Source organism: Anabrus simplex, chromosome X (assembly GCF_040414725.1).
Source record: "Anabrus simplex isolate iqAnaSimp1 chromosome X, ASM4041472v1, whole genome shotgun sequence".
Lineage (NCBI taxonomy): Eukaryota > Metazoa > Arthropoda > Insecta > Orthoptera > Tettigoniidae > Anabrus > Anabrus simplex.
In genome coordinates, this window is record NC_090279.1 from 182,781,718 (window position 1) to 182,832,890 (window position 51,173).

General features: G+C 40.7%; 1 protein-coding gene across 1 annotated transcript; it reads left to right on the forward strand.

Annotated features, from left to right (window-relative positions):
• The first annotated feature begins 3,691 nt into the window (after positions 1–3,691).
• LOC136885922 (farnesol dehydrogenase) lies at positions 3,692–42,837 on the forward strand. Its single transcript, XM_067158616.2, has 6 exons — positions 3,692–3,870; positions 11,426–11,633; positions 12,819–12,948; positions 20,232–20,358; positions 34,559–34,705; positions 42,442–42,837. The coding sequence occupies exons 1-6, from the start codon at positions 3,739–3,741 to the stop codon at positions 42,481–42,483; spliced, it is 786 nt and encodes a 261-aa protein (XP_067014717.2). The 5' UTR covers positions 3,692–3,738; the 3' UTR covers positions 42,484–42,837.
• The last annotated feature ends 8,336 nt before the right edge of the window (positions 42,838–51,173 follow it).

A 51,173-nucleotide genomic window follows, 5' to 3' on the forward strand; every position in this document is an offset into this window, starting at 1 on the left:
ATTGACCGCCTTAATCCAGGATATCTGCCATACCTTCCTGGAGTCCTACAAGTTGAGCTTCAATGGAATAACCTTTCCTAAACCCAAATTACATGCAATGCATGTCAAACTGACTGGCCTGTAATTTTCAGCTTTATGTCTATCACCCTTTCCTGTATACGCCGGAGCTACTATAGCAACTCTCCATTCATTCGGTATAGCTCCTTCAACCAAACAATAATCATATGTAAATTTTAATACTTCTTTAGTATTAGTCACCTCCTCTATCTGGACATTTTCCCTGTAACCAACAATCTTTACATACTGCTGACTGAATGCTTCTGCCTTTTGAAGATCCTCACATACACACTCCCCTTGTTCATTAATTATTCCTAGAATATCCTTCTTGGAACCTGTTTCTGCCTTAAAGTACCTATACATACTCTTCCATTTTTCACTAAAATTTGCATGATCACCAATTATGCTTGCCATCATGTTATCCTTAGCTGCCTTCTTTGCTAGATTCAATTTCCTAGTAAGTTCCTTCAATTCCTCCTTACTTCCACAGCCACTTCTAACTCTATTTCTTTCCAATCTTCACCTCCTCCTTATTATAAACGGCAGTGTACGAGGAGATTGCAAGAGAAATATCTCAAGGAAGTGGACAGATTTGATGTTTATTACCTTACAGTGACCTTCAAGTAAACACTGTCAGGAATAATCGATTTGTGTTGGTTTTTGCATATTATTATTATTATTATTATTATTACTATTATTATTATCATTATCATTATCATCATTATTATTATTATTATTATTATTATTATTATTATTATTATTATTATTATTATTATTATTATTATTATTATTATTATTATTATTATGGAATTCCTAATATGAATTTCTGCTGCATTGCTATCAATTTTATTCAGTTAACGTGACTAAATGCATTGCAAAAATTAATTTTTCCCCATGTCAGTTATGGTTTATTGCGGGTTTCTCTTCTTTTCAGAAATGTATCCCAGTGCTGGTCGAAGAACCACAACTGCTGCTTGCTTTTCCTTCATGTTAAAACCAAATGCTATCAAACCTAGCCAAATAGTCCTATTTTGTTAAAATATGTCAAACCTGCAAAGCTGAACAATCTTTGACAAAATAATTCTTTTCTTGTGAAATATTGAAATGAAGGGAAAATAATTGATGGTGTACAGCAGGCATAAGAGCATTTGAAGTGAAATCTGAAAGTTGTTGGTTCGTATAGCACTGGTGAACGGTTTGCCACTTTTGTTCTGTACTTGACATCCCTTCGACATGAACTACAGTATACATGTACTGAACACGGCCTAATAAATTTTATTTCGATTAAAATGTGGTCGTGAAAATAAAAATGTCAGTGGAGTGAACATTGCAAAAGTTGTTACATAGCATTAAACGCCTGGGTTGCTTTTTCTACGTAACTTGTTGGCGAGAACGGAAACGTCATGTTTGTCTATTCTAGGGTTGCCACTTTTTTGATATAAGTAATAAGGAATATTTACCTAAAAGTACGGGATTTTCACAAAAATAAGGGACAGTTCATAAATACTTGAAAATCAAAATTAGGTATCAATTTCAATTAGATTATAATCAGTTTCGTTTGCAGAATAATTGAAATTTGTAAGAGAAACTAACATACACCTTCTTAACAGTACAACATATTAGGTATGACAAAACATGCAGGAGAAACATAATTAAAACTGCCAGTAACTTATTTTCTCCATCTGTACTTCACATTTGACTTAGCTGACTTTAAAATTGCACTCTCTAAGTGCCTGGCCACATTTGCGGGGAGAAGACGCTGCGGTTTTATTGTGCTCTTGTTCGTGTTTAAAACTTAGGAGAATATCAGACAGTGAACTGATAATTTTGGAGGTGCAAAGGTACCAGTGCCTTTACGACAGAATGGACAAAGACTTCAAAAACGGGGAATTGAAAAGAGATGCGTGGTTAACAGTAACGGGCGTTGTTTTGAGGGAGACGTGTGTAGGAGTACAAATTGTCCACTTGATGACCTGTCACTTAATATAGGATGGATCTAATATTTTCTTTGACACCGACGACGACGAAGAACAACCAACGCAGCAAATAACGCAACAACGGAGTTATTATTTAAAAATGGAATGCCTTCCATATGCAGAGCAATGGCGCAGAAATCCAGCGTGAACAAACCGAAAGTATGGCCACCCCCCTCACAGGTCGTCCAGCTGCTGAACACCTATTTCTACTGTCTGACCACTTGCTAGAAAATAAGCAGAAAACGCATTCAACAAAATGTTGTCGCTACCGGAACAAAACCTTCTATGTGAAATATTTTTGATTAGAACTTTGGCTGGTAAGATTCTGTCGTCTAAGGTGCAATATCGTGTGAATATTGTCAAGGCATTCTCGCTCTTCATAATGTATGTGCTGCGGGTCAGTATATCTCCAAAAATATTTTCAGATACGAGGTTTTGTCCCGACAACGACGATATGCAGTTGACCCAGGAACACTCATTCCAAACGACACAAGATTTTCTAATTCTATTAGTTTCTTTTGTCGTTTATGACTAGTAAAAACTGACCACATTTCAGACATCTTCTATATCTCCAGAATTCTGACATCTTAATGCTGATGTCTTCTATGAGCTTTAATAACTTCACAATTTGCGTATATTTAGTCTCAAACACCATGAACAATCACGTTGGAAATTGGAATGGAAGAACTACAGAAATATGGGCGGAAGACGAGGTAAATAACCCAGCATGATCAGCTTTACCTGAAAATGGCGAGACATCACGATCTTTCCTTCTTCTGAGGATCCAAAGAGGGGAGGCAAACGGAGCTACTTTGAAGTTCAATGGCGCTCAAATCAAATAAGGATTTTTAAAGCATTTAGAGACAAGAGGAGACAAACGCTTGCTTTTCAATGTTATTTGCTTTACGTCGCACTAACTACTTTTTCGGTCTTCGGGGACGCCGAGGTGCCGGAATTTAGTCCCGCGGGAGTTCTTTTACGTGCCAGTAAATCTACCGACACGAGGCTGACGTATTTGAGCACCTTCAAATACCACCGGACTGAGCCAGGATCGAACCTGCCACGTTGGGTCAGAAGGCCAGCGCCTTAACCGTCTGAGCCACTCAGCCCGGCACGCTCGCTTTTACGGGACAACAGATCATAATACAGGATGCAAAATTTTCACCTCAAATACGGGATGTCCAGTACAATACGGGACAGGTGACAACTCTAGTCTATTCGTCGTATTTTGGACGCACTGTGACAAGATGGCTGCTACAGCAGGAATGGCTGTTGATGCTTGATAGTGCGCACGGCTCCATGTCACTACCTCACAGTCGTACGAGTTGCAGCTGCTTCATTTGTCACATATTTCCAGCGATAAATGTTGCCCATGTGGCTATAGCCTAAGATGCGTTCCTCCTTCGAGCACCCAAGATAGAACACAGGGTCCCCGAGAAAAATTCAGGCACAGAACTTCAACACCACTAATCAGGAAAATCGAATTATATGGTGTGTCTTTCCTCAGTTAATTTACCCCTTGCCCTTCATCAGTGAACTAAAGTGCACTGTCATCTTGTTACCTTGAAGTGCATGGAGCAGTATTCTTTTCTTACAGCTGATAAGACCCAAGGTCTCTGGATATGATAAGCCCTCTCTTGACTTGTCTCGAGAATATAAACGGAGTCGTAACTAGTAGACAGAGAGTTCCTATCCGGTATACAACATGGAGCGTTGGTCAGGTCGTGTAGCTTTAGTGACAGGAGCTAGTGCTGGTATAGGTGCAGCTGTAGCCTACCAGTTACAAGACCACGGAGTTCATGTCGTAGCTGTGGCGCGGAGAGTGGACAAGATAGAGGTGAGTGGGGATACAGAATATCGTAACTATGAAGTTATTTCAACCCAATGCAACATGAACCCTGCACAAATCTCTTTATTTACATGGAACTATTACCGTATGGCTATGAAAGTAACCAGAAATATCAACAAGAAACTATTTCAATCCCATTCTTTTTCCTTTGAACATCGAAACGTCAGTTCAGCATGTAAGTCAGCACAATATTGTAGAGTGGAAAAGCTTTTATTTTGTTAACAATTTGCTATACGACGCACCGACACATATGTGCCTTATGCCGATGATGGGGCAGGAGAGGAAATGGGAAACCACGGAAAACCGGCATACGGTTCGAACCCTCTATCTCCCGAATTCAAACCGACAGCTACGCTAAACAAACTAAGCAGCCAACAAGTGAGTTTAGTGATATTCAACAAGAACTGTTCATTTTTAAAACACAGATTAGTTTTATTTCTTAAATTTTAATTGTTTAGGGTGTACAGTAAGTCCCCTCCGCCTCCATGACCTGTATCGGCTTGACTTTGCTTAGCTTTACCTCTACTTCCAAATGGTTTCTGTACAGTGGAGCCTCGATATCTCGAATCACCTCGAGAGCTAAATTTTATTTCGAGTTATCGAAATTTTGAGATATAGAGAATACCGTTTTTGAACATATTTAGCACATAATTGAATCATATGTATCTACGGGCTTATGCTGAATACAGTACTTTTTACAGTATTTAAAAATATACAAACAAACTCTATTTCAAGGCATCGCTTTAATTAAGATCCTTATTAAAGTAACTTTTTAGAAGCCTCTCACTCTAATTCAGTAAAGTATGGAGTGAAAGGCATAGAATCATCAATGTTTAGGGAATATAATGTGTTGCCTCCTGTTATAAAGAACTCTAAATCGGTTATATGTTTTAAAAAAAACTGAAGAAATATTACTCTTTTACAGATATCTTAATATAATCTCTATATAACTTGCTTTAATTAATACAACAATATATATATTGTCCATATTTAGTATATTACAGCCATGCAATATCTGAATAAACTTCTGAAAAACTATGATCCTAACATGTAAAAAACAAATGTACTTGTGACTTTACAGAAATGTAATTATTGTGTCGCCTTAAAAAAATAAAAAGTATGTACTGTATTGTCCCTATCACTAGCCAAAGGCTCATGGGACCTTTTGTCACCAATAAATAAATAAATAAATAAATAAATAAATAAATAAATAAATAAATAAATAAATAAATAGAATACAGTACATACAGTACCGGTAGTGAAACAAAAACATACCTCCGTTAACACCTTTCGGAAAAATTCGCTAGTCTCTTCTATTTTTTACTGTTAACCTTCTTTTCTTCCACATACTTCTCAACAATATTTATTTCTGTGAGAAACACTGCCATTTATATTCGACTGACTCTGTGTGTACGTTCGAAACCACGCAGCCAAGATTCGTAAATGGAGCTTGTCATCCAGGACTTCCGGGGTTGCTTTCATACGTGACCGGTAACGGATTCACACCCGAAAAGCAACGAGGCTTCGCTGATTTTCCGATCACTATAAGTTTCTTTTTCTGCATCACTGTAACGCTTTCTTTACTTGTTAACCGTTCCTCACAAACTACAAATGCTGTATTGCACAATCAATATTGTACAAAATTTGAGTTACAGAGTATTTTTTGCTTTAAGGGAGAAAACGTTTGCTTCGAGAAAACGAGAAATTCGTGTAACTGAATTTCGAGTGATGGAGGTTCGACTGTATATTCTGTCTCACGATTGCATTTTGTGTCTAATTCGAATATGTGAACAATTTTCAAGTGATAAATAGATATAAGACAAATTCTGCCGTCTGGCAGCATTACTTTCGTGTTGAAAATTTTATTCAAAACTGCGCTGTCATGCATCAAAGGCCTGCAATTATCTCGTAGACAATGCGTGATAAACTATATTCTGATAGCCTGAATCTAATCACCCCTTCTAGCCAAAGTACTAAGTTCTCACCTGCTTTATGAATCCCCAGAAATACCCTATCATATGCCTGCCGTAAGAGACGACTAAAAGGGGCCCCAGAGGATCTTAACTTGGAACCGTGGATTGGCGGCCACGGGCCATTTACTTACGGGATCTTCACTTTCGTTTGTCCTATCGAACTACCCTTGGTCAACAGTTGCCGGACTGGGTGGCTCAGGCGCTGGCCTTCCGACACGAACTTGACAGGTTCGATCCTGGCTCAGTTCGGTGCTATTTGAAGGTGCTCAAAATACGTCAGCCACGTGTCGGTAGATTTAATGGCACATAAAAGAACTCCTGAGGGACAAAATTCCGGCACCTCGGCGTCTCCGAAAACCGTAAATGTAGTTAGTGGGACGTAAAGCCAATAACATAATAGCATATTTCTGACCCCGAGGGTGTCTTTCATTTCCATGTCGTCCGGGGCCCTTGTCTTTCTTTGGCCGATATCTTCATTTTTTGAAGTGTCGGCCCCTTCAATTTTTCCTTCTGTTAATAGAGGATCACTCATTCACAATCAGTCACTACTGATGTGCATTTACGGCAGTCGCCCAGGTGGCAGATTCCCTATCTGTTGTTTTCCTAGCCTTTTCTTAAATGATTGCAAAGAAATTGGAAATTTATTGAACATCTCCATAGGTGAGTTATTGCAATCCCTAACTCCCCTTCCTATAAACAAATATTTGCCCCTATTTGTCCTCTTGAATTCCAACTTTACCTTCATATTATGATCTTTCATACTTTTAAAGACACCACTCAAACTTATTCGTCTTTTAATGTCATTCCACGCCATCTCTCCACTGACAGCTCGGAACACACCACTTATTACAAGTGACAGAAGGTGCCACACGAGCAAGCCAGCCGCATGAGAAGCGAGAGGACTCTCAATCCACCAATATCAACCATTACAAGAAGCCACAAAACTACCACGTCCCCCTTAAAACCCACACAGCAACAGGCAGCAAGATTTTACATAACTTTTATCCCCATAAAGCAACATTCAGACAACGGATCATGCAATATCTTATGAAAACGCTACCCAGTTTTATTCCCAAGGTGACCCTCAAGTCCATGAAGATTCCAGCGAGAGCACGCAGATTGGATATTACAGACTAAATCACCCGAACCAACCAATGTAATCACAGGTTTTAAAATCATTTCAATCATGTTTTTATCAAATGTACAATAATTGCAAACTTAACCTTTTTATACAAAGCAATTGTATGCAAGCTAAATGTTTTTATATATAGGACATGAAAAACAATTCACTAGTCATAACTTCACATCAGCCTGATGTTTCTACAGAATATATATTATTTTTATTTCTTGCTAGTTGCTTTACGTCGCATCCAAAACAGAAAGGTCTTATGGCGACGATGGGACAGGGAAAGGCTAGGAGTAGGAAGGAAGCGGCCGTGGCCTTAATTAAGCTACAGCCCCAGCGTTTGCCTGGTGTGAAAATGGGAAACCACGGAAAACCATCTTCAGGGCTGCCGACAGTGGGGTTCAAACCTACAGAATATTTAATACACATAAAAATATTTTAATAATATATAATGTTATTTGCTTTACGTCCCACTAACTACTTTTACGGTTTTCGGAGACGCCGAGGTGCCGGAATTTTGTCCCGCAGGAGTTCTTGTACGTGCCAGTAAACATACCGACACGATGCTGACGTATTTGAGCACCTTCAAATACCACCGGACTGAGCCAGGATCGAACCTGCCAAGTTGGGGTCAGAAGGCCAGCGCCTCAACCGTCTGAGGCACTCAGCCCGGCTAAAAGTATTTTTCAGTTAAACAATTCATGTCAACCATTTTAAGCACCGGTATTTTATCATTAATCAAAACCCAGGATCCTGGCTATTTTGATCTAAGGAAATAGGAACAGCGGCTGAAAATGCTTAAATAATAATAGGCGAAACATGTCCCGCTTAAGACATAACAATAATGTAAACATATTTATGTAAAAAAAATAAGAAACATAATGTATTGAAAAGGTGGACTCTCAAAAGAAACATCTTTTAGAAAGACATACCGCTTAGTAGGGCACCTCGTCTCCTTTCAACCAAGTCTTCCCAGCCCAAACTTTGCAACATTTTTGTAACACTGCTCTTTTGTCGGAAATCGCCCAGAACAAATCGAACTGCTTTTCTTTGGATTTTTTCCAGTTCTTGAATCAAGTAATCTGGTGAGGGTCCCATACACTGGAACCTTACTCTAGTTGAGGTCTTACCGGAGACTTACATGCCCTCTCCTTTACATCCTTACTACAACTGCTAAATACCCTCATTATCATGTGTAGAGATATGTACCCTTTATTTACAATCCCATTTATGTGATTACCTCAATGAAGGTCTTTCCTTATACACTGACCGACAGAGCAAATGCAACACCAAGAAGGAGTGGTCAGAAATTTATGCCAATTGCAGGGTAGACTGACGTCACTGAGGTATGCTCATGATGTGAAATGCGCCGCTGTGCTGCGCACGTAGCGAAAGATAAATGGGACACGGCGTTGGCGAATGGCCCACTTCGTACCGTGATTTCTCAGCCGACAGTCATTGTAGAACGTGTTGTCGTGTGCCACAGGACACGTGTATAGCTAAGAATGCCAGGCCGCCGTCAACGGAGGCATTTCCAGCAGACAGACGACTTTACGAGGGGTATGGTGATCGGGCTGAAAAGGGCAGGTTGGTCGCTTTGTCAAATCGCAGCCGATACCCATAGGGATGTGTCCACGGTGCAGCGCCTGTGGCGAACATGGTTGGCGCAGGGACATGTGGCACGTGCGAGGGGTCCAGGCGCAGCCCGAGTGACGTCAGCACGCGAGGATCGGCGCATCCGCCGCCAAGCGGTGGCAGCCCCGCACACCACGTCAACCGCCATTCTTCAGCATGTGCAAGACACCCTGGCTGTTCCAATATCGACCAGAACAATTTCCCGTCGATTGGTTGAAGGAGGCATGCACTCCCGGCGTCCGCTCAGAAGACTACCATTGACTCCACAGCATAGACGTGCACGCCTGGCATGGTGCCGGGCTAGAGCGACTTGTATGAGGGAATGGCGGAACGTCGTGTTCTCCGATGAGTCACGCTTCTGTTCTGTCAGTGATAGTCACCGCAGACGAGTGTGGCGTCGGCGTGGAGAAAGGTCAAATCCGGCAGTAACTGTGGAGCGCCCTACCGCTAGACAACGCGGCATCATGGTTTGGGGCGCTATTGCGTATGATTCCACGTCACCTCTAGTGCGTATTCAAGGCACGTTAAATGCCCACCGCTACGTGCAGCATGTGCTGCGGCCGGTGGCATTCCCGTACCTTCAGGGGCTGCCCAATGCTCGGTTTCAGCAGGATAATGCCCCCCCCACACACTGCTCGCATCTCCCAACAGGCTCTACGAGGTGTACAGATGCTTCCGTGGCCAGCGTACTCTCCGGATCTCTCACCAATCGAACACGTGTGGGATCTCATTGGACGCCGTTTGCAAACTCTGCCCCAGCCTCGTACGGACGACCAACTGTGGCAAATGGTTGACAGAGAATGGAGAACCATCCCTCAGGACACCATCCGCACTCTTATTGACTCTGTACCTCGACGTGTTTCTGCGTGCATCGCCGCTCGCGGTGGTCCTACATCCTACTGAGTCGATGCCGTGCGCATTGTGTAACCTGCATATCGGTTTGAAATAAACATCAATTATTCGTCCGTGCCGTCTCTGTTTTTTCCCCAACTTTCATCCCTTTCGAACCACTCCTCCTTGGTGTTGCATTGTCACTGTCAGTCAGTGTATTAATACCTAGGCACTTACAATAATTCCCAAAAGGAACTTTCACCCCATCAACGTAGGAATAATAACTGAGAGGACTTTTCCTATTTGTGAAACTCACAACAGGACTTTTAACCCCGTTTATCATCATAACATCAGGAGTCGAATCGGCATTCTCCAAAAATCCAGGAGACACAGCTGAAGAATGGGGCCCAAACTGATAGCGTCTGAGGAGTAGTTTAAGTTATGAGCTAGAATGGAAATAGAGTTCGTATTAGGATTAAATTTGGAGTCAAGCCTATGCAGTACTTCTCCTGCATGTGGGGCGCTCTATAACCGCCGACATTTTTTTTTAACTCTTGCTACTCCTAATTCACATTTAATACGAGGCACTCCACTCTGTACTCCAGTCTAGAATAGGCCTAGTGATTGATTGTGGCCTTATAGGATATCGTCCTTGAATTATATTTATTCTCTACTTGCCAGTATCATTGTCGGACTACGGCCGTAGCCGTGTTGAAACATCGCATCCCGTGAAAATCTCCGAAGTGAAGCAACATTGGGCGTGGTCAAAATATGGAAGGGTTACCACGCGCTGTTGGTGGAGGGAGATAAGGGAATGGAGGAGCGGAAAGGAAATGGCCACCCTACCGTACGTAAACTCCGGCTAAGACACACCTCTGCGGAGGTTCGGATCTGCTTTCGGGCAGAATACACCCTTACCTTGCCTTACCTTATTGGACTCTTCATAGAATACAGTTTATTGGATCCTTTCTCACAAGTACTGTACTTGACATTGTCTGTTCTTATATACTTTCCGTGCCTTGCCTCCCTGTATATTTCTCTCTGGTGCTTGTACTCCATTATTTTTTCATCTTTTCATAAGAGAATTAAAACCCCATCTTTTCAGCACTCTCATGCAGGTTTTCCAGAATCTTCTGCCCATCTCTCTTTTGGGTCAAGATGGTCAAACCATCAGTGAAACTCAAGCATTTAATTTCCAGGTTCTGTTCGTACAACGTAAATATTTCTTGGAATTTTAAGACGGTCCGCCTCTGTGGTGTAGTGGTTTGTGTGATTAGCTGCCACACCCGGAGGCCCGGGTTCGATTTCCGGCTCTGCCACGAAATTTGGAAAGTGGTACGAGAGCTGGAATGGGGTCCACTCAGCCTCGGGAGGCCAAATGAGTAGAGGTGGGTTCGATTCCCATCTCAGCCACCCTGTAAGTGGTTTTCCGTGGTTTTCCACTTCACCTCCAGGCAAATGCCGAGATTGTACCTAACTTAAGGCCACGGTCGCTTCCTTCCCTCTTCCTTGTCTACCCCTTCCAATCTTCCCATCCCCCCGCAAGGCCCATGTTCAGCATAGAAGGTGAGGCCGCCTGGGCGAGGTACTAGTCATACTCCCCAGTTGTATCCACCAACCCAGAGTCTGAACCTCCAGGACACTGCCCTTGAGACGGTAGAGGTGGGATCCCTCGCTGTGTCCGAGGGAAAAACGGACCCTGGAGGGTAAACAGATAAAGAAGAAGAACAAGAAGGAATTTTAAGGCAGTTTATTTCCCGGTGGAAGAATGTATACGCTATACTCATTGTAGCCGATTCGTTCTTATTTTAGAGTGTTTGTTAATTTGCTTGTGCTTGTGAAGATAATGTGCCGTTATTTGCCTGTACCTCAGGCCTGCACTTTTCTTTCCGGCGTCTTCTAGTTTGTTGAATATGAACGCTTATGGTATTATTCTTTCCTCTATGAAAGACTTACAGGAGCAAGTTTTTCTTCTCAGGAAGCCGTGGCCAAAGCGAAGCAGGATGCAAAAAGCCGAGGTCGGTATCACGAAACCAAAGCGAAGCCTGGTAAACTGTATGCCAAGAAATGTGACGTCTCTAAGGAGGAAGACATCCTGGCTCTCTTCAAATGGATAAAGGAAACACTGGCTGGTGTCGATATTCTGATCAACAACGCTGCACTTGGAAAGGATACCGGTCTAACAGGTAATTACAGGTAGAACTATCGTAGAACTCTATGTGGTTAAAACATTAAAGACCAAATTATATTACTCTTTTCTTCTATGTGTCCAAATAGGCTTTAAATTGGGGTGATCACAAAAACGGGATAGTATTGTAAATGAAGGTTAAAAATCTTCTCATATGGAAAACTATCTTCGGAGCTGCTGACAGTGAGGTTCAAATGCATTATCTTTCGAATGCAAGCTCACAACTGCGCGTCCCCTTAAGAGGAAGTACAACTGGGAAACTCTTCTCTACAAAATGTGCACCAGAGTCACAAGAAACAAAATTTGAGATAAGGGAAACGAGCGTCAACACTCGTGCTTCCTTCAACTTCATCTGGTTAAATCTATGGCTTCCAATTTGCTACTTGACTTCTAGAACATAGAGTTTCGTTGAGTTGGCAATTTCAAAAAAGGTTTTTTTGTTTTTATTTTTCGCAATTTGCATTTCGTTACACCGACACATATGTCTTATAGTGACGATGATATAGAAAAGTGGGAAGGAAGCCGCCGTGGTATTAAGGTACAGTCCCAGCATTTGCCTAATTCGCGTAGTCACTTGCTCGGTATGCACAAGTTTCTAGCTTCTACATTTAATCCTCAAACACACGCGTATGGGATGGAATCCACCCCAGGTCCTTTTATTTCCTAGTGAAATTTAAAAATAACTTTTCTGTGCTCTCCCCGCTCTTGTACATTTCTGGCTGGATCCCCGCAAAAAGAGTCATTCTTACATAATCTATCTTAAAGTCGCCAATTAATACAGTAATTCATATTTTACAATACAGTGATATGTGGGGTGGAAAGCACCTCCACGCGTGTGTCTGCGTCCTAAGATCTGGCGCGTGTGCTTGAGGGTTAATATAGACATAATAATAAATAATATGTGGGGTTTTAATACATGAACTATCACAACGACCACGGGCAGTTAAGAAAAGTAATGCACATGTTGCCTTGGACGCCTCATTCATCTTCTATGTTGTCGGATCCGTCGACAACTCTGCAACTGTCCCTTGAAAGGTATGTGAAGTTAAATCAACGTAAAAGAATGTGTTTTTAATATTATGAATTTCTGAGGACATTTTGTAAACTGAGCTGATGTGAGAATTATTGTTTATGGCTTTCCTCGCTGATAACCGCCCCTGTGTTTCTCTCTGTTCCAATGCAGGTGCCCCAACAGAAGACTGGAAGATTCAGTTGGATCTTAATATTCTTGGACTCTCCATCTGCACTCGTGAAGCTGTTCAGAATATGAGGGCAAGAGGAGTGGATGATGGACACATCATTCATATCAGCAGGTGAGTTTAATCATGATTTTTTTAAAGGGCTAAAGGAAGATCTAAGAAGTATATGTAAGTATTCCGAGGACCAGTACTTTTGTAATGGTAAATGTGGATGACGTAGTCTTGCTCTCACGATTGAAGGTTGGATAAACGAGGGCATGAATATTTCAGCGAGCAAGATCGGGCTGTTATAAAAGAAACAAAAGCCTGAGTACCTTCGACTACAGTGAGGGAGAAATATTACCTTGTGACTGACGTATCAGCGTCTTCAATCTTCATTTACAAGATTCAGAAAAGCTTGAGCTGTCGTTTTCTTTTTCTTAATCTGTTTATCCTCCAGGGTTGGTTTTTCCCTCGGAGTCAGCGAGGGATCCCACCTCTACCGCCTCAAGGGCAGTGTCCTGGAGCTTCAGACTCTGGGTCGGTGGATACAACTGGGAAGAATGACCAGTACCTCGCCCAGGCGGCCTCACCTGCTTTGCTGAACAGGGGCCTGGTGGGGGGATGCGAAGATTGGAAGGAACAGGCAAGGAAGAGGGAGGATGCAGCCGTGGCCTTAAGTTAGGTACCATTCCGGCATTTGCCTGGAGGAGAAGTGGGAAACCACGGAAAACCACTTCCAGGATGACTGAGGTGGGAATCGAACCCACCTCTACTCAGCTGACTTCCCGACGCTGAATGGACCCCATTCCAGCCCTCGTACCACTTTTCAAATTTCGTGACAGAGCCGGGAATCGAACCCGCGCCTCCGGGGGTGGCAGCTTATTACGCTAACCACTACACCACAGAGGCGGACTTGAGTTGTCATCACAGAGTGAAAATAAAAACACTAATAATTGCACCTTCTAACAACCCTTCTTTTTTTTTCAGATTGTCGTATTGTACCGTACCCGTCTTTATAATATCCCGGACTAGTCGCGGCAGAGACGTGGTTACCGTTCGAAGAAAAAAAAAATTATATGGGCAAACTAAATTCAAAACTCGTCACGAGCAATATACCAAAGGCACATGACAGGAAGTCGGGTACATAGACTACGTGAATAAGACAGAGAAAATTTGGGGTAAAATGCATTTTTTCAAGACATTAACCCATTCACTACGACATGAAATATGTATATATTAAGCCTGATGGCCTCATAAAACCAAGGTAAAATATGTGCCCCGCACATGTCCATGTTAAAACACACAATTTCTCGAATTCCTATTGGAAGAAAGACACGACTTGGAACTGACTTCGGATGAATACATTTTACTTTAAGTCGACGCAAGATTCGCTTCAATGTCATGGTTCCCTTCTGGGATGCGCTTCGGAAAGTGTCTATACATGACCGCGGTAAATAGTTAAACACACTAGTAACCGATCCAAACTATACATATTTACATATCAATAACAAATCAATTCAATGCAACACTAGCCCTGAGCTGCAACTTATGACTACACAGATTCTAAATATGTGGCCGACCACATAGCAATTGATTGACATGAATGCCAGCGACCAACTATTTAGCAAACGAGCTAATAAAACACACAAAATAATCTAATGCAACGCTGGTCACGCCGAAAACAAACACAAACAAAACAAACCAGTCGTCACCATCTCATAGAAATCATGGATCAAACCAGATAAGCATGATAACATATGTAAATAAAGTGGGAGTATGGAACCTGAAAAATAACAACATGAAATATGCATAAATGCTCCACATGTGGTCAGCGGGATCCTCCCCAACAGGCAGGTACATGGGTTACGTCCATAAGTCAGACGCAAGGGCAATCCCTTAAGGACCACTTTCACTGTCGCAAACAGCTGTTACCTGTAACTTCCTGACTTCTCGGGAGAGAATGCGAATAACGGTCCACCTAGCACTCTATGGAAACACAGCCTTGGGGAGGTACACTTGAATTCTCAAGAAAAGGGTTGGTCTCTACCTGCTAACTCTCGTTCGGAGACAAGGTAAATTCACAACATTCGCAGCACTATTACTGCTTCTTCCTTATAATGACCTGCGATCTCAATTCGCAGCTTTAAAATAAAGGCACTTCAATACAGGCGTCAGCCTCTCTTATATGAATACCCACATCACATACTGTAAATCCTGAGACCATACTCGGGTCTTTCATTTTGCAGTACACGGGTTCTCGCCCTCCTTATGTCATGACTACGGCAGTTCCAGCCTCCTTCACATGTCTCTATCTATCAACCCCTGAATTACTCATCAATATACTCGTGATTCCATTCGGCTCACATAACCAGCCCCAGGTTAACATTCATCTATAACATGCACTTCCGGCGTCTTACATGGCCGGTCAGTTGTTCGATAAGAACCGTTAATCGCCCTTCCCTTGTATAGTAATGACTCTACGTAACAACGTTGAATCTCCGCTATTCTGCTTCCTGACCACAGCTGGAATTCCCATGCATAAAAATAAAAAAATAAAAGAGAAAAACTACAGCTGTAAACTGATTTCCCATACATCATCACCGGCGTGTAGCCTCTGTAAATGACGATCAGAGCTTGCATATCGACCACATATTGGAATACACTGGAAAACAAAACACATGAAAACACTCCTATACCTACACTGGCACACCCTTAACCCCATCTAAACTAACTTAAAAAAAATAAAAGGAAAATAAGAGCATGCATCAGCCCAGGACGCATGTAACTGTAACTTGAATTGAAGAACCACTGTGCCCTCTGGCTGAGAATTAACTTGAAATTTATTTATTTACATCTGACCTAAACTAATGTGCAACTATTACCCAGGCATGCTAAAAAATGACAAGGTGCTTATCTTGCGCCGGCTTCATCACCCATGATGTTTACATGGCCACTGGCGTCATCACGAACTTAGGCCATGGTCATCCCAGTCTTCCGGATGTGGGAAGTCAGTCCATCGATGCTCGGCGTGGGCTCCATAGCGCTGGTTGATGTTGCACCTGTAACAGTTGAATTAGGCACCGTTTCTTCGCCGCTAGTCACACACGTGTGTGAGATCACGCCCCTAATGCTTGGCCGTCAATTGACTACGACCTGCAAGCAGAAATTAGTTCGTCCAGCTCACCATTAATTTAAGGGCAATTCGGCCCGGACGTGAAGGGTCCTTGGCGCGGCAACGCGACACACGATTCCGAGGGTTCCTGATCGCGCCCGCAAATTGTTTTTATCGCATGTATACGGATCACTCCCGGATCGAATTAAAATACTGCACATACATTGTGCCACAGTTGATCACAGTTATAGATTGTATTTACTCGAACCCGTATCACTGGCTTAGTTCTCAAACATAAGAAAAGAGCGTCCTCCGGTAAATATAGTCTCGGCGTGCAAGCGACTTTACGGCACGAAGTTCAGGCAGAGAATGAGATGACGCTCCCTTGTTACTGGCAGTTATAAAGACTCTTCGAGTTTTTCAAATAACGGAACTCCCTTCTGAAGAATAGAAAGTCTGTTGAGCGGCGGTTTAGTTTGAATGAGAAGCTATTGGTAAATGCGAAATAACATCTATGCCTTACGTATGCCCCAAATACGTTCTCAGGCATCAGAAAAATTACACTTATCTATCTGGACACATCAGAACTGTGGAATATCGGCGCAATGACAGATTATTATCATAGATGGAAACTGGCTCAAAGATGCAGTTAGATGGTTGGTTATTCTGCCATTGCGGTTCGGCCGTTCGCAGAGTCCTCATACTAGCTCGTGATTGGCGGATTTCGAAACTGGCTTGACAAAGAATACTGCGGCGGTTTCCAGCAACCACGTTCAAATTTAAACAAAGTTCGTTGTCTGAAGCCATCCACGGGCCGCTCCTCTTATGCTAGCGTGGTCAGGTATCTAACCGTCTCCCAAACAGACTCCCACACAAAGCCATGCTGCGCAATAAGTCCACAGGGTTCTATCATGATTAAAATTTGCCAATGAAGCATGTGATGATATGGTTCAGTATATTAACTCTTTACTCTGACGCACTTCTTTCTGCCAGTTTTTGGTACCAAATTCGTTCAGTCCTTCACTAATCTGACCCCGATAAATGTAAATTTCTTGTTGTGTATTCTGTGCCCATATTTGCTCGATTTGGTTGAAGTGACACTGATAGGAGGCAAATGAATCACACGATCGATGTCCGTGTTTTCGAACAATTTCATTAAATTAGTTCCTTCAGTTCTGCTTTCTACAGTTTCCTCTTTCCCATACTTTATACAAGTACAAACAATTGTTTTCTTGTATATGCTAATTGCCGCAGCCGTTCTGTCAAGAAGACAGAGGTCCACCATTGGCCCTTGCCCTTTCAAGGTACTGTACAGTAATATCCTAACAGGCTTTTCATATTTGCTATACAGTAGACCGAAACACACTTGCCTAGTGATTCTGTACTACTATGACTACTAATCAGCTGATTTTATATCAGAATTGGTCGGTTCATCATGCTTTGTGACCTCTAGTTTTTCCGGCTCCATGGCTAAATGGTTAGCGTTCTGGCCTTTGGCCACAGGGATCCCGGATTCGATTCCCGGTAGGGCCGGGAATTTTAACCATCATTGGTTAATTCCACTAGCACAGGGACTGGGTGTATGTGTCGTTTTCATCGTCATTTCATCCTCATCACGACGCGCAGGTCACCTACGGCGTCAAATCAAAAGACCTGCACCTGGCGAGCCGAACAAGTCCTCGGACACTTCCGGCACTACCATACGCCATTTCATTTACCTCTGCTTTATTCTTAATAACCTCACTCGAGTTATTAATAACTAAGTTCACACAGTTTTTTCGTTGTTCCTGAATATTAGCTCCTTCAGGTCAATCAATTTGTTTCAGTTTCTTGTTAAGGTATAACTCCCGATAAGGCTCGCCAGGATAAATAACATAGTAATCATGGCTGACGGTGGGCGAATGGACTCTGCCATTGGTTGAAGATTACGCCAATGGTATGTCGTTCCCATAGTTCAAGACAGCGAGAAGTTATGACCAACTTACGCTGAATAAAAAGACCTAAGAGAATGAGGCAATGTGAAAGAATAAGCATATGAAATAAATAAGAATAACAATATCTCGCTGTCTTGAATCATGGGAGTGACGTTTCATATGAACACCAAAGAGAAGAACATGTTGAAATTGTTCAGACGTAGCGATGTAGTAATTACGATTCTAAAAACTGGAAATCACAGATTGCGCCACTTATGCTTTAATATGAATAGGAAATTGAGGCTTAAAGCCGCGCGACTTATGACTGAATATTAATAAGAAATGCAGGTTTGAAGCCGCACCGAACCTAACCTATCCAGACCAATCGCTTTGTCACTAGCCATGCAGTAATTACGAATTTGAACACTAAAACTTAGATTGTGCCACTTATGATTTAATATTAATAAGAAAGAGAGGCCTAAAGCCGCATCGCGGCTTCTAACGTTTGCTTGTTCAGAGACCAATCGCTTTGTCAATAGAGGTTAATGTTTGCTTGTTCAGGGCCCAATCGCTTTGTCACTACCCAGACCTAATGTATCCAGCTGGTCCAGGGAAAAGAAATGCTGAAAAATGATTTCATACATGCACATAAAGAAGGATATGGAAAAAAGGAACATTTATACCGACATTGAACGTACCTTATTGGAGATCATCAGCTGCCGGAAAGAGATTGTGGACTCTGTTAGGTATACAGCGACATCCATTTTCAACAGTAACTTGTTGATCACCATAGCAACGAAAAGAATAATTAAACATCGCGCGCAATCAGTGCCCTCTCCTTCATCGCCCAAGTTGGTACCTGGTGTTACGTAGTTTAATTGTTGATACGTCATATTAGAAACTAATTGAAGTTGGTACCACGAACTAATTGCACTGACATCCTCAATGACAAATGAACATTAAACAGCGGTTCTACGCTGGTCAGCCTTTACGGGAGTTGTACCCTTGTTAAAAAATCAAATGAATGTATATTTCATGTCAAATACGAACAATATGACAATAACAACAACCCAACAACATACTAGATCTCGATTCCGTTCCAGTGCGATTCATCATAGATAAATATCCCATGTTTAGCTGTCAATCTATCTCATGACGTATGTTCATCAAACATAATATGTTTGGTCGTCCGCTATGTTTGTTCCAATCAAATCAAATGAAATCAAATCAAATCAAATCAAATCAAATCAAATCAAATCAAATCAAATCAAATCAAATCAAATCAAATCAAATCAAATCAAATCAAATCAAATCAAATCAAATCAAATCAAATCAAATCAAATCAAATCAAATCAAATCGAATCAAATCAAATCAAATCAAATCAAATCAAATCAAATTACTACTGATCTGCATTTAGGGCAGTCGCCCAGGTGGCAGATTCCCTATCTGTTGTTTTCCTAGCCTTTTCTTAAATGATCGCAAAGAAATTGGAAAATTATTGAACATTTCCCTTGGTAAGTTATTCCAATCCCTAACTCCCCTTCCTGTAAATGAACATTTTTCCCCAATTTGTCCTCTTGAATTCCAACTTGGTGAAAGGTCTTTATATGTCCATTGTGTTAAGGAATTTATTGTTAAGATGATGGTTTTTATTATCACATTATATATATCATTAATATTATGTATGGATAATATGGATAATAAAACAACTATTTAATTACTTTTGGAAAAGTAAAACAAAAAATAATTGGTTTAAAGAAGTTCAGAATGATTTAGAAGAGTTGAATATTACAAAGAAGCAAATTGAAAATAGGGAAGAAAAAAGGATTCTCAAGAACAAACAAATAAGATTGTCATTAAAAACTGTACAACACAAACAATATGTCATATCTGATGAAGAAAGGGCAGCCAGGTCAGCCAGAATGAAGAGGTTTTGGGAAAGGAAGAAGATGATGCAAGCTAAATCTTCAGTTAATTCCTTGTTAACGTAAATGTATTTGGGTTTTAAGTGCTTCAATGTGGGCGTAAACTATGTAAATAAAAAATAAATAAATAAATAAATTATGTATGGCTTGCTAACACAAACATGTCTGTAGGGAAGGTAGGGGAATGTGGAATGAGGGGACAACTCTGTACAGCATAGAGAGTGATGTGCTACGTGGCTGTTGTCTGTTTGTCTTTACATTTGTTATTAAAACAATGCGTATAGTTAAAAGTGATTTGGTAGGATCTGAGGATATTCTTGTACAACGAAACGTGTCATTCTGATAATAATTTACAGATGTTTTATAGTGTTCAAAGTCTTATATTTCGTGTTTCAACAGACTGAAAAATGTTTTATATTACGATAATTCGTAACGTGTTTATGTACAGTATAAATCCCTTACAGCATTGGTGGACACCAGGTGCGAAGACACGATAGCGCCATGTACTGCGCTACCAAGCACGCTGTGATGGCTCTCACAGAAGGACTGAGGAAGGACTTCGTGGAACACAAGAGTAACATGAAAGTGTCGGTAAGTGTCCTCAATATTATCAAGTTTCATTTTGACAAGTGAGCACAAAACTTGAGTGAGATCTTGTACAAAAGACTCCGCGTCAAACTTTGTAAACCACGTCCCGTGTTATGGCCTTCAGTAATAAAATATGGGCCGATTGCGGAAACGGTGTCTACGGTTAAACAATGCCTAAGCATGGCTGCCGCATTGCAGAGACGTTATTTATCACTTAGGCCCGGTTTCACAGTTTGAGTTTAAGCCGAAGCTTTAGTAAGCCACGCACGCCGCTTAAGCAAGGCTTACTCTTTGGCTTAAACACTACGAGTTTCACAGTAGGGGGACCATGTGCAGCTTTACTAAGCTGAACATCTCCGAAGTTGGTAATGCTTGCGCATGCGCAGTGATTCAATTCTCATCTTTGTTTACATCCGTAGCCTATGATTGATTGACTTGTAGGTTATACATCGTTTCTAGAGGGCAAACGGTTGTAAATAGGTATATACCATCGCGGACTTTTTTGTAGAGGTTTCTATGCTCTACAATTCGTACACTTACACTTGGGGTCTATCGTTGATGGTTCACGCAGCGTAAGCCAAGAAAGCAAGTGACCGACCGACATTTTTGTCTCTTGAGCCTCGAAATATATTCAGAAATATAAGTTATTTATTAATGTTATTGGTTTTACGTCCCACTAACTATGAATTTGAGCACCTTCACCACAGGACTGAGACAGGATCGAACCTACCAAGTTGGGCTATAAGAGGGCCAGCGCTCTACCATCTGATCTGAATCCTTAGCTTAAACCTCAGTTTCATACAGCTTAAGCCAGTCACAGATAAGCTCGGCTTACCACTTGCACTCCCCACTGTGAAACTCGTCCAGAGTTTAAGCTCCCGCTTAAGCCCGATCCAAGGCTTAAGCGTATACTGTGAAACCGGGCCTTAGAGGCTGTCTAAAACCGATGTTCAACCGGCCATGTTTAAACACTACCGAGAACACTGTTTAACTTCAAATGAGACGAGTGAATCACAATCGGAGGTTATGTACCATAAAACATGTAATTTGTATTGTCATGTTGAGACGATTCCGGAAAGAAAGGTTAGTCCGACGGCCTCTCTGTGTGTCGCCCGCTGCGAATTCGCAGCAATTCATTTGAAATGTACGGGGAGGAAGAGCTTAAAATTAGATTTCACTTTCCAAGAGACTTGTTTCTTCAGACTGACAAAGGGACAGTCCGGAATACAATTCTTGGCAACCGATATACTATTTTATTATACATGGGCTAATTTCCGTGGAATTATAGTACACTTCGACTAGATACATGTCAGAATTACTTGTCCCAATCAACAGAGGGCTGTCACATATATCAACCGGGAGGGATTCACTTGTATTTACTGTCAAGTAAACACACATAATGCTGTGAAAGTGCTACATTCAATATGTCAGCAAATATGGAAAACCCAGCAGTGGCCAAAAGATTGGAAAAACTCAGTGTTCATCCCAATTCCAAAGAAGGGCAGCGCTAAAGAATGTTCAAACTACCGAACAATCGCACTTATATCGCATGCTAGTAAGGTTATGCTCAAGATCCTGCAAAATAGGCTTCGGCAGTATGTAGATCGAGAACTACCTGAAGAACAAGCCGGTTTCCGCAAAGGCAGAGGAACCAGAGATCAAATTGCTAATATTCGCTGGATTATGGAGAAAGCAAGAGAATTCCAGAAAGACCTATACTTATGCTTTATTGACTATGCTCAAGCCTTTGACTGTGTCGACCACAATAAATTGTGGCAAGTACTCAAGACTATGGGAGTACCAGATCATCTTATTTGCCTTATGAGAAATCTCTACTCTGATCAGGAAGCTACGATGAGAACCCTGTATGGAACAACTGAATGGGTCAAGATTGAGAAAGGTGTACGTCAAGGCTGCATATTGTCACCTTACTTATTCAACTTATATGCAGAGTATGTGATGAGGAATGCCAAATTAGATGAAACAGAAACTGGAGCTAAAATTTGTGGAATACATATAAATAACCTTAGATATGCTGATGACACCACCCTGTTGGCAGAAAGTGAAGAACAACTTAAGTATCTACTAATGAAGGTGAAAGAAGAAAGTGCAAAAGCTGGACTAAGGTTGAATGTCAAGAAAACAAAGATCATGGCAACTAAACCTATCACCTCCTGGCATATAAATGGTGAAACAATGGAGGTTGTTCCTAGTTTCATCTACTTGGGCTCCAAAATAACTGCTGATGGCGATTGCAGCCATGAAATTAAGAGACGCTTGCTCCTTGGGAGGAAGGCAATGGCCAACCTTGATAACGTTTTCAAGAGTAGAGACGTAACTTTAAGAACGAAGATTCGTATAGTGAAGGCTATGGTCTTCCCAGTAGCAATGTACGGAAGCGAAACCTGGACAGTAAGAAAGGCTGAGCGCCGAAGAATAGATGCATTTGAACTATGGTGTTGGAGAAAACTCCTTAGAGTTCCGTGGACTGCGAAGAGATCTAATAAGTCCATATTACAGGAAATCAACCCAGGCTGTTCACTGGAAGGTCAAATACTCAGGCAAAAACTAAAGTACTTCGGTCAGATCATGAGAAAACATGATTCATTGGAAAAGACCTTAATGCTGGGGAAGACTGATGGTAACAGGAGAAGAGGGCGACAACGGATGAGGTGGATTGATGACATCAAGGAAGCCACGGCTCTCAATTTAGAAAGACTTCGGAAAATAGTATACGACAGGAAGAAATGGCGCACTTTGGTCTATGGGGTCACGGAGAGTCGAAAGCGACTAAACGACTAACAACAAACACACATAATAGTCAAAACTAAAAAGTAGGTTGTATGTGGTTTTTAAATGTATAATCGTCGCGCTAATTCAGATAAGTTTTCGACTACTATGAGATAGGAAAAGGCGAGTGATGGTGATGGTGGTGATTATTGTTTAAAGATGAGGACTGGGGAAGAAAAGCCGTGGCCATAATAAGAGCCCTAGTATTTGCCTGGTGTAAAAATAGGGAAACTACGGAAAACAATCTTCAGGGCTGCCGATGAGCGTACAACACATTCAGTTACATATTACTGTTGATTCATCTTCCCTTCGTCGAAGCTACCGTATTTACGAGTAGATTAGACTCACTGTAACAACGCTATAATCCAGGGCCTCTCAGGGTGCATGCGCGTGGTGCATGCACTGTGCACGGTGCAAAAGACCACTTGGCTTGGTTGACCAGAGTGCAGACCCCCCACTCCTCGATTTGGAGCAATAGCGCTAACTCTCTCTTTCCTCACGCCTGTCTCGCTCGCTCCGCCTGTCTCCCTCTCCCCCACTTGCGCCGTAGCGCTCCAAATCCGGGCTGAGTTGAGCCGAGTATAGCCGAGTAGAGCCGACCATAGCCGAGTAGCCCAGAGACGAAGCGTTGATCCGAGCCGTACCGAGCGGCACCGATGCACAGTGCACGAAGCTATTGCGCCTCGCTCTGCACGCGTGAGATTTTGGGCGTTTGAGAGGCCCCGCTATAATGAAAGCTACACTTCCTCGTACGGTGGCGTGTCGCTTTAGTGTCGATAATATTGTGAGAATTAATGTCCACCGAAAGCGATACTCTTATCTGTGGGCAAGTCAAGCTCATGCTCAGCCAAATTTGAGTAATGTGTAGGAAGACAAACAGCTGACTGGCGTTCGGCATGAGCACCGAAGAATTTCATTGGTTGCGACAAGCAAAGAGTTACATGAAAGATACTTCTATCCGCATTTTCAAACCAATATTGAAACTTTAAACGATGTCTAGGTAAACACCGACTGAACATTGTTTCTGTAATCGGTCCTCCAGAGTCTTTAGGCACGCGTGATGCTAGTCCTACGGTGATCTTACCAAGTGCAGCCGCGGTAGCCGAGTGGAATTATGGAATATTAACATCTGAGAGATACAGTAAAATAAGACCTGCAGAAAATTTTTGAATGATTATTTTAATTATCCAGTCTGTATAAAAATTCCATGAAATAGCAGTAAATAATAGGACTCCAAATTTCTTATGAAAAGACTAAGGACCGATTACAGAAACTATGACTTTTTTAACCTTAGACAACGTCTACGTAAACAACGTCTAAATCGAGCATGATCTTCCATTGCACAAACAATGTTCAGCCGATGTTTAACTAAACATCGTTTAAAGTTTCAATATTGGTTTGAAAATGGGGATGGAAGTATCTTCCATGCAACTTTTTGCTTGTCGCAACCAATGAAATACGTCGGCGCGCGCGTCGAACGCCAGTCAGCTGTTTGTCTTCCTACACATTACTCAAATTTGGCTGAGCATGACTTGCCCACAGATAAGAGTATCGCTTTCGGTGGACATTAATTCTCACAATATTATCGACACTAAAGCGACACGCCACCGTATGGGGAAGTGTAGCTTTGATTATAGCGTTGTTACAGTGAGTGTAATCTACTCGTAAATACGGTACCGTAGTTTCGACGAAGGGAAGATGAAGCAATAGTAATGGGTAACCCAGTGTATTGTACGGGCCATACAGATGTAGCTTGCATCCTGGAGACCGTAGGTTCGAAACGCATCATCGGCAGCCCTATTTTTACACCAGGCAAATACTAGGGCTGTTATTATGGCCTCGGCTCTTTTTCCCCAGTACTCTTCTTTAAACAATAATCACCACCATCACCACCACTTGCCTTTTCCTATCTGATAGTTGCCGAAAATGTACACGATTAAGTACGAGTATATGGTATGTAAGGGTTATTCTGCCCGAAGGCAGGTCCGAACCTCCGCAGAGGTGTTTCTGAGCCGGAGTTTACGTATGGTAGGGTGGCCAGTTCTTTTCCGCTCCTCCATTCCCTTACCCCCACCAACAGCGCGTGGCAACCCATCCAACTCCTGACCACGCCCAATGTTGCTTAACTTCGGAGATTTGACGGGTTCCGGTGTTTCAACACGGCTACGGCCGTTGGCACGAGTATATATATATAAACCACATGCAAGCTACTTTTTTAGTTTTCACTATTATGTGTGTTTACTTGGCAGTAAGTATAAGTGAATCACTGCCGGTTGATGTATGTGACAGCCCTCAGACGATTAGGACAAGTAATTCTAATATGTATGTAGTCGAAGTGACCTATGAAATTACCCCATTTATGTATATAATAAAATATATCAGTTGCCAAGAATTGTATTCAAGTTGACAGTTACGGGACTGTCCCTTTGTCAGTCTTAAGAAACAAGTCTCTTGAAAAGCGAAACCTTATTTTAAGATCTATCTCCCCGTACATGTCAAATGAACTGCTACGATTTAGCAGCGAGCGACCCACAGAGAGGCCGTCGGACTAACCTTTCTTCCCGGAATCGTCTCAACATGATAAAACAAATTACATGTTTCATGGTACATAACCTCTGATTGTGATTCACTCGTCCCATTTGAGGTTAAACAGTGCTCTCGGCAGTGTTTAAACATGGCCGGTTGAACATTGGTTTTATACAGTGTCCAAGTGATAAATAACGTCTCTGCAATGCGGCAGCCATACTTAGGCATTGTTCAACAGTAGACATCGTTTAAACACCGTTTTTGCAATCGGCCCTAAGTGTACGGAAGGGACTAGATCAGGTTTCAACAGTCAATCGTTAATCACCAAATATGGAATTATCGCTCAAGTAGACAAATTTAAGTATCCAGGCCAAATTATTGAACCACCAGTGTTAAATCAGCAAGCTGATAAAGAAAGAACTGGAAAACTTCAAACAGCATACAAAATTACCTGGAACAGAGACAATGAAAGAACTATATTAATGAAAGGCAAAATTGCGACATTATAACACAGTAGTTAAAACAGAAACACTGTATCCATCTGAAACTGTTATAATTGGTGGCAGATCTCGAATATAAATGATTGAAAAACAAGAAAGGAAAATCCTCCGAAAAATCTTAGGACCAAAATGCATAAATGTAATTTAGATGAAAAAGAAATCACATGAAATCTAACAAGTTACAGAAAAAAATCACAGATACCATCAGGAAGCGGCGAATACAATTTTATTGTCACTTCTACAGAATGGATAATAACAGGCTCACAAAGAAAATTTTAAACTTAGCCTTATCAACGGTAATTCACAATAATTGTTTGTTTGTTTGTTTGTTTGTTTGTTTGTTTGTTTGTTTGTTTGTTTGTTTGTTATTTTGTTCAACCCTTGTCCTGTTTCTCTACAGGGTCGGGAATGAGGTGAGATGAATCTGTCGTGGGGGGTTTTTTTATGACCGGATGCCTTTCCTGACCTCAAATGCATCAGAGGAGTTAAAGAGATGAAATGAATGACGTGATTTATGATAATAGGAAGGGAAAGAGTAAAACCCGGTGCCAGCACATAGCCTACTAGTGTCGGATAGCACCAAGATGTCTGCTCAGGGCTTAATGTGCGAATCCGACGTACGAATCACCATCAACAGCGTCACATGTCCTCACTCCATATGAGCACTGAGAGAGGTTTCGGACTGAATCCAGGTTTCCGACACGCAATCTAGCAAAAAAAAAAGGCCTTTTACAAGTTGTTGTACGTCGCACCGACACAGATAGGTCTTATGGCGCAATGGAATAGGAAAGGCCTAGGAGTGGGAAAGAAGGGGTCGTGGCCTTAATTAAGATACAGCCTCAGCACTCGCCTGGTGTGAAAATGGGAAACCACGGAAAACCATCTTCAGGGCTATCGACCAAACTGGCGTGAAACGGGTTCGAATCCCTTATCTCCTGAATGCAAGCTCACAGCTGCGCGACCCTAACTGCACGGCCAACTCACTCGGTGTTAGCTTCTTCTTATTCTTATTCTTATTCTCTTTTTCTGGTGTTGTCTCCCACAGAAGATTGCGACCTCCATGCAGTGTCTTTGCGTTTGCTGTACGCAGGTGTCGAACCACTGACATTTGTTGTTGCTCTTCCGAAACTTCCCCTCGCGCGTCTCAACGTCCCTGCGACACTGACTCCGCGGAATAGAATTCTAGTTTTCAAACTACTCTCTCCTTCTGCAAGTGTAATGGACTAGTATAACTTGGAAACAATTCTCTAACCCATGGGTAAATAATGGAAATATCTATTATTATTATTATTATTATTATTATTATTATTATTATTATTATTATTATTATTTATGTCCGGACTTTATTTGGTATAAATCATGATCGTATTATTTGTGAGGTTATGTCATGAAACATCTGCTGTATATATATTAATATGAGTTTATTTAGTGTAGCAACACCTAACTAATAGTACATACATACATACATACATACATACATATCTTTATTGCCCACCCTAGTGTACACCATCGGCTTACAGGCAATAAAGACAGACAGAGCGAAACAAAGGAAAACAAGCAATAATAACAACTACATATCTCTTAAAACTACTTAACTACATTTACTACCTCTACATCTACTCAGTATCATCCCACACGTACGCGGATAGCCAGCACACATGCAGGACGATACCGCACTACTAACTACCCAAAGCCCAACCCCTGACTACCACCTAAAAAAAAAAAAATTAGACTGGTCGCTGCAACAGCCCTGGCATGGAACACACGCCCACCAACCCGTCTACAGCAGCCACCAGCCTTGCCACGTGAGAACTGGTCTCGTATCTCACCGACCCTCGCTGACAAACACTGCGTTCCTTTCCTTATCATATGTTACAAGCCACCCTGGCTGAAACCAGACCCAACAGGTGGCCTGCAACACACTTCCGCTATGTACGTCACACATACTCTTGTCCCTTGTCAGCACACTACCTTCCCTATCCTTTTCATTTCCGTGCGGACATGCTCAAGTCTATCTTCTTTGGAGTGGGGTCAAGTCCCCCACCCCTCCCTCTTCCCTTGATACGTCACCCACACCTCTCACGCACTACTCCCGCTATTTACATCTCACCTTATAAAAACTTAAGACTTAAACATCAGCTAACAACCATTTAAAATCCCTCATCAACACACCTAAAACAATTAACACTTTTTTTTTTTACACAGACAAACTTTTTTCATTCGAAGTCCATTAGTTTACTCAGTCTTCTCCACCTACCGCACCACACTTCATATATCAAACCGACTCACCTTATTAAGCTTCAGACTTAAACATCAACTAACAATCATTTTATATCGCACTTAAAACAATTTGACTTTTTTTTTTTTAACATTTCACTTACACACAAACAAACAGTTTCCATTCCAAATCCATTAGTTCACTCCGTCTTCTCAGTCTACAACACCTCAATTACATCAAACTGTTAGATCCCATATCTTCCATCCTATTAAACTTAATACATAAACATCAAGAATCCCTCAATTTTTACACCCCTCATCAAGGCATCTACACCATTTAAATTCTTTTTAAAAGAATTTTTTTTGACCTACTTTCATAATTTCCATACTGCCAACATTTTCTCCTTAACTACATTCCCACTTAATCTATCACAATTCTATCACATATACCTTCTTTATACTCCCTCCTCACACAAATACACTTAAACAATCCATTTTTTTTTCACTCCTCATTTACACACCAACAGACAGTACTCCATTCCAAGTCCATTAGTTCACTCAGTCAACTCGTTTTTTTTTAACCTAAGCTTTACACTACCCTCAAACCTACTCAACCTCCCTTTTTCTCAACGCTTACCTAATTTTCTCAGGCTTTCCCTTTGCCCCAGGCGGATCACCTTTCCACAGGGCAAGGTGTTCTCCCCCTTTCCCCTAACACTACAGCCCCCTCTTCTGATATCATGATTACCATGATACCCTTCCCGCATTTGCTCAGGGCGGATATCCATTCCTCTGAGCAGAATGCCTTCCCCCTTTCTCCCTCAGCACGAACCACATTATCTGCACAACCCCTGTTACTCCCTCAATTTCTTTATAAATATAGCTCTGGCCACATTTAAGAATTTCGCTATATTCGTTCCTTTCTCCCACTCTCTACATAACCAAGATGTTATCTTATAGCTTTCCCCTACCATATGCAGCTCCTTCTTACTTAGTAGTTTGATCTTTATCTCCGCCAAAGGTCGGCATTGATTAAAAATATGCAGGTCCTCCCACTTCTCTCCACATAACACACATCTATCCCTATTCTCACTACCAACCCACCCCCTATTCCTCGGAAGACCCAATACCCACCAATACAAACCTCTCTTATCCCTTCTACCCTCAAACTCCGTTTTCGGGTTTATTACTTCCACCAATTTATTTAATACTGATAAAGAGACTCTCTCTCTACATTCCTCTATTAAGCTCTGTCTTTCAATATCTAGTAGTCTTCCCTTTATCCTTTCCCATACCCATTTATTCCTACCATCCCCCCAGACCTCTCCATATACCCCCAAACCAATCTTTTGTAACCATTTTTTGCACTTATTCACCCAGTAACCTTCATTCGTCATACCTTTCTGAAAATTAAACGTTTCTTGTACTAACGCCCCACCCTTCCCTTCCTCCAATCTCATCCAGTACTTGAACACCCTCTTAGCAATTTCAACCTCTATCGATTCTTTACAGACTAATCTGGCCCCGGCATTGGCTGTACAATTCGGTAGGTCCATCATGATCTTGCTAAATTTCGCCACCACCTGGTTTAGTTCACTCCTGCCTTCCTCCATTCCCCATACTTCAACCCCACATAGCATTTTGCCCATTACCAGTGATTTAAACACCGTTTTCTGAATTTTGTATTTAACGTCTGGAAATTTCTTTTCTAATGCTCCTACTACAGCAAGCGCTCCTCTTCCTTTAAGTTTTGCCTTCTTACACTGATTTTTCCAAGAAGCATTCTTACTAATTATTACACCTAGGTACTCAATTTTCCCCCCTGGTTTAATTTCTTCCTGCTCAAGCCTCCAGACTTCCTTATTCTTTCTCCCACCCCTTTTCCTACACACCATTATCTGAGTCTTTCTTACATTTACTCTAAGAGACCATTTCCTAGTATATTCAACTACCTTGTCCAACCCTTTTTGCAAGCCATTTGCCGTCAAAGCCAAAATCAATAGGTCATCCGCGAATAGCAACCCCGGAACCTCCATTTTCCCTACCCAAGGGCATTGCCATGCGTCTCCACCATGACCCTCTAAAATATTATTTATAAATAATATAAATAATATCGGGGATAGCTTACAACCCTGTCTCACCCCGCTTTTTGACTCAAAACACTTACTCAACCTTCCATCCTGCAATTTAATCATCACAAACACTTCCTCATAAATAGTTTCAATTGCCACCCTCATTTTTTTCGACATTCCAACCTCCCCTAATCTCAAAAATAGCGCCTCCCTACTGACCGTATCAAAGGCTTTTTCTAAATCAATCGCTGCTATAAATAATTTACACCCTGCTATCCTCACATACTTTGTAATCAAAGTGTCCAGAATCCAAACATTATCAACTGTATTACATCCTTTCCTAAATCCATTTTGGAACTCAGATATCCTACCGTACTGTTCCGCCCAATTTGTTATCCTATTCGCCAAAACCCCTGTGTACACCTTTGATAGCGAGTCTAGGAGTGTAATTCCTCTATAGTTGTTTGGATCACTACTAGCTCCTTTATTTTTATAAATAGGGCATAATACCCCCTTCCTCCATTCTCTAGGAAATTTCCCCGTTTCCAGCAACCTATTAAAGAATTTCACAATCCCTCTCAACATCGGTTCATTTGCCCCTACCTCTTTCCATACACTATTGGAAATACCATTCACACCTCCTGCAGCCTTGGGTCTAGCATTTTTTAATACTGTAATTACCTCCTGGCTTGTTATCTCCCCATCCAATATTGTAATGCCTATTTCCAGTTCCCTTCCAATTTGTGACTTGTCTATTTCTCTACCCAATTTCCTCTCCCCTTCTAAAAGCCTTTTAAAATGCCTAACCCACTTGTTTTCTCCTATTTTATCCCCCTTCCCCTCCGGTTTCGTTCTTCTAATCTTGTTTATTGACTCCCAAATTCTCTCAAATTTCTTCTCTCTACAATATATATTTATTTTTTCAGCTTCCGCCTCCTTCCATTCTCTTTTCTTCTCATTCAATACCTCCTTATATTCCCTTCTCAATTTACAATATTCCTTCCTTTTTTCTTGCACACCCTCCTTCCTAAACTCCGCTAGGGCTCTCATTACAACCTCACGTTTTCTCGTACAGTCTTCATCAAACCATCCATTCATTTTATTCTTTTTTCCCTCTACCCTTCTCCTCACTTTCTCCCCCACCCTCCATACAGGGAGCTCAATTAATTTTAGCACGTTATCCATATCATTCCCTTCTACCGCCCTTTCAATTCCTACCCTTAATATATCTCCCTCCTCTTTCAAATGCCGTCTTAATTTCTCTTTAGTATTATCATCCCATACATACTTCCATCCTCCATTCCTATACCTCTCCTTACTTTCCTCCACCTTTCCCTTCTCATCAGCGACCAACGTTCTCAATTTTATTTTGATAGGCATATGTTCTGTCAACCCATATTCTAACACCTCAAAACTTATTATTCTCCTTAACGCTATCTCTGAGCTTATTCCTATGTCCACCACACTCCCTCCATTTGTTGTAATATACGTCAAATCTCCCACACTATCCCCCTTCATCCACCCATTTAAAATAAATAAATGTTCTAGAGCACATAACTCTAATAACCTTTCTCCATAACTATTTACAACATTATCCTTACTCTTCCTTTGCAGTACCCCGTCTACTTTTACTTCTTTCTCGTATACCGGTACTCTATTGCTCACTCTCGCATTCCAATCCCCCAATAAAATCATCCCATCTTCTACATACATTCCTTTAATTGTGTTTATCCCTTCAATCAGTTCGTCAAAAAATGTTTATTTGCATACACTGAATCGCTCGGATGGTTATAAAGCAGTGCCAGACAAATTGCTTCCGCTGCCCCCTTCCCCATTTTTACTCTCAACCACACTACCCCTTCTACCCTAGTCTGTAACGTCTCCACCCATTCAGCTATCTCATTTCTTATTAAAACTACTATGCCCCCTGGGTTTCGGCCCCTCTTCCCTATTTTTTTCCTTAACACGTTAACTACTCTATAACCGTCCCATGTAATTTCAACCCCCTTCCCTAACCACGTCTCTACTAGAGCAATAATCTCAAAATCTTTCACTAAATCCACAATTTCCTTATTCCCTAACTTCCCCATCAACCCCTCAATATTCAGCATCCCTATCACCATATCTAGTTATTTATTTCCTCCCCCTCCCTCCCTATACTTCTGCATTTCACCACTTCCCCCCTTACTTCTCGTAATTCTTCCTTTTGGCTCCACCCCACCCCTCTCATTCTTCTCACCCCCATCCTTCCCCTTTTCCGTGCCAGAGCCTTTTTTCCCACCCCATAGATCTTTTAAGCTTAAGGATCTCGCCTTATTTAACGCCTGCTTTCTCTCCAGGTTTATTTCTGCATTATTCCTATTCGGGGAGGTTGAGTCACTACCCTGACTCCTTTCCCTTCCCGTCACCTCTTCACTACCTGTATCCACTTCACTTCGGTCTAGTGTCCTACTTGTTGATTCACCCCTTCCTGGCTGTTCTGACTCACCAAGGACTCTGCTGTCTTCGCTACCTACCCGCTGACACCGCAGTCCCCTCTTCTCTCTTCCTTCTCCGTACTGATGTCGCCGTGCTCTCGATTTCTGCAACTCATTTCCTCCTCACAATTTTCCATCCTCAGCAGTTCCTCCTGTGTCCACGATCGCGACCAATTTCTGCCTGAAGTAATCAGACACCTCCCCACCATCTTGACTCGCAATCCCTGCGCTCTAGCACGCCACATATGCCGCTTATAGACATCCGACCGCATCCTGTCTTCTTTCTCTATCTCAGCCTTCAAATAAATGTTCGATCCTTTCAAATTTCCAGCATTCCTCAGAAGTATATCAGCCATCAGGGTTGATATTAATCTTAACTTCACCGGCCTATGTCCCTTGTTCCTTCCCACTCTATATATATCATCTATATCAACTTCAGAAAAGTTTATCTTCATTTTGTTCGAAACTATGTCCACCACTTTCAATACTAATTCCACTTTTGATTCTGTTCCTTCCTCAGGTACACCATACACAAACACATTTTTTCTTGCTGATTCGTTCCTCGCTAACCTCACTTCTCTCTTCATTGCTGTTAATTCCTCTTCCAGTAGCACCACCTTCTTTTTCAAGCTCCCTACCTCATCTTCTATCTCCGCTAACTTGTCATTTACACCTCCAATTTCTTCTTTTATAAAACTTTTTAAGTCCTTCATCTCCTTCATTTGGGTTGCCTGGTGTTCCTGCATCATTTCCTTAATTTCTTCTCCTTTGCTTGCTTCCTTCACCACTCTCTTGATCTCTTCAAGCTCCTCCCAGCCGAACGGTCCCTGGTTTGGACCCGGATTTTTTCTATACCTCCTACCACCAGCAGCGTCGCAATAACCGTCGCACACAACATAATCTCCAACAGTCCTTTATAACCACTATTTTCTCTTCCTCTCTCAACTCCACCTTCCTTCCAACACTGCCTTGCACCATGCCATCTTCCAATTCTTAGCCTGTATTGCTGTATCGTTATTCCCATATTGCGCACCTCAGCTCATTCACACGTCCGCACTTCCCGATGTCTCGCTCGTGACTGTTCTAACTAATAGTACATAATTTATTATTACCTGCACGTATGATGTATAAATCCAACGCAATGGTATGCAGCACACGATAATAGGCCAGAACAACGTATCTTTGGAACTAGAGAGTTACAGACAGTTTATTTCATTGAAAATAGGTTATTGGGGACTGTCGACATTACGAGAAAACATGTTGTGTCATATTCTTCTAGAAGCCTAGCCAGGGAATGTATATAAAAAGACAATCTTGAGGGTTGAGTGGAGTTGTTTTAGTGAGACTAATGAGAGCAAATCGTTAATCGAGAATGAGAATTTCTTACGTTGGTAGTTGGTTGACATGCAAGTGTTGCAGTCTCCAGTCTTCTTCTGCTTCTTCGTAGCAGTGTTTTGTTCATGATGGCAGTTCATTGGCTTGTGTGTGTATAATGTGTAAATAATTTGTAAATAAAACCGTGTACACAACTTACAGCATTTCGTGTGTGCGTCTTTGTGGCTACAACAGTGTATCTTGCATTTTCTTTGTATGAGAGTAATTTCTATCCATGTTATTTCAGTGCGTGAGCCCTGGAGTTGTGAGAACTGAATTCTTGAAAAATCTCCCTAAGTACAATACCGAGGAATTTCATAAGTTGCCTGGCCTCTACTCAGAAGATGTTGGTGAAGCTATACTTTACGCTCTTGGAACACCTCCTCATGTGCAGGTAATTGCAAATGTTTAACACATTAATAATTAGTATTTTGATTTTAAAATCCTCACACTTCATGAATTAGAATGTTTTGCAAAGGAAATCACGGGTTTGTTTTCAGATTATACATGAAAATTATTTCATGCCGTTGTGGGAGGGAGGGGGCAAAATGAAACTGGCCCAGAGAACCGTCCATCACAGAAAATGCTGGGAACCGTCATTTCGATGCACCAATTGGTTGCTGTCACATATCTTCGAGTACGTCATTGTGTCATTACGTCTGAGTGATTGAGAGGTGCAGATGTGTTTAGTGACCATTTGAATGCAACACAAAATGGTGCTCACGATAAAACAGCGCAGGTTCATAGCTGAACAGTTTAAGTTTGGAAGTGTTTTGGTAAAACTTCCAGCAAAATCTGCAGTGCAAAACTTATTGCCAAAATGGCGTGAAACGGAATATCCACTTTGTATATAAAATTATTAACAAATCACTGCAACAAAAACAGATTTCCTGAATTGTGGAGGATAGCAAGAGTGTGTCCAATTCACAAAGATGGTAATACTGAAACATTATATAATTATAGACCAATGCCAATACTATCAGTCTCATGCAAAGTGTTTGAGTATATACTTTACTGTAATATCTATTAACATGTTGAGAACATCATAGATCACAATATGGCTTTATGCAAGGGAGATGATGATGATGATGATGATGATGATGATGATGATGCTTGTTGTTTAAAGGGGCCTAACGCAAGGGAGATCAACGAATTCAAATTTAGTAAACTTTACAAATTATGTGTCATCTATTTTAGATCAAGAGGACAACTCGATGTCATTTACACGAACATGACAAAAACATTCGAGAGGATTGATTAACATAAACTTCTAAACAAGCTTCACAGCTTTGGATTTAGCCCAGACCTGATTGAATCCTTTAACTCCTACTTCAGGAATAAATTTAATTTTGTTTGTATCAAAAGGGTAGCTTTATCCATATACAGGGTAACTTTAGCCATAAACAAGGTTCAAAATTAGGTCCACTGTTGTTGATTCTGTTTGTTAATGATATTGGTTCTCTATTGACGAATTCTAAGTTTCAGTTATATGCCGATGACATGACAATATATAGGCTGATTTCGTCAAACCAGGGTTACGAAAAATTACAACAAGACCTCACAGCACTTGTTGAATGGGAAAAACACAATTCCTTTCAGTTCATTTCAGAAATGTGAATCAATAATCTGTACTAGAAAAGACAACCACAAATCCATTCTTATGAAATGAATAGTATTAGCCTAAAACAAGTAGAAGAAAAGAAGGATTTAGGAGTAATATTTTATAGTAAACTTGTGTTCAATATGCACATAAATAACGCCGTAAATACGGCCTATAAGAACCTAGAATTTCTAATGAGAAACGCAAACAAATTCAGGCATATCAAAGCCTTAATACAGGTATACAATTCGCTAGTTAGAACAGTGACGGAAAATGCATCTACAGTCTGGAATCCATCATGTAATAAACATATAAAAGAATTAGAAAATGTTCAAGCCAAATTTCTAAGATATTTGTATTTCTGCATCTATAAAACTGATGCAAAATATGTGCCATATAATGACTTCATAACAAATTTAGGTATAGATAAGTTGCATACTAGGATAACATTAACAAATGTAAAACAGCTACATAGAATTCTAAAAGGTAAAGGTAATAAGTAACAGAAATAATTTAACTTTCTTTATTAAAAGGTCAAACACAAATCACCGTATGAATTCACCATTAAACAGAATAAGAAAATGTCAAACATGGACATATTTCACGAGGAGAATTTCCTCTTAAGGTCAGTCAGAAGGAAACAGATAGAAGATATAGGCCTAAATTAAATAGAGTACCACACTTGTATACCACGAACAGTTTAGTCCTCAGATTAATTTAGATTAACAATGCATATTTTATGAGAAATTAGAATACTAAGTTGAAACACACACTTACAACTGTCCATAGTTCGTAAGTATAGTTAGGTTTTATATTTTAATTTTTATTGTATATTATTTACAAAATAAGAAATAAGAAATGGAGATGTTTTGTAAGTGGGCAGAAATGCCTGTTGAACAATGTATGTATGTATGTATGTATGTATGTATGTATGTATGTATGTATGTATGTATGTATGTATGTATGTATGTATGTATGTATGTATGTATGTATGTATGTATGTATGTATGTATGTATGTATGTATGTATGTATGTATGTATGTATGTATGTATGTATGTATGTATGTATGTATGTATGTATGTATGTATGTATGTATGTTCAGTCCGTCAGCGATTCCGCTGGTGGGATCCTCAACAGCTCTGCCATCAGCTGTCATAGATGGCCTAGACATCACTGAAAAGGCGTACTAGGGAAATGAGGAGTGAGGTAGTTTCCCGTTGCTTTCCTCACCGAGCCAGAGTTGCTATTACACATCAGTCTGCCAAGCTCACTCGAAATGCATACACCAACCGACCCTATGAGCAACCTTTTCACACCATTCATAGCAGGGACTGGCTGTATAATGATTGGCATTACTAGCATCGCTCATACTTCAGTCACTTTCATATTGTCAAAGCCAAGGATAAGACAGAGACAGATCTATGAAAGTGACAAAATTGCTCTAGCCTATACCAGAAGACATAGTGCACTGTAAACACTAGGTCCTGCCAGCAAACGCATTGTTGAACAATACATCAAATAAAAAATAAAATAAATAAATATCCGAGGATATGAAAAACGCTGGAATTAAAATAGATACGATAGAAAACATAACATGTTTCAGAGAAGTAACACTAAAGGCAGGATTTCAGGAGAGAAAGGAATTAACAAATGGAAGAAAATGGACTCAAGAGGAAAAAGAACAATATTCTCAAAATGAAGGAAGTTTGGAAACGAAGAAAGTTAAATGCAAAAAAAGTAACCAGAGTTGATTTATCGTACCCACAAAAGGGGGTTATTCAAATAATAATAATAATAATAATAATAATAATAATAATAATAATAATAATAATAATAATAATAATAATAATAATAATAATAATAAATAACAATCCGAAAAGAGTTAGTACACCAGAAAACATTGCTCTAGTGAAGGAAATCCTGGAACGAAGTCCGACGAAATCTCAACGGCGTTTATCTGTACAAGTGGGAGTTAAGTGATCGCAGTGTCTGTTGAGTTGTAACGTTCAAATGATAACTATGTCTTTCTTAACAACACTTTATTACTGCAACATACAAAAAAGGGAAATCTACAAGCATAAAACTTCACTTAGTTACTAGTCTGTCCGTTATGTGTCATTTGCTTGTACATTCAAACCTCAACATCCTCCCCACCCTGGTCAATTTCGAGAGGAATCGCCAGTTGCACCGGTCGGCTGACTCTTGAACCATCTGGCAGACGCAGGATGGCTGTCCTCACTCGGCCGTCTCTCCCCTGAAGGACTTCGTCGACTCGGGCTCTTTTCCACATATGGCTACGCAGGACGTCTTCTTGTAAGAGGGCAACATCTCCTACTCGAAGTCTCGGATGTTTACCGGTTGGAGACCTGACCTCATGGTAGTTCCGCAGCTGAAGGAGGTATTCCTTTTTCCACCTTCGCCAAAAGTCTTCAACCATTTTCATCTTCGTGCGAAATTCCCTTGTAAGGTCTTTCTTATTTACTGGTTCAGGTCCAACTGGAATGGTCGTGAGTTTCTCGCCGTTGAGGAAATGTGAGGGTGTTAACACTTCAGAGTTACTTTCGTCTTGAACATTGGGACGTGAATTCAGGGTGGCTTCAGTGCTGATTAGAACTGTGCGGAGACCCTCTTCATCGACCTGTGAGCGACCTAGGACCTTTCTAAAGGTAATCGCCCACTGCAGGGAACCGCGCCGCGCCGCGCGGAACAAGCTTGTGGAACATTCCACGGGCCATTTTCCGAGACTTCGCCCATACAGCACACCTCACCGCGCCGCGCCGCCTCTCTCCAGTTGGGGAACTGCAGCTCACACAGAAATATGAGTTCCATTTCCGAGGAGGACTTATTATTTGCGGTTGCGATACTTGCAAATGAGGAAGAAGAAAAACGCGAAAGAAAAGTTTGGGCCCACAACATTTATGAGAAAATGGAAACGTACGGAGAGTTTCACCATTTATTTCCTGATCTACTAAAGGACCGAAGTAAATTTTCCCACTACTTTCGCATGTCCCAAGAAACCTAGTTAAGCCGTGTGTACCGAGCTCGAGAGCTGCAGTCGCTTAAGAGCGGCCAATATCCAGTGTTCGGGAGATAGTAGGTTCGAACCCCACTGTCGGCAGCCCTGAAAAGGGTTTTCTGTGGTTTCCCATTTTCACACCAGGCAAATGCTGGGGCTGTACCTTAATTAAGGCCACGGCCGCTTCCTTCCCACTCCTAGCCCTTTCCTGTCCCATCGTCGCCATAAGACCTATCTGTGTCGATGCGACGTAAAGCAACTAGCAAATAAAAGAGCCGTATGTAGAGCGAGAAAATATCACCTTTCGCCGAGAAAGGCGTACAGTGCACAATACCACTAACCGCGTGAAGGTACGAGCGTGCTGGCACTAGTCGAGGACTCACGAAGACTGCCGAAACGGCACGAAACCACATTCTTTCCATTAATCCTTCCTTCTACCCTCGCCCATACAAGCGCGCCGAAAGGAAAAAGTTCCCTTCCAGAAACCTGGGGGCTTCTGGTGCGGAAATTCCACAAGCTTGTTCCGCGCGGCGCGGCGCGGCGCGGTGTAGTGGGCGATTACCTTAAGGCAGCGCTTAGTGGAGCCAATCATTCTCTTCCACCATCGCACCAATATGTTGAGTTGTAACGTGCAAATGATAACTATGTTTTTCTTACAACACTTTATTACTACAACATACAAAAAAAAAAAAAAGTGGGGGAATCTACAAGCGTAAAACTCCACTGTCTGTCCGGTATGTGTCATTTGCTTGTACATTCAAACCTCAACAGTGACGAAACATAGTCAAAAAAGATTTGCATCTGTATCCTTACTGTTGTGCCTGCGATAAAGCGTCCAGACGAACCTTCTGAGTTCTGGTGGTGTTTTCTGAGTGAAGTGGAGTCAGGACTTTCAGATGCTCAGTTTTTTTATTTCTTCAAATGAGGCCATTTCCAGCATCTTGTATGATGTTCATGAACAAGAGTCAGTTGTATTGTAAATACTTCCCGGGTCAGTTTGATTTTGCTCACATGGAATCTGAGGCAGGAATACATCACCGCATTCGGGATTTAAGGTGACGGGGGATTGATGCATCTATCTATGCTAACGGAGGGCCATTTTGAACATTTCATTGAACAAAGAGTTTCATGTGGTATACTGGCACGTTCTGTTCCCGTGATTAATGTAGAGTTGTAGAAAAAGAGTTCTAACATGGAAACAATTGGGCCGATTGCAGAAACGATGACAAGTTTTAAGCCTTAGACAACGTCTACTTAAACAACACCTCGTAAGTTTCGTACTGTCTTCCGTTGCATAAACAATGTTGAGCCGGTGTTTAACTAGACATCGTTTAAAGTTTCAATATTGGTTCGAAAATGGAGACAGAAATATCTTTCATGCAACTCTTTGCGTGCCGCAACCAATTAAACTCGTCGGTGCGTGCGCCGAACGCTAGTCAGCTGTCGTCTTCCTATTATACACATTATTCAAACATGCCTAAGCACGAGCATGACTTGCCCACAGATAAGAATATCGCTTTCGATGGAAATAAAATCTCAGAATAAATATTATTGACACTAAAACGACGCGCCACTGTACAAGGAAGTGTAGTGTTGTTACGGTGAGTGTATTCTACTCGTAAATAGCTTCGCCGAAGGAAATATGAAACAACAGTACTGTGTAACCGAATTGAGTTCATAGGTTCGAAACGCATCATCGACAACCCTGAACATTGTTTTCCGTAGTTTCCTTATTTTGACATTAGGCAAATACTAGGGCTGCCTTTGTTGGCAGGTCCTAGGACTGTGTCTTCTGGTATGGGCTAGAGCAATTTTGTTACTTTCATTGATCTGTCTCTTTCTTATCCTTGGCTTTGACAATATGAAAGTGACTGAGGTATGAGCGATGCTAGCAATGCCATTCCTTCTGCAGCCAGTCCAGTGAATATGTTGCTCGTAGGGTCGGTTGGTGCATGTATTTGAGTGAGCTTGGCAGACTGATATGTAATAGCAACTTCTGGCTCGATGATGAAAGCAACGGGAAACTATCTCACTCCTCATTTACTTAGTACACCTCTTCACTTATGCCTAGGCCGTGTATGACAGCTGAGGGTGGAGCTGTTGAGGATCCAAACAACCTTAGGGCTGAAGACTGAACATACACACATAAATACTAGGGCTGCTATTATGGCCACAGCTCTTCTTCTCTAGTCCTCCTCTTTAAACAATAATCACCACCATCACTACCACTTGCCTGTTCCTATCTCATAGTTGCCGAAAACATATCTGAATTAGTGCAACGATTATAAAAAGAACATATACAACCTACTTTTTAGTTGTCACTATTATGTGTGCTTACTTGGCAGTAAATATAAGTGAATCCCTTCCTGTTGATGTACAGTCCTCTGACGATTGAGATAAGTAATTCTGACATCTATGTAGTCCGAGTGACCTATAATTTCATGGAAATTATCTCATGCATTACAAAATATATCGGTTGCCAAGAATTGTATTCCAGTTGACAGCTACCGGACTGTCCCTTTGTCAGTCTCAAAAAACAAGGCTCTTAAATAGCGAAATGTATTTTAAGCTCTACGTACCTGTGAATTTCAAATGAATTGCTGCTATTTCGCAGCAGACGACCGACAGAGAGGCCGACGGACTAACCTTTCTTCCCAGAATTGTCTTAACATGATAATACAAATTACATGTTTCATGATACATAACCTCCCATTTGAGGTTAAACGGTGCTCTCGGCAGTTTTTAAACATGGACGGTTGAACATCGGTTTTAGACAGTGTCTAAGTGATAAATAACGTCTCTGCAATGCAACATGCATACTTAGACATTATTTAACTGTAGACATATTACATTCTTCTTTTACGTGTGAGAAATGTCCTGAAAGTGTTGTTGTATCTCGATGTTAAACCCTGTATAATATGGGTGAAGTTTACTAGCAAATATTACACAAATTTAATGTGACATGAACACTTAATGTGTGTATATCTATGATAAGAATTCAGCCCGAAGACTGGTATAGAACAGGTGGCAACGAAGACAGGAGGATACCCGCAATGAGGAGAAAAAGACTGTGTTAGAAATGAACTCGATTGGTGAACCTGTCGTTGATGGAGTCGTGTAAGATTAATGGAGGAGGATAGATTGCCTAGGACAGTAATAAACTAGACCACGGAGGCTAACAAAAGCCGACAAAATGATCAAGGCAACCATGGTTAGACTCAAAGGTTTGGAACTAGACGAGGCCCTATAGCTATTTGCAAATAGAGAATTCAAAAGGCAAATAGTTCATTCACACAGGCTTGCTAACTGAATGTTAAAAGGCATAATAATCTATAATGAAGGTGCATTTATTTCTTTATTTCTTTATGTCTTTATTTATTTATTTATTTATTTATTTATTTATTTATTTATTTATTTATTATTTATTTATTTATTTATTTATTTATTTATTTATTTATTTATTTATTTATTTATTTATTTATTTATTTACAGTATTCTCTCTTATAATTTCAGATTCACGAGATTATCATCAAACCTGTCGGAGAACTCTTTTGAAATTTCTTGAACGAGTAATTCCATGAAACAATGAATCATTCTATAACCTCACGGAACTTGAGGACACAGCATAATACACAATTTTCGTTTGGTTCTCAATCAAGTTTTGAAATAACTTATCAGCTTATGTATACAGAGAAGTAACTTTTATTTTGGGGAAACTTTTGTCAAAATAATCCATAAGACTTACTTTTGTGTAAAATAAGGAATGTGTAATAATTCGTCCTTCAAGATCAAGATACAGTACATCATAAAACCTGTAATTCCCCAATTTCATCAAATTTAAATTCGCAGACTTTTTGGAATTACTTGCAGAATTTTATATTGAAGAAATATAATAAATTTACTCTGTTAGTTTTGAATTACTAATTTCTTATCTTATTTCCGGTGACATCTTTCTCCCACCAATACTGATTTTAGTATTCAGGAGTCAGATGCACGTCTTAACAAACATGACGAGGAGAATTTTGATGAATCTGAAATACTTGCCATTAAGTCAGCCATCACGTACGGCAATCAATACTGATCTGCATTTAGGGCAGTCGCCAGGTGGCAGATTCCCTATCTGTTGCTCTCCAAGCCTTTTCCGAAATGATTTCAAAGAAATTGGAAATTTATTGAACATCTTCCTTGGTAAGTTATTCCAATCCCTAACTCCCCTTCCTATAAATGAATATTCGCCCCAGTTTGTCCTCTTGAATTCCAACTTTATCTTCATATTGTGATCTTTCCTACTTTTATAAACGCCATTCAAACGTATTCGTCTACTAATGTCATTCCACGCCATCTCTCCGCTGACAGCTCGGAACATACCACTTAGTCGAGCAGCTCTTCTTCTTTCTCTCAATTCTTCCCAACCCAAACATTGCAACATTTTTGTAACGCTACTCTTTTGTCGGAAATCACTCAGAACAAATCGAGCTGCTTTTCTTTGGATTTTTTCCAGTTCTTGAATCAGGTAATCCTGGTGAGGGTCCCATACACTGGAACCATACTCTAGTTGGGGTCTTACCAGAGACTTATATGCACTCTCCTTTACATCCTTACTACAACCCCTAAACACCCTCATAACCATGTGCAGAGATCGGTACCCTTTATTTACAATCCCATTTATGTGATTACCCCAATGAAGATCTTTCCTTATATTAACACCTAGATACTTACAATGATCCCCAAAAGGAACTTTCACCCCATCAACGCAGTAATTAAAACTGAGAGGGCTTTTCCTATTTGTGAAACTCACAACCTGACTTTCAACCCCGTTTATCAACATACCATTGCCTGCTGTCCATCTCACAACATTTTCGAGGTCACGTTGCAGTTGCTCACAATCTTGTAACTTATTTATCACTCTATAGAGAATAACATCATCCGCAAAAAGCCTTACCTCCGATTCCACTCCTTTACTCATACCATTTATATATATAAGAAAACATAAAGGTCCGATAACACTGCCCTGAGGAACTCCCCTCTCAACTATTACAGGGTCAGACAAAGCTTCACCTACTCTAACTCTCTGAGATCTATTTTCTAGAAATACAGCAACCCATTCAGTCACTCTTTTGTCTAATCCAATTGCACTCATTTTTGCCAGTAGTCTCCCATGATCCACCCTATCAAATGCATTAGACAGGTCAATCGCGATACAGTCCATTTGACCTCCAGAATCCAAGATATCTGCTATAACTTGCTGGAATCCTACAAGTTGAGCTTCAGTGGAATAACCTTTCCTAAAACCAAATTGCCTTCTATCGAACCAGTTATTAATTTCACAAACATGTCTAATATAATCAGAAAGAATGCCTTCCCAAAGCTTACATACAATGCATGTCAACTTACTGGCCTGTAATTTTCAGCTTTATGTCTATCACCCTTTCCTCTATACACAGGGACTACTATAGCAACTCTCCATTCATCTGGTATAGCTCCTCCGACCAAACAATAATCAAATAAGTACTTCAGATATGGTACTATATCCCAACCCATTGTCTTTAGTATATCCCCAGAAATCTGATCACTTCCAGCCGCTTTTCTAGTTTTGAACTTTTGTATCTTATTGTAAATGTCATTGTTATCATATGTAAATTTTATTACTTCTTTGGCCTTAGTCTCCTCCTCTATCTCGACATTATCCTCGTAACCAACAATCTTTACATACTGCTGACTGAATACTTCTGCCTTTTGAAGATCCTCACATACACACTCCCCTTGTTCATTAATTATTCCTGGAATGTCCTTCTTGGAACCTGTATCTGCCTTAAAATACCTATATATACCCTTCCATTTTTCACTAAAATTTGTATGACTGCCAATTATGCTTGCCATCATGTTATCCTTAGCTGCCTTCTTTGCTTGATTCAATTTTCTAGTAAGTTCCTTCAATTTCTCCTTACTTCCACAGCCATTTCTAACTCTATTTCTTTACAGTCTGCACCTCCTTCGTAGTCTCTTTATTTCTCTATTATAATAAGGTGGGTCTTTACCATTCCTTACCACCCTTAAAGGTACAAACCTGTTTTCGCATTTCTCAACAATTTCTTTAAACCCATCCCAAAGTCTGTTTACATTTTTATTTACCGTTTTCCACCGATCATAGTTACTTTTTAGAAACTGCCTCATGCCTGCTTTATCAGCCACATGGTACTGCCTAACAGTCCTACTTTTAAGAACTTCCTTTCTATCACATTTATTTTTAACAACGACAAAAACAGCTTCATGATCACTAATACCATTACTTCAGTTTCCCTATAAAGCCCATCTGGTTTTATCAGCACGACATCCAGGATATTTTTCCCTCTGGTTGGTTCCATCACTTTCTGAATCAGCTGTCCTTCCCATATTAACTTATTTGCCATTTGTTGGTCATGCTTCCTGTCGTTCGCATTTCTTTCCCAATTTACATCTGGCAAATTCAGAACTCCCGCTACAATCACATTTCTTCCCACGTCATTTCCCACATAGCTGACTATCCTATCAAATAATTCTGAATCCGCGTCAGTGCTACCCTTTCCCGATCTGTACACTCCAAATATATCAAGTTGCCTATTACCTAGAATTTCATGTGTCTCATCTTTAACTTTTTCGTAGCTTACAAATTCTTCTTTCACCAGAATGAACACTCCCCCTCCCACCATTCCTATCCTATCTCTACGATACACACTCCAGTGTGGTGAGAAAATTTCTGCATCCATTATATCATTTCTCAGCCATGATTCAACTCCTATTACAATATCTGGTAAATAATATCTATTAAATTACTTAATTCTATTCCTTCCTTTACAATACTTCTACAGTTCAACACTAACAATTTTATGTCATCCCTACTTGATTTCCAGTTCCCTGTTCCCTTATCAACGCTCCCTAGGCCATCCCGTTTCCCTGAATGTACCTCCCTATTACCCTTCCAAACAAATTTCCTAACTTATACGTACCATTGCGGTTTAAATGAAGGCCATCCGAGCGCAGATCCCTATCTCCTACACACGGCATCCAGCACTTCAGCAGAATATTAATCCTTACGGACTCCAAGAGAGCACTTCAAAAACTAGAACAACCATACAGGAACAAGCGTTCGAATAAATACATCGTGGACATACTAAGTAGTATATACCAAGCTAACGAAAACGGAAAAGAAGTTCATCTTATGTGGCTCAAAGACCACACTGGAATTCTACACATTGAGACAGTAGACCAAGTGGCAAAGCAGAGAATTACAGAAGGCCAGTTCCAAGCACTACCCCTACCATACATGGACTTCCAAAGCCACGTCAAAGAACAGCCTTACAAAGAATGGTCAAATCACCGGGCAACAATTCAACTCATCAAACGCAAGCATAACGCCGCTTTCCAGAGACACATCCAACAGAATCCGACATGTCACATCAAACATCAGAATGAGACTTGGACATGCATCTTACCCCAGTCATCTGTTCAGAATCAAAGTTATAGACTCTCCAAACTGTCCCTCTGATCCCAATCAAGAAGTAAACCTCAACTATACAATTTTAGGATGCAGTAGATACAAACCACAAGTATCCAATTTATATCAAACGCTTATAAAAATCAAAGTTCCATTTTCCACTTCCGTTTTGTCGTTGTCAAGCAGTTATGACATCCATATATATCAAGCAATAGACAAATTTTTAAGTGAAGCCAATTTAACATTGTGATGCGTTTGTTCTATAGTCTGTATTTAAACTGTACTCATCCAACCCAAGTTTCTGTACCGTAGCTTTCTATCACCAAGTAGTCACAATTCCATGACAGGTCCCATGTTGTAAAGATGTTGCTCTTTGACCTTCCTGTTTTCTAAATGTACAGCGCTGGCAGCATGGTCTTACGGACCAAATGCCAAAATGTTATTTTTTAAATCTGATGAATCTGGGAAATAGAAATGAGCTCGTCGGACGATAAGATGGAGAAGAGCCGGGATTAATGAGGAGAGGGCCTATTCTTTTGAAGACGATAATGTATTAATCATGTGAGCAAACTGGACATTTGTTTTAAGGAGAATCGCCCATTCTACGCAAGAAAACTCCTGAACGCTGTCATTTAAGTCTGCAGCTAAGCTCAGATCCAGAATCCCCCGGTGCGTAGGGGTGGTAGAATAAGACATGCCGTCGTAGTGCAGAGCTTCTTTCGTCAATAGGAGTACGGTAGTTATTTCTGAAAGAATGTGGGTTTCCTAACCTGATACAATAATAACCATCCCTTGTTGCCATTCACAAAAATCAACAAGGCTTTTGAAGTAATTGGCCAGTTCTGAGAATCCAGTATTCAGCGAAGATGCGTTAACAAAGAGAGAAGTGTAAAGTGTAAAAGTGTAAAAAGTGCTTCGTATGCTATGTCACAGCCGGTTTTGCTATCGACGTGCAGGCAAAAATCTTGAAGTGCAACAAAAATGCAGACAGATATTGAACTTTGATCGATACGCGGCCACACGCATTCACATAATAAGACAACCCAGATACTATCTCAATGCACAGATTACATTTATTATTTCAATTCATAAATAAATTCAAGAAGGTAAGTACGAAAAGTAAACGTGCATAAAAAGCTGTAAAAACGTGTGCTGTGTTTTCTTCAAAGAGAGTTTAATGTTCTGAGATTCTAATTTTTCTTCACAGTGGCTTTGTAATTGTGTGTAGAGAAAGGTTCGTAACATCGCTAATCATTTTAACGAGAAGACAGGATCAATATTGCTAGAGTGATGTGTCATATAGTCCTGCCATGGCACCTCAGCATCCGTAAAAATGTTAGTATGATAAAAAAGCCAATAACATTATTATGACGGAGCAATATTGTCGGGTACTGTAACATATAGTACTAGCATTTTGCTTCTTATTTACTATAGGCCTACATTTGCATGGCAACATCGTTAATCATTTTTTCAATTTTTCCTAAGCGATTACAGAACACGATAGGGAATGTATGCTACCTATTCAAATCTTTACTGTAAGATAACAACAGTATGTTCCATGTCCTCTGTAACAGGATTGAACCTGTTAATATGTTTTGTCTTGTCGGATGGAGACATACAGCATTTGCTTGTCCTACGTATTTTTGCGTGTGTTCGGTTTTTACAATAGAGAGTGTTTAACATCAAAGTAGTGCGTTTGTTAACATGTATTGTCTGCTATTATCTTATGAGTGATCAAGCTGAAAACAGGATTGAACTAGGTTTCTTACAACAAGAAGGACAGCGCCGTCAAGCAATTCATCGTAAGTATATTCTATTCTATGTGTGTAAGTAAGTAGAGGCTGTTTGTGTTTGTCAAAATATATTGAGATGTTTTTAAATTCTAAAACCGAATGTCGACATAAGATACAGTCGCAACATTTGCTTGGTATTTACTATGTGTCCAGCAGAAGATCGTACTGTCTTGAGTTAGAAGATAGTAAGGATGATCAAGAAGGCCAGCGGCGTTCGTGCTATTCAGCGTAAGTATGTTCTAAAAAATCCTCTCCACAGCAAGAGGACGTTGTTGATAGTTATTTGTTTGTCGGATGGAGACATAAAGCCTTATGCTAACCTCACAATGCCCTTCGTCATGTAATCAAAATGTAATTGTGTAAGGGGCTACCTCACAGCATTTGTTTGTCCAACAGTCAATTCCATATTTTTTGTGAGTGATCAGTTTTACGATAGAGAGTAATGGATGCGTGTATATTAAAGAAGTAGTGTGTTTGTTATAGACTGTTGTTATCTTACACATCAGAGAGTTTCAGTGTTCTATTCCATGTATGCAATTCCTTTACGTAAATTAAGGAGTGAGGTACTTTTATTCTTGCATTAATCCGGTGAGAGTTCATGTATTAGAGATATTTCTTTTTCTGATGGTAAACTGAGAGAACAGAGTTTGAATCTACGATTTTTTCAAGGTTCGAAATCCATGTGATGTATACAATATTCTAATGCTGAGCAAAGAGAATAATGATCTTTTATTCTGTTTACATCATAAAAAGTTGTTGTTATATTCATGAAAATAAAGAGAGAGAGGTAGTTTTATGCCATGCAATCATCATTATCTGCCTGCGTGACCATTTCTCTTCGCGCGCCCTCCTTCTATCAATGAAAGTTCAGAACACGATAGGAATGTATGCTGACTATTCAAATCTCTACTGTAAGATAACAACAATCTATATATATGTTCTAAACACACACAAAAATTTATGCTCTTGGTAGTGGACCGGATCATTTCCTCTATTAATTTCTTTACTGTAAGATAACAACAATATGTTCTATGCCCTCTGTAACAGGATTGAACATGTTCTGTCTTGTCGGATGGTGACGTCAAGCTTTAGCGAGGGAGAAGAACATCTGTTCGTAAAACTGTAAGGAAGAGGAACGTGGCTAAGCCACGCCAGAGGAGGAACGCGGCTATGTCCTGTCGGAGGAGGAGGAGGGGGAGGAACGTGGCTAAGCTCCGTCGGAGGAGGAACGCAACTATGCCTCCTCCTTATCTTATTTTATTATCAGATACCCCTTCCCTCCTCCTTATAGGTACTTTAAGGCAGAAACAGGTTCCAAGTCGAGAAGGGCATCCTGCTATAAAACTATGGTCCTTAGACCCCTCCAAGAAGGTGACGGGAAGTAAGCCGTATAGTATTAATACCGGTATACCGGGCGAGTTGGCCGTGGTTAGGAGCGCGCAGCTGTGTGCTTGCATCCGGGAGATAGTGGGTTCGATCCACGCTGTCGGAAGCCCTGAAGATGGTTTTCCGTAGTTTCCCATTTTCACACCAGGTAAATGCTAGGGTTGTACCATAATTTAGGCCACGGCCGCTTCCTTCCACTCCTAGTCCTTTCCTTTCCTAACCCATTGTCGTCGTAAGACCTATCTGTGTCGGTGCGACGTAAAGCAAAGAGTAAAATAACGGCATATTTTTTATTTAAACGTCATCACCTTGCTGACACCATTGTAACGATGGCAACCAGTATACAGAGTAAATGACATGGTGTAACTATAGAGTCCATCTCGCGATGTTAGTTACACGAGGCACCACTGTGGCGCACGCGAAGTGACCGTCCTTTGTTTAATACTTAGGTTTCCACTAGTAGCGCTGAGGTAAGTAGAATAACACTGCTGCCAACTGTTGGTTGTTGGTTTGATGTAGCATTCTCTTTTCCCTTTCTTTCCGTGCGGACAAAATGCACCGCGGCAATAGGGAGAGCCTCTCGAAGGGAGTGTGGCCACTGTTCTCATGACAAGAGACTGGCCTGAATGTGCAAAAATACGTTACAGCTACTAAATGACCTTTTTTTTCGGTGACGTAAGCCCTGAGATTAAAAGAGGAATTGAGAAAGTGTAAGGTTAACATCTGACACTTTCAAACTTCGCGGACCTCTCTTAAGCCTTTTTCTTCTGCAGTGGTTGGTAATGAAATCTCCGTCTCTTCATTGGTGGGAATGACGTCTTAATCTTCGATATCTCGGCCAATGCCCGGGTTAAAACCCCAACTAGAGTATGGTTTCAATGTATGGGACCCTCACCAGGATTACTTGATTCAAGAACTGGAAAAGAATCCATAGAAAATCAGCTCAATTTGTTCTGGGTGATTTCCGACAAAAGAGTAGCGTTACAAAAATGTTGCAAAGTTTGGTCTGGGAAGACTTGGGAGAAAGAAGACGAGCTGCTCGATGAAGTGGTATGTTCCGAGCTGTCAGTGGAGAGATGTCATGGAATAACATTATTAGGCGAATAAGTCTGAGCGGTATTTTTAAAAGTGGGAAAGATTGCAGTATGAAGATAAAGTTGGAATTCAAGAGAAGAAATTGGGGCAAATATTCGTTTATAGGAAGGGGAGTTACGGATTGGAATAACTTCCTAAGGGAGATGTTCAATAATATTCCAATTTCTTTGAATCATTTAAGAAAAGGCTAGGAAAACAACAGATAGGGAATCTGCCACTTGGGCGACTGCCCTAAATGCAGATCAATGTTGATTGATTGATTGATTGATTGATTGATTGATTGATTGATTGATTGATTGATTGATTGATTGATTGATTGATTGATTGATTGATTGATTGATTGATTGATTGATTGATTGATTGATTGATTGATTGATTGATTGATTGATTGATTGATTGATTGATTGATTGATTGATTGATTGATTGATTGATTGATTGATTGAATTTAGGTTATAAAAGTAAATATACTTCTATGGGCGGGTGAGTTGGTCCCTGG

Coding starts and splice junctions, on each gene's coding strand:
- LOC136885922 (XM_067158616.2), top strand. CDS start 3,739: ATGGAGCGTTGGTCAGGTCGTGTAGCTTTAGTGACAGGAGCTAGTGCT. Junction 12,949..20,231: donor CACATCATTCATATCAGCAG/GTGAGTTTAATC, acceptor AATCCCTTACAG/CATTGGTGGACACCAGGTGC. Junction 20,359..34,558: donor AGAGTAACATGAAAGTGTCG/GTAAGTGTCCTC, acceptor ATGTTATTTCAG/TGCGTGAGCCCTGGAGTTGT.